This window comes from Pleuronectes platessa, unplaced genomic scaffold (genome assembly GCF_947347685.1).
Source record: "Pleuronectes platessa unplaced genomic scaffold, fPlePla1.1 scaffold_41, whole genome shotgun sequence".
In the NCBI taxonomy this organism is placed as follows: Eukaryota; Metazoa; Chordata; class Actinopteri; order Pleuronectiformes; family Pleuronectidae; genus Pleuronectes; species Pleuronectes platessa.
The window spans coordinates 85,224-157,312 of NW_026519166.1; positions in this window are offsets into that span (position 1 = coordinate 85,224).

Genomic DNA, 72,089 nt, shown 5'->3' on the forward strand with positions numbered 1-72,089 from the left:
ATCTCTTGCGGCGCACATCCTGCGGCGCACACCCTGCGGTGCACATAAATGAAACATTTGTTTACAAAAAAATATTATTACATCAAATTAATAAAAAAACTGTGTGCACACATCCTGCTGCGCACATCTCCTGCTGTGCACATCTCCTGCGTTGCACATCTCCTGCGTGCAGATCTCCTGCGGCGCACATCTCCTGAGTTGCACATCTCCTGCTGTGCACATCTCCTGCGGTGCACATCTCCTGCTGTGCACATCTCCGGCGGTGCATATCTCTTGCGGTGCACATCCTGCGGCGCACACCCTTCGTTGCACATAAATGAAACATTTATTTACAAATAAATTATAATAATTAACTCAAATTAATAAAAAAACTGTGCGCACACATCCTGCGGCGCACATCTCCTGCGTGCTAATCTCCTGCGTGCACTTCTCCTGCGGTGCACATCTCCTGCGGTGCACATCTCCTGCTGCGCACATCTCCTGTGGTGCACATCTCCTGTTGCGCACATCTCCTGTGGTGCATATCTCTTGCGGCGCACATCCTGCGTTGCGAACCCTGCGTTGCACATAAATAAAACAGTTATTTACAAAAAAAATTAAAATTAAATCATATTAATAAAAAAACTGCGGCACACATCTCCTGCTGCGCATATCGCCTGCGGCGCACATCTCCTGCAGCGCACATCTCAAGTGGTGCACATCTCCTGCTGAGCACATCTCCTGCGGCACACATCTCCTGCTGCGCACATCTCCTGCGGTGCACATCTCCTGCTGCGCACATTTCCGGCGGTGCACATCTCTTGTGGCGCACACCCTGCGGTGCACATAAATGAAACATTTACTTACAAAAAAAAATAATAATTAACTCAAATTAATAAAAAAACTGTGCGCACTAATCCTGCAGTGCACATCTCCTGCTCTGCACATCTCCTGCTGCGCACATCTCCTGCTCTGCACATCTCCTGCTCTGCACATCTCCTGCTGCGCACATCTTCTGCGGCACACATCTCCTACGTTGCACATCTCCTGCGTGCAGATCTCCTGCGGCGCACATCTCCTGCGGTGAACATCTCATGCTGCGCACATCTCCTGCGGTGTACATCTCCTGCGGTGCACATCTCCTGCTGCGCACATCTCCAGCGGTGCATATCTCTTGCAGCGCACATCCTGCGGCGCACATCTCCTGCGGTGCACATCTCCTGAGGCTCACATCTCCTGCGGTGCACATCTCCTGCGGTGCACATCTCCTGCTGCGCACATCTCCGGCGGTGCACATCTCTTGCGGCACACATCCTGTGGCGCACACCCTTCGTTGCACATAAATGAAACATTTATTTACAAAAAATTTATAATAATTAACTCAAATTAATAAAAAAACTGTGCGCACACATCCTGCGGCGCAAATCTCCTGCTGCGCACATCTCCTGCATTGCAGAACATAAGATGCACATAAATAAAATTAATAAAAAAACTGTGCGCACACATCCTGCGGCGCACATCTCCTGCGGCGCACATCTCCTGCGGCGCACATCTCCTGCGTGCACATCTCCTGCGTGCACATCTCCTGCGGTGCACATCTCCTGCTATGTACATCTCCTGCGGCGCACATCTCCTGCGGCGCACATCTCCTGCGTGCACATCTCCTGCTATGTACATCTCCTGCGGCACACATCTCCTGCGGCACTCATCTCCTGCGGCGCATATCTCCTGCGTACACATCTCCTGCGGTGCACATCTCCTGCTGCGCACATCTCCTGCGGTGTACATCTCCTGCGGTGCACATCTCCTGCCGCGCACATCTCCGGCGGCGGTGCACATCCTGCGGCGCACACCCTTCGTTGCACATAAATGAAACATTTATTTACAAATAAATTATAATAATTAACTCAAATTAATAAAAACACTGTGCGCACACATCCTGCGGCACACATCTCCTGCGTGCTAATCTCCTGCGTGCACTTCTCCTGCGGTGCACATCTCCTGTGACGCACATCTCCTGCTGCGCACATCTTCTGCGGCACACATCTCCTGCGGTGCACATCTCCTGCTGCGCACATCTCCTGCAGTGCACATCTCTTGCGGCGCACATCCTGCGGCGCACACCCTGCGGTGCACATAAATGAAACATTTGTTTACAAAAAAATATTATTACATCAAATTAATAAAAAAACTGTGTGCACACATCCTGCTGCGCACATCTCCTGCTGTGCACATCTCCTGCGTTGCACATCTCCTGCGTGCAGATCTCCTGCGGCGCACATCTCCTGCGTTGCACATCTCCTGCTGTGCACATCTCCTGCGGTGTACATCTCCTGCGGTGCACATCTCCTGCTGCGCACATCTCCTGCGGTGCACATCTCCGGACACATCCTGCGTCGCACATCTCCTGCGGCGCATATCTCCTGCGTACACATCTCCTGCGGTGCACATCTCATGCTGCGCACATCTCCTGCGGTGCATATCTCTTGCGGCGCACATCCTGCAGCGCACACCCTGCGTTGCACATAAATGAAACATTTATTTACAAAAAAATTATAATAATTAACTCAAATTAATAAAAAAACTATGCGCACACATCCTGCGGCGCAAATCTCCTGCTGCGCACATCTCCTGCATTGCAGAACATAAGATGCACATAAATAAAATTAATAAAAAAACTGTGCGCACACATCCTGCGGCGCACATCTCCTGCGGTGCACATCTCCTGCGGTGCACATCTCCTGCTGCGCACATATTCTGCGGTGCAAATCTCCGCACACATCCTGCGGCGCACATCTCCTGCGGCACTCATCTCCTGCGGCGCATATCTCCTGCGTACACATCTCCTGCGGTGCACATCTCATGCTGAGCACATCTCCTGCGGTGTACATCTCCTGCGGTGCACATCTCCTGCTGCGCACATCTCCGGCGGTGCATATCTCTTGCGGCGCACATCCTGCGGCGCACATATCCTGCGGTGCACATCTCCTGAGGCGCACATCTCCTGCGGTGCAAATCTCCTGCGGAGCACATCTCCTGCGGAGCACATCTCCGGCGGTGCACATCTCTTGCGGCACACATCCTGCCGCGCACATCTCCGGCGGCGGTGCACATCCTGCGGCGCACACCCTTCGTTGCACATAAATGAAACATTTATTTACAAATAAATTATAATAATTAACTCAAATTAATAAAAAAACTGTGCGCACACATCCTGCGGCGCACATCTCCTGCGTGCTAATCTCCTGCGTGCACTTCTCCTGCGGTGCACATCTCCTGCGGAGCACATCTCCTGCGGTGTACATCTCCTGCGGTGCACATCTCCTGCCGCGCACATCTCCGGCGGCGGTGCACATCCTGCGGCGCACATCTCCTGCGTGCACATCTCCTGCTATGTACATCTCCTGCTGCGCACATCTCCTGCATTGCAGAACATAAGATGCACATGAATAAAATTAATAAAAAAACTGTGCGCACACATCCTGCGGCGCACATCTCCTGCGGTGCACATCTCCTGCGGTGCAAATCTCCTGCTGCGCACATATTCTGCGGTGCACATCTCTGCACAAATCCTGCGGCGCACATCTCCTGCGGCACTCATCTCCTGCGGCGCATATCTCCTGCGTACACATCTCCTGCGGTGCACATCTCATGCTGAGCACATCTCCTGCGGTGTACATCTCCTGCGGTGCACATCTCCTGCTGCGCACATCTCCGGCGGTGCATATCTCTTGCGGCGCACATCCTGCGGCGCACATATCCTGCGGTGCACATCTCCTGAGGCGCACATCTCCTGCGGTGCAAATCTCCTGCGGAGCACATCTCCGGCGGTGCACATCTCTTGCGGCACACATCCTGTGGCGCACACCCTTCGTTGCACATAAATGAAACATTTATTTACAAAAAATTTATAATAATTAACTCAAATTAATAAAAAAACTGTGCGCACACATCCTGCGGCGCAAATCTCCTGCTGCGCACATCTCCTGCATTGCAGAACATGCGGTGCACATAAATAAAATTAATAAAAAAACTGTGCGCACACATCCTGCGGCGCACATCTCCTGCGTGCCAATCTCCTGCTGCGCACATCTCCTGCGGTGCACATCTCCTGCGGTGCACATCTCCTGCGGTGCACATCTCCTGCTGCGCACATCTCCTGCGGTGCACATCTCCGCACACATCCTGCGGCGCACATCTTCTGCGGCACTCATCTCCTGCGGCGCATATCTCCTGCGTACACATCTCCTGCGGTGCACATCTCCTGCTGCGCACATCTCCTGCTATGTACATCTCCTGCGGCGCACATCTCCTGCAGCGCACTTCTCCTGCGTGCACATCTCCTGCAGTGACCCTCCCTCGTCGCACACCCTGCGGTGCACATAAATGAAACATTTATTTACAAAAAATAATAATAATTAACTCAAATTCCTAAAAAAACTGTGCGCACACATCCTGCGGCGCACATCTCCTGCGGCACTCATCTCCTGCGGCGCATATCTCCTGCGTACACATCTCCTGCGGTGCACATCTCCTGCTGCGCACATCTCCTGCGGTGCAAATCTCCTGCCGCGCACATCTCCGGCGGCGGCGCACATCCTGCGGCGCACACCCTTCGTTGCACATAAATGAAACATTTATTTACAAATAAATTATAATAATTAACTCAAATTAATAAAAAAACTGTATGCACACCTCCTGCGGCGCACATCTCCTGCGTGCTAATCTCCTGCGTGCACTTCTCCTGCGGTGCACATCTCCTGCGGCGCACATCTCCTGCGGTGCACATCTCCTGCTGCGCACATTTCCGGCGGTGCACATCTCTTGCGGCGCACACCCTGAGGTGCACATAAATGAAACATTTACTTACAAAAAAAAAATAATAATTAACTCAAATTAATAAAAAAAACTGTGCGCACTAATCCTGCAATACACATCTCCTGCTCTGCACATCTCCTGCTGCGCAGATCTCCTGCTCAGCACATCTCCTGTGATGCACATCTCCTGCTGCGCACATCTTCTGCGGCACACATCTCCTGCGGTGCACATCTCCTGCTGCGCACATCTCCTGCGGTGCACATCTCTTGCGGCGCACATCCTGCGGCGCACACCCTGCGGTGCACATAAATGAAACATTTATTTACAAAAAAATATTATTACATCAAATTAATGAAAAAACTGTGTGCACACATCCTGCTGCGCACATCTCCTGCTGTGCACATCTCCTGCGTTGCACATCTCCTGCGTGCAGATCTCCTGCGGCGCACATCTCCTGCGGTGCACATCTCCGGTGGCGCATATCGCCTGCGGCGCACATCTCCTGCTTTGTACATCTCCTGCGGCGCACATCTCCTGCGTGCACATCTCCTGCTATGTACATCTCCTGCGGCGCACATCTCCTGCAGCGCACATCTCCTGCGTGCACATCTCCTGCGTGCACATCGCCTGCGGTGCACATCTCCAGTGGCGCAGATCTCCTGCTGCGCAAATCTCCTGCAGTGACCCTCCCTCGTCGCACACCCTGCGGTGCACATAAATGAAACATTTATTTACAAAAAATAATAATAATTAACTCAAATTCCTAAAAAAACTGTGCGCACACATCCTGCGGCGCACATCTCCTGCGGCACTCATCTCCTGCGGTGCATATCTCCTGCGTACACATCTCCTGCGGCGCACATCTCCTGCGGCACTCATCTCCTGCGGTGCATATCTCCTGCGTACACATCTCCTGAGGCTCACATCTCCTGCGGTGCACATCTCCTGCGGTGCACATCTCCTGCTGCGCACATCTCCGGCGGTGCACATCTCTTGCGGCACACATCCTGTGGCGCACACCCTTCGTTGCACATAAATGAAACATTTATTTACAAAAAATTTATAATAATTAACTCAAATTAATAAAAAAACTGTGCGCACACATCCTGCGGCGCAAATCTCCTGCTGCGCACATCTCCTGCATTGCAGAACATAAGATGCACATAAATAAAATTAATAAAAAAACTGTGCGCACACATCCTGCGGCGCACATCTCCTGCGGCGCACATCTCCTGCGGCGCACATCTCCTGCGTGCACATCTCCTGCGTGCACATCTCCTGCGGTGCACATCTCCTGCTATGTACATCTCCTGCGGCGCACATCTCCTGCGGCGCACATCTCCTGCGTGCACATCTCCTGCTATGTACATCTCCTGCGGCACACATCTCCTGCGGCACTCATCTCCTGCGGCGCATATCTCCTGCGTACACATCTCCTGCGGTGCACATCTCCTGCTGCGCACATCTCCTGCGGTGTACATCTCCTGCGGTGCACATCTCCTGCCGCGCACATCTCCGGCGGCGGTGCACATCCTGCGGCGCACACCCTTCGTTGCACATAAATGAAACATTTATTTACAAATAAATTATAATAATTAACTCAAATTAATAAAAACACTGTGCGCACACATCCTGCGGCACACATCTCCTGCGTGCTAATCTCCTGCGTGCACTTCTCCTGCGGTGCACATCTCCTGCGGAGCACATCTCCTGCGGTGCACATCTCCTGCTGCGCACATCTCCTGTGGTGCACATCTCCTGTTGCGCACATCTCCTGCGGTGCATATCTCTTGCGGCGCACATCCTGCGTTGCGAACCCTGCGTTGCACATAAATAAAACAGTTATTTACAAAAAAATTAAAATTAAATCATATTAATAAAAAAACTGCGGCACACATCTCCTGCTGCGCATATCGCCTGCGGCGCACATCTCCTGCAGCGCACATCTCAAGTGGTGCACATCTCCTGCTGAGCACATCTCCTGCGGCACACATCTCCTGCTGCGCACATCTCCTGCGGTGCACATCTCCTGCTGCGCACATTTCCGGCGGTGCACATCTCTTGCGGCGCACACCCTGCGGTGCACATAAATGAAACATTTACTTACAAAAAAAAATAATAATTAACTCAAATTAATAAAAAAACTGTGCGCACTAATCCTGCAACGCACATCTCCTGCTCTGCACATCTCCTGCTGCGCACATCTCCTGCTCTGCACATCTCCTGTGACGCACATCTCCTGCTGCGCACATCTTCTGCGGCACACATCTCCTGCGGTGCACATCTCCTGCTGCGCACATCTCCTGCAGTGCACATCTCTTGCGGCGCACATCCTGCGGCGCACACCCTGCGGTGCACATAAATGAAACATTTGTTTACAAAAAAATATTATTACATCAAATTAATAAAAAAACTGTGTGCACACATCCTGCTGCGCACATCTCCTGCTGTGCACATCTCCTGCGTTGCACATCTCCTGCGTGCAGATCTCCTGCGGCGCACATCTCCTGAGTTGCACATCTCCTGCTGTGCACATCTCCTGCGGTGTACATCTCCTGCGGTGCACATCTCCTGCCGCGCACATCTCCGGCGGCAGTGCACATCCTGCGGCGCACACCCTTCGTTGCACATAAATGAAACATTTATTTACAAATAAATTATAATAATTAACTCAAATTAATAAAAAAACTGTGCGCACACATCCTGCGGCGCACATCTCCTGCGGCGCACATCTCCTGCGGTGCACATCTCCTGCTGCGCACATCTCCTGCGGTGCACATCTCCGGACACATCCTGCGTCGCACATCTCCTGCGGCGCATATCTCCTGCGTAAACATCTCCTGCGGTGCACATCTCATGCTGCGCACATCTCCTGCGGTGCATATCTCTTGCGGCGCACATCCTGCAGCGCACACCCTGCGTTGCACATAAATGAAACATTTATTTACAAAAAAATTATAATAATTAACTCAAATTAATAAAAAAACTATGCGCACACATCCTGCGGCGCAAATCTCCTGCTGCGCACATCTCCTGCATTGCAGAACATAAGATGCACATAAATAAAATTAATAAAAAAACTGTGCGCACACATCCTGCGGCGCACATCTCCTGCGGTGCACATCTCCTGCGGTGCACATCTCCTGCTGCGCACATATTCTGCGGTGCAAATCTCCGCACACATCCTGCGGCGCACATCTCCTGCGGCACTCATCTCCTGCGGCGCATATCTCCTGCGTACACATCTCCTGCGGTGCACATCTCATGCTGAGCACATCTCCTGCGGTGTACATCTCCTGCGGTGCACATCTCCTGCTGCGCACATCTCCGGCGGTGCATATCTCTTGCGGCGCACATCCTGCGGCGCACATATCCTGCGGTGCACATCTCCTGAGGCGCACATCTCCTGCGGTGCAAATCTCCTGCGGAGCACATCTCCTGCGGAGCACATCTCCGGCGGTGCACATCTCTTGCGGCACACATCCTGCCGCGCACATCTCCGGCGGCGGTGCACATCCTGCGGCGCACACCCTTCGTTGCACATAAATGAAACATTTATTTACAAATAAATTATAATAATTAACTCAAATTAATAAAAAAACTGTGCGCACACATCCTGCGGCGCACATCTCCTGCGTGCTAATCTCCTGCGTGCACTTCTCCTGCGGTGCACATCTCCTGCGGAGCACATCTCCTGCGGTGTACATCTCCTGCGGTGCACATCTCCTGCCGCGCACATCTCCGGCGGCGGTGCACATCCTGCGGCGCACATCTCCTGCGTGCACATCTCCTGCTATGTACATCTCCTGCTGCGCACATCTCCTGCATTGCAGAACATAAGATGCACATGAATAAAATTAATAAAAAAACTGTGCGCACACATCCTGCGGCGCACATCTCCTGCGGTGCACATCTCCTGCGGTGCACATCTCCTGCTGCGCACATATTCTGCGGTGCACATCTCTGCACACATCCTGCGGCGCACATCTCCTGCGGCACTCATCTCCTGCGGCGCATATCTCCTGCGTACACATCTCCTGCGGTGCACATCTCATGCTGAGCACATCTCCTGCGGTGTACATCTCCTGCGGTGCACATCTCCTGCTGCGCACATCTCCGGCGGTGCATATCTCTTGCGGCGCACATCCTGCGGCGCACATATCCTGCGGTGCACATCTCCTGAGGCGCACATCTCCTGCGGTGCAAATCTCCTGCGGAGCACATCTCCGGCGGTGCACATCTCTTGCGGCACACATCCTGTGGCGCACACCCTTCGTTGCACATAAATGAAACATTTATTTACAAAAAATTTATAATAATTAACTCAAATTAATAAAAAAACTGTGCGCACACATCCTGCGGCGCAAATCTCCTGCTGCGCACATCTCCTGCATTGCAGAACATGCGGTGCACATAAATAAAATTAATAAAAAAACTGTGCGCACACATCCTGCGGCGCACATCTCCTGCGTGCCAATCTCCTGCTGCGCACATCTCCTGCGGTGCACATCTCCTGCGGTGCACATCTCCTGCGGTGCACATCTCCTGCTGCGCACATCTCCTGCGGTGCACATCTCCGCACACATCCTGCGGCGCACATCTTCTGCGGCACTCATCTCCTGCGGCGCATATCTCCTGCGTACACATCTCCTGCGGTGCACATCTCCTGCTGCGCACATCTCCTGCTATGTACATCTCCTGCGGCGCACATCTCCTGCAGCGCACTTCTCCTGCGTGCACATCTCCTGCAGTGACCCTCCCTCGTCGCACACCCTGCGGTGCACATAAATGAAACATTTATTTACAAATAAATTATAATAATTAACTCAAATTAATAAAAAAACTGTATGCACACCTCCTGCGGCGCACATCTCCTGCGTGCTAATCTCCTGCGTGCACTTCTCCTGCGGTGCACATCTCCTGCGGCGCACATCTCCTGCGGTGCACATCTCCTGCTGCGCACATTTCCGGCGGTGCACATCTCTTGCGGCGCACACCCTGCGGTGCACATAAATTAAACATTTACTTACAAAAAAAAAATAATAATTAACTCAAATTAATAAAAAAACTGTGCGCACTAATCCTGCAATACACATCTCCTGCTCTGCACATCTCCTGCTGCGCAGATCTCCTGCTCAGCACATCTCCTGTGATGCACATCTCCTGCTGCGCACATCTTCTGCGGCACACATCTCCTGCGGTGCACATCTCCTGCTGCGCACATCTCCTGCGGTGCACATCTCTTGCGGCGCACATCCTGCGGCGCACACCCTGCGGTGCACATAAATGAAACATTTATTTACAAAAAAATATTATTACATCAAATTAATGAAAAAACTGTGTGCACACATCCTGCTGCGCACATCTCCTGCTGTGCACATCTCCTGCGTTGCACATCTCCTGCGTGCAGATCTCCTGCGGCGCACATCTCCTGCGGTGCACATCTCCGGTGGCGCATATCGCCTGCGGCGCACATCTCCTGCTTTGTACATCTCCTGCGGCGCACATCTCCTGCGTGCACATCTCCTGCTATGTACATCTCCTGCGGCGCACATCTCCTGCAGCGCACATCTCCTGCGTGCACATCTCCTGCGTGCACATCGCCTGCGGTGCACATCTCCAGTGGCGCAGATCTCCTGCTGCGCAAATCTCCTGCAGTGACCCTCCCTCGTCGCACACCCTGCGGTGCACATAAATGAAACATTTATTTACAAAAAATAATAATAATTAACTCAAATTCCTAAAAAAACTGTGCGCACACAGCCTGCGGCGCACATCTCCTGCTATGTACATCTCCTGCGACTCACATCTCCTGCGGCGCACATCTCCTGCAGTGCACATCTCCTGCTGCGCACATCTCCTGCTGCGCACATCTCCTGCGGTGTACATCTCCTGCGGTGCACATCTCCTGCGGCGCACATCTCCTGCTGCGCACATCTCCTGCGGTGCACATCTCTTGCGGCGCACATCCTGCGGCGCACACCCTGCGGTGCACATAAATGAAACATTTATTTACAAAAAATAATAATAATTAACTCAAATTCCTAAAAAAACTGTGCGCACACAGCCTGCGGCGCACATCTCCTGCGGTGCACATCTCCGGTGGCGCATATCGCCTGCGGCGCACATCTCCTGCTTTGTACATCTCCTGCGGCGCACATGTCCTGCGTGCACATCTCCTGCTATGTACATCTCCTGCGGCGCACATGTCCTGCGGCGCACATCTCCTGCGTGCACATCTCCTGCGTGCACATCTCCTGCGGTGCACATCTCCAGTGGCGCACATCTCCTGCAGTGACCCTCCCTCGTCGCACACCCTGCGGTGCACAAAAATGAAACATTTATTTACAAAAAATAATAATAATTAACTCAAATTCCTAAAAAAACTGTGCGCACACAGCCTGCGGCGCACATCTCCTGCGGCACTCATCTCCTGCGACGCATATCTCCTGCGTACACATCTCCTGCGGTGCACATCTCCTGCTGCGCACATCTCCGGCGGTGCATATCTCTTGCGGCGCACATCCTGCGGCGCACAACTCCTGCGGTGCACATCTCCTGAGGCTCACATCTCCTGCGGTGCACATCTCCTGCGGTGCACATCTCCTGCTGCGCACATCTCCGGCGGTGCACATCTCTTGCGGCACACATCCTGTGGCGCACACCCTTCGTTGCACATAAATGAAACATTTATTTACAAAAAATTTATAATAATTAACTCAAATTAATAAAAAAACTGTGCGCACACATCCTGCGGCGCACATCTCCTGCGGTGCACATCTCCTGCGGTGCACATCTCCTGCTGTGCACATCTCCGGCGGTGCATATCTCTTGCGGTGCACATCCTGCGGCGCACACCCTTCGTTGCACATAAATGAAACATTTATTTACAAATAAATTATAATAATTAACTCAAATTAATAAAAAAACTGTGCGCACACATCCTGCGGCGCACATCTCCTGCGAGCTAATCTCCTGCGTGCACTTCTCCTGCGGTGCACATCTCCTGCGGTGCACATCTCCTGCTGCGCACATCTCCTGTGGTGCACATCTCCTGTTGCGCACATCTCCTGTGGTGCATATCTCTTGCGGCGCACATCCTGCGTTGCGAACCCTGCGTTGCACATAAATAAAACAGTTATTTACAAAAAAAATTAAAATTAAATCATATTAATAAAAAAACTGCGGCACACATCTCCTGCTGCGCATATCGCCTGCGGCGCACATCTCCTGCAGCGCACATCTCAAGTGGTGCACATCTCCTGCTTAGCACATCTCCTGCGGCACACATCTCCTGCTGCGCACATCTCCTGCGGTGCACATCTCCTGCTGCGCACATTTCCGGCGGTGCACATCTCTTGTGGCGCACACCCTGCGGTGCACATAAATGAAACATTTACTTACAAAAAAAAATAATAATTAACTCAAATTAATAAAAAAACTGTGCGCACTAATCCTGCAGCGCACACCTCCTGCTCTGCACATCTCCTGCTGCGCACATCTCCTGCTCTGCACATCTCCTGCCCTGCACATCTCCTGCTGCGCACATCTTCTGCGGCACACATCTCCTGCGTTGCACATCTCCTGCGTGCAGATCTCCTGCGGCGCACATCTCCTGCGGTGAACATCTCATGCTGCGCACATCTCCTGCGGTGTACATCTCCTGCGGTGCACATCTCCTGCGGCGCACATCTCCTGCGTGCACATCTCCTGCTATGTACATCTCCTGCGGCACACATCTCCTGCGGCACTCATCTCCTGCGGCGCATATCTCCTGCGTACACATCTCCTGCGGTGCACATCTCCTGCTGCGCACATCTCCTGCGGTGTACATCTCCTGCGGTGCACATCTCCTGCCGCGCACATCTCCGGCGGCGGTGCACATCCTGCGGCGCACACCCTTCGTTGCACATAAATGAAACATTTATTTACAAATAAATTATAATAATTAACTCAAATTAATAAAAACACTGTGCGCACACATCCTGCGGCACACATCTCCTGCGTGCTAATCTCCTGCGTGCACTTCTCCTGCGGTGCACATCTCCTGCGGAGCACATCTCCTGCGGTGCACATCTCCTGCTGCGCACATCTCCTGTGGTGCACATCTCCTGTTGCGCACATCTCCTGCGGTGCATATCTCTTGCGGCGCACATCCTGCGTTGCGAACCCTGCGTTGCACATAAATAAAACAGTTATTTACAAAAAAATTAAAATTAAATCATATTAATAAAAAAACTGCGGCACACATCTCCTGCTGCGCATATCGCCTGCGGCGCACATCTCCTGGAGCGCACATCTCAAGTGGTGCACATCTCCTGCTGAGCACATCTCCTGCTCTGCACATCTCCTGCTGCGCACATCTCCTGCTCTGCACATCTCCTGTGACGCACATCTCCTGCTGCGCACATCTTCTGCGGCAAACATCTCCTGCGGTGCACATCTCCTGCTGCGCACATCTCCTGCAGTGCACATCCCTTGCGGCGCACATCCTGCGGCGCACACCCTGCGGTGCACATAAATGAAACATTTGTTTACAAAAAAATATTATTACATCAAATTAATAAAAAAACTGTGTGCACACATCCTGCTGCGCACATCTCCTGCTGTGCACATCTCCTGCGTTGCACATCTCCTGCGTGCAGATCTCCTGCGGCGCACATCTCCTGCGGTGCACATCCCCGGTGGCGCATATCGCCTGCGGCGCACATCTCCTGCTTTGTACATCTCCTGCGGCGCACATGTCCTGCGTGCAAATCTCCTGCTATAGACATCTCCTGCGGCGCACATCTCCTGCGGCGCACATCTCCTGCGTGCACATCTCCTGCGTGCACATCTCCTGCGGCACTCATCTCCTGCGAAGCATATCTCCTGCGTACACATCTCCTGCGGTGCACATCTCCTGCTGCGCACATCTCCGCCGGTGCATTTCTCTTGCGGCGCACCTCCTGCGTTGCACATAAATGAAACATTTATTTACAAAAAATAAAAAAATAAAATCAAATTAATAAAAAATCTGCGGCACACATCTCCTGCTGCGCATATCGCCTGCGGCGCACATCTCCTGCTATGTACATCTCCTGCGACTCACATCTCCTGCGGCGCACATCTCTTGCGGCGCACATCCTGCGGCGCACACCCTGCGTTGCACATAAATGAAACATTTATTTAAAAAGAAAATTATAATAATTAACTCAAATTAATAAAAAAACTGTGCGCACACATCCTGCGGCGCAAATCTCCTGCTGCGCACATCTCCAGCATTGCAGAACATAAGATGCACATAAATAAAATTAATAAAAAAACTGTGCGCACACATCCTGCGGCGCACATCTCCTGCGGCGCACATCTCCTGCGGTGCACATCTCAAGTGGTGCACATCTCCTGCTGAGCACATCTCCTGCGGCACACATCTCCTGCTGCGCACATCTCCTGCGGTGCACATCTCCTGCTGCGCACATTTCCGGCAGTGCACATCTCTTGCGGCGCACACCCTGCGGTGCACATAAATGAAACATTTACTTACAAAAAAAAAATAATAATTAACTCAAATTAATAAAAAAACTGTGCGCACTAATCCTGCAACGCACATCTCCTGCTCTGCACATCTCCTGCTGCGCACATCTCCTGCTCTGCACATCTCCTGTGACGCACATCTCCTGCTGCGCACATCTTCTGCGGCACACATCTCCTGCGGTGCACATCTCCTGCTGCGCACATCTCCTGCAGTGCACATCTCTTGCGCACACATCCTGCGGCGCAAATCTCCTGCTGCGCACATCTCCTGCATTGCAGAACATAAGATGCACATAAATAAAATTAATAAAAAAACTGTGCGCACACATCCTGCGGCGCACATCTCCTGCGGCGCACATCTCCTTCGTGCACATCTCCTGCTATGTACATCTCCTGCGGCTCACATCTCCTGCGGCGCACATCTCCTGCGTGCACATCTCCTGCGTGCACATCTCCTGCGGTGCACATCTCCTGCTATGTACATCTCCTGCGGCGCACATCTCCTGCGGCGCACATCTCCTGCTATGTACATCTCCTGCGGCGCACATCTCCTGCGGCGCACATGTCCTGCGTGCACATCTCCTGCGTGCACATCTCCTGCGGTGCACATCTCCAGTGGCGCACATCTCCTGCTGCGCAAATCTCCTGCAGTGACCCTCCCTCGTCGCACACCCTGCGGTGCACATAAATGAAACATTTATTTATAAAAAATAATAATAATTAACTCAAATTCCTAAAAAAACTGTGCGCACACAGCCTGCGGCGCACATCTCCTGCTATGTACATCTCCTGCGACTCACATCTCCTGCGGCGCACATCTCCTGCAGTGCACATCTCCTGCTGCGCACATCTCCTGCTGCGCACATCTCCTGCGGTGTACATCTCCTGCGGTGCACATCTCCTGCGGCGCACATCTCCTGCTGCGCACATCTCCTGCGGTGCACATCTCTTGCGGCGCACATCTCCTGCGGTGCACATCTCCTGCTGCGCAAATCTCCGGCGGTGCACATCTCTTGCGGCGCACATCCTGCGGCGCACACCCTTCGTTGCACATGAATGAAACATTTATTTACAATAAAATTATAATAATTAACTCAAATTAATAAAAAAACTGTGCGCACACATCCTGTGGCGCAAATCTCCTGCTGCGCACATCTCCTGCATTGCAGAACATGCAGTGCACATAAATAAAATTAATAAAAAAACTGTGCGCACACATCCTGCGGCGCACATCTCCTGCGGCGCACATCTCCTGCGGTGCACATCTCCTGCTGCGCACATCTCCTGCGGTGCACATCTCCGCACACATCCTGCGTCGCACATCTCCTGCGGCGCATATCTCCTGCGTACACATCTCCTGCGGTGCACATCTCCTGCGGTGTACATCTCCTGCGGTGCACATCTCCTGCTGCGCACATCTCCGGCGGTGCATATCTCTTGCGGCGCACATCCTGCGGCGCACATCTCCTGCGGTGCACATCTCCTGAGGCTCACATCTCCTGCGGTGCACATCTCCTGCGGTGCACATCTCCTGCTGCGCACATCTCCGGCGGTGCACATCTCTTGCAGCACACATCCTGTGGCGCACACCCTTCGTTGCACATAAATGAAACATTTATTTACAAAAAATTTATAATAATTAACTCAAATTAATAAAAAAACTGTGCGCACACATCCTGCGGCGCACATCTCCTGCGGTGCACATCTCCTGCTGCGCACATCTCCTGCGGTGCACATCTCCGCACACATCCTGCGGCGCACATCTCCTGCGGCACTCATCTCCTGCGGCGCATATCTCCTGCGTACACATCTCCTGCGGTGCACATCTCCTGCTGCGCACATCTCCTGCGGTGTACATCTCCTGCGGTGCACATCTCCTGCTGTGCACATCTCCGGCGGTGCATATCTCTTGCGGTGCACATCCTGCGGCGCACACCCTTCGTTGCACATAAATGAAACATTTATTTACAAATAAATTATAATAATTAACTCAAATTAATAAAAAAACTGTGCGCACACATCCTGCGGCGCACATCTCCTGCGTGCTAATCTCCTGCGTGCACTTCTCCTGCGGTGCACATCTCCTGCGGTGCACATCTCCTGCTGCGCACATCTCCTGTGGTGCACATCTCCTGTTGCGCACATCTCCTGTGGTGCATATCTCTTGCGGCGCACATCCTGCGTTGCGAACCCTGCGTTGCACATAAATAAAACAGTTATTTACAAAAAAAATTAAAATTAAATCATATTAATAAAAAAACTGCGGCACACATCTCCTGCTGCGCATATCGCCTGCGGCGCACATCTCCTGCAGCGCACATCTCAAGTGGTGCACATCTCCTGCTGAGCACATCTCCTGCGGCACACATCTCCTGCTGCGCACATCTCCTGCGGTGCACATCTCCTGCTGCGCACATTTCCGGCGGTGCACATCTCTTGTGGCGCACACCCTGCGGTGCACATAAATGAAACATTTACTTACAAAAAAAAATAATAATTAACTCAAATTAATAAAAAAACTGTGCGCACTAATCCTGCAGTGCACATCTCCTGCTCTGCACATCTCCTGCTGCGCACATCTCCTGCTCTGCACATCTCCTGCTCTGCACATCTCCTGCTGCGCACATCTTCTGCGGCACACATCTCCTACGTTGCACATCTCCTGCGTGCAGATCTCCTGCGGCGCACATCTCCTGCGGTGAACATCTCATGCTGCGCACATCTCCTGCGGTGTACATCTCCTGCGGTGCACATCTCCTGCTGCGCACATCTCCAGCGGTGCATATCTCTTGCAGCGCACATCCTGCGGCGCACATCTCCTGCGGTGCACATCTCCTGAGGCTCACATCTCCTGCGGTGCACATCTCCTGCGGTGCACATCTCCTGCTGCGCACATCTCCGGCGGTGCACATCTCTTGCGGCACACATCCTGTGGCGCACACCCTTCGTTGCACATAAATGAAACATTTATTTACAAAAAATTTATAATAATTAACTCAAATTAATAAAAAAACTGTGCGCACACATCCTGCGGCGCAAATCTCCTGCTGCGCACATCTCCTGCATTGCAGAACATAAGATGCACATAAATAAAATTAATAAAAAAACTGTGCGCACACATCCTGCGGCGCACATCTCCTGCGGCGCACATCTCCTGCGGCGCACATCTCCTGCGTGCACATCTCCTGCGTGCACATCTCCTGCGGTGCACATCTCCTGCTATGTACATCTCCTGCGGCGCACATCTCCTGCGGCGCACATCTCCTGCGTGCACATCTCCTGCTATGTACATCTCCTGCGGCACACATCTCCTGCGGCACTCATCTCCTGCGGCGCATATCTCCTGCGTACACATCTCCTGCGGTGCACATCTCCTGCTGCGCACATCTCCTGCGGTGTACATCTCCTGCGGTGCACATCTCCTGCCGCGCACATCTCCGGCGGCGGTGCACATCCTGCGGCGCACACCCTTCGTTGCACATAAATGAAACATTTATTTACAAATAAATTATAATAATTAACTCAAATTAATAAAAACACTGTGCGCACACATCCTGCGGCACACATCTCCTGCGTGCTAATCTCCTGCGTGCACTTCTCCTGCGGTGCACATCTCCTGCGGAGCACATCTCCTGCGGTGCACATCTCCTGCTGCGCACATCTCCTGTGGTGCACATCTCCTGTTGCGCACATCTCCTGCGGTGCATATCTCTTGCGGCGCACATCCTGCGTTGCGAACCCTGCGTTGCACATAAATAAAACAGTTATTTACAAAAAAATTAAAATTAAATCATATTAATAAAAAAACTGCGGCACACATCTCCTGCTGCGCATATCGCCTGCGGCGCACATCTCCTGCAGCGCACATCTCAAGTGGTGCACATCTCCTGCTGAGCACATCTCCTGCGGCACACATCTCCTGCTGCGCACATCTCCTGCGGTGCACATCTCCTGCTGCGCACATTTCCGGCGGTGCACATCTCTTGCGGCGCACACCCTGCGGTGCACATAAATGAAACATTTACTTACAAAAAAAAATAATAATTAACTCAAATTAATAAAAAAACTGTGCGCACTAATCCTGCAACGCACATCTCCTGCTCTGCACATCTCCTGCTGCGCACATCTCCTGCTCTGCACATCTCCTGTGACGCACATCTCCTGCTGCGCACATCTTCTGCGGCACACATCTCCTGCGGTGCACATCTCCTGCTGCGCACATCTCCTGCAGTGCACATCTCTTGCGGCGCACATCCTGCGGCGCACACCCTGCGGTGCACATAAATGAAACATTTGTTTACAAAAAAATATTATTACATCAAATTAATAAAAAAACTGTGTGCACACATCCTGCTGCGCACATCTCCTGCTGTGCACATCTCCTGCGTTGCACATCTCCTGCGTGCAGATCTCCTGCGGCGCACATCTCCTGAGTTGCACATCTCCTGCTGTGCACATCTCCTGCGGTGTACATCTCCTGCGGTGCACATCTCCTGCCGCGCACATCTCCGGCGGCAGTGCACATCCTGCGGCGCACACCCTTCGTTGCACATAAATGAAACATTTATTTACAAATAAATTATAATAATTAACTCAAATTAATAAAAAAACTGTGCGCACACATCCTGCGGCGCACATCTCCTGCGGCGCACATCTCCTGCGGTGCACATCTCCTGCTGCGCACATCTCCTGCGGTGCACATCTCCGGACACATCCTGCGTCGCACATCTCCTGCGGCGCATATCTCCTGCGTAAACATCTCCTGCGGTGCACATCTCATGCTGCGCACATCTCCTGCGGTGCATATCTCTTGCGGCGCACATCCTGCAGCGCACACCCTGCGTTGCACATAAATGAAACATTTATTTACAAAAAAATTATAATAATTAACTCAAATTAATAAAAAAACTATGCGCACACATCCTGCGGCGCAAATCTCCTGCTGCGCACATCTCCTGCATTGCAGAACATAAGATGCACATAAATAAAATTAATAAAAAAACTGTGCGCACACATCCTGCGGCGCACATCTCCTGCGGTGCACATCTCCTGCGGTGCACATCTCCTGCTGCGCACATATTCTGCGGTGCAAATCTCCGCACACATCCTGCGGCGCACATCTCCTGCGGCACTCATCTCCTGCGGCGCATATCTCCTGCGTACACATCTCCTGCGGTGCACATCTCATGCTGAGCACATCTCCTGCGGTGTACATCTCCTGCGGTGCACATCTCCTGCTGCGCACATCTCCGGCGGTGCATATCTCTTGCGGCGCACATCCTGCGGCGCACATATCCTGCGGTGCACATCTCCTGAGGCGCACATCTCCTGCGGTGCAAATCTCCTGCGGAGCACATCTCCTGCGGAGCACATCTCCGGCGGTGCACATCTCTTGCGGCACACATCCTGCCGCGCACATCTCCGGCGGCGGTGCACATCCTGCGGCGCACACCCTTCGTTGCACATAAATGAAACATTTATTTACAAATAAATTATAATAATTAACTCAAATTAATAAAAAAACTGTGCGCACACATCCTGCGGCGCACATCTCCTGCGTGCTAATCTCCTGCGTGCACTTCTCCTGCGGTGCACATCTCCTGCGGAGCACATCTCCTGCGGTGTACATCTCCTGCGGTGCACATCTCCTGCCGCGCACATCTCCGGCGGCGGTGCACATCCTGCGGCGCACATCTCCTGCGTGCACATCTCCTGCTATGTACATCTCCTGCTGCGCACATCTCCTGCATTGCAGAACATAAGATGCACATGAATAAAATTAATAAAAAAACTGTGCGCACACATCCTGCGGCGCACATCTCCTGCGGTGCACATCTCCTGCGGTGCACATCTCCTGCTGCGCACATATTCTGCGGTGCACATCTCTGCACACATCCTGCGGCGCACATCTCCTGCGGCACTCATCTCCTGCGGCGCATATCTCCTGCGTACACATCTCCTGCGGTGCACATCTCATGCTGAGCACATCTCCTGCGGTGTACATCTCCTGCGGTGCACATCTCCTGCTGCGCACATCTCCGGCGGTGCATATCTCTTGCGGCGCACATCCTGCGGCGCACATATCCTGCGGTGCACATCTCCTGAGGCGCACATCTCCTGCGGTGCAAATCTCCTGCGGAGCACATCTCCGGCGGTGCACATCTCTTGCGGCACACATCCTGTGGCGCACACCCTTCGTTGCACATAAATGAAACATTTATTTACAAAAAATTTATAATAATTAACTCAAATTAATAAAAAAACTGTGCGCACACATCCTGCGGCGCAAATCTCCTGCTGCGCACATCTCCTGCATTGCAGAACATGCGGTGCACATAAATAAAATTAATAAAAAAACTGTGCGCACACATCCTGCGGCGCACATCTCCTGCGTGCCAATCTCCTGCTGCGCACATCTCCTGCGGTGCACATCTCCTGCGGTGCACATCTCCTGCGGTGCACATCTCCTGCTGCGCACATCTCCTGCGGTGCACATCTCCGCACACATCCTGCGGCGCACATCTTCTGCGGCACTCATCTCCTGCGGCGCATATCTCCTGCGTACACATCTCCTGCGGTGCACATCTCCTGCTGCGCACATCTCCTGCTATGTACATCTCCTGCGGCGCACATCTCCTGCAGCGCACTTCTCCTGCGTGCACATCTCCTGCAGTGACCCTCCCTCGTCGCACACCCTGCGGTGCACATAAATGAAACATTTATTTACAAATAAATTATAATAATTAACTCAAATTAATAAAAAAACTGTATGCACACCTCCTGCGGCGCACATCTCCTGCGTGCTAATCTCCTGCGTGCACTTCTCCTGCGGTGCACATCTCCTGCGGCGCACATCTCCTGCGGTGCACATCTCCTGCTGCGCACATTTCCGGCGGTGCACATCTCTTGCGGCGCACACCCTGCGGTGCACATAAATTAAACATTTACTTACAAAAAAAAAATAATAATTAACTCAAATTAATAAAAAAACTGTGCGCACTAATCCTGCAATACACATCTCCTGCTCTGCACATCTCCTGCTGCGCAGATCTCCTGCTCAGCACATCTCCTGTGATGCACATCTCCTGCTGCGCACATCTTCTGCGGCACACATCTCCTGCGGTGCACATCTCCTGCTGCGCACATCTCCTGCGGTGCACATCTCTTGCGGCGCACATCCTGCGGCGCACACCCTGCGGTGCACATAAATGAAACATTTATTTACAAAAAAATATTATTACATCAAATTAATGAAAAAACTGTGTGCACACATCCTGCTGCGCACATCTCCTGCTGTGCACATCTCCTGCGTTGCACATCTCCTGCGTGCAGATCTCCTGCGGCGCACATCTCCTGCGGTGCACATCTCCGGTGGCGCATATCGCCTGCGGCGCACATCTCCTGCTTTGTACATCTCCTGCGGCGCACATCTCCTGCGTGCACATCTCCTGCTATGTACATCTCCTGCGGCGCACATCTCCTGCAGCGCACATCTCCTGCGTGCACATCTCCTGCGTGCACATCGCCTGCGGTGCACATCTCCAGTGGCGCAGATCTCCTGCTGCGCAAATCTCCTGCAGTGACCCTCCCTCGTCGCACACCCTGCGGTGCACATAAATGAAACATTTATTTACAAAAAATAATAATAATTAACTCAAATTCCTAAAAAAACTGTGCGCACACAGCCTGCGGCGCACATCTCCTGCTATGTACATCTCCTGCGACTCACATCTCCTGCGGCGCACATCTCCTGCAGTGCACATCTCCTGCTGCGCACATCTCCTGCTGCGCACATCTCCTGCGGTGTACATCTCCTGCGGTGCACATCTCCTGCGGCGCACATCTCCTGCTGCGCACATCTCCTGCGGTGCACATCTCTTGCGGCGCACATCCTGCGGCGCACACCCTGCGGTGCACATAAATGAAACATTTATTTACAAAAAATAATAATAATTAACTCAAATTCCTAAAAAAACTGTGCGCACACAGCCTGCGGCGCACATCTCCTGCGGTGCACATCTCCGGTGGCGCATATCGCCTGCGGCGCACATCTCCTGCTTTGTACATCTCCTGCGGCGCACATGTCCTGCGTGCACATCTCCTGCTATGTACATCTCCTGCGGCGCACATGTCCTGCGGCGCACATCTCCTGCGTGCACATCTCCTGCGTGCACATCTCCTGCGGTGCACATCTCCAGTGGCGCACATCTCCTGCAGTGACCCTCCCTCGTCGCACACCCTGCGGTGCACAAAAATGAAACATTTATTTACAAAAAATAATAATAATTAACTCAAATTCCTAAAAAAACTGTGCGCACACAGCCTGCGGCGCACATCTCCTGCGGCACTCATCTCCTGCGACGCATATCTCCTGCGTACACATCTCCTGCGGTGCACATCTCCTGCTGCGCACATCTCCGGCGGTGCATATCTCTTGCGGCGCACATCCTGCGGCGCACAACTCCTGCGGTGCACATCTCCTGAGGCTCACATCTCCTGCGGTGCACATCTCCTGCGGTGCACATCTCCTGCTGCGCACATCTCCGGCGGTGCACATCTCTTGCGGCACACATCCTGTGGCGCACACCCTTCGTTGCACATAAATGAAACATTTATTTACAAAAAATTTATAATAATTAACTCAAATTAATAAAAAAACTGTGCGCACACATCCTGCGGCGCACATCTCCTGCGGTGCACATCTCCTGCGGTGCACATCTCCTGCTGTGCACATCTCCGGCGGTGCATATCTCTTGCGGTGCACATCCTGCGGCGCACACCCTTCGTTGCACATAAATGAAACATTTATTTACAAATAAATTATAATAATTAACTCAAATTAATAAAAAAACTGTGCGCACACATCCTGCGGCGCACATCTCCTGCGAGCTAATCTCCTGCGTGCACTTCTCCTGCGGTGCACATCTCCTGCGGTGCACATCTCCTGCTGCGCACATCTCCTGTGGTGCACATCTCCTGTTGCGCACATCTCCTGTGGTGCATATCTCTTGCGGCGCACATCCTGCGTTGCGAACCCTGCGTTGCACATAAATAAAACAGTTATTTACAAAAAAAATTAAAATTAAATCATATTAATAAAAAAACTGCGGCACACATCTCCTGCTGCGCATATCGCCTGCGGCGCACATCTCCTGCAGCGCACATCTCAAGTGGTGCACATCTCCTGCTTAGCACATCTCCTGCGGCACACATCTCCTGCTGCGCACATCTCCTGCGGTGCACATCTCCTGCTGCGCACATTTCCGGCGGTGCACATCTCTTGTGGCGCACACCCTGCGGTGCACATAAATGAAACATTTACTTACAAAAAAAAATAATAATTAACTCAAATTAATAAAAAAACTGTGCGCACTAATCCTGCAGCGCACACCTCCTGCTCTGCACATCTCCTGCTGCGCACATCTCCTGCTCTGCACATCTCCTGCCCTGCACATCTCCTGCTGCGCACATCTTCTGCGGCACACATCTCCTGCGTTGCACATCTCCTGCGTGCAGATCTCCTGCGGCGCACATCTCCTGCGGTGAACATCTCATGCTGCGCACATCTCCTGCGGTGTACATCTCCTGCGGTGCACATCTCCTGCGGCGCACATCTCCTGCGTGCACATCTCCTGCTATGTACATCTCCTGCGGCACACATCTCCTGCGGCACTCATCTCCTGCGGCGCATATCTCCTGCGTACACATCTCCTGCGGTGCACATCTCCTGCTGCGCACATCTCCTGCGGTGTACATCTCCTGCGGTGCACATCTCCTGCCGCGCACATCTCCGGCGGCGGTGCACATCCTGCGGCGCACACCCTTCGTTGCACATAAATGAAACATTTATTTACAAATAAATTATAATAATTAACTCAAATTAATAAAAACACTGTGCGCACACATCCTGCGGCACACATCTCCTGCGTGCTAATCTCCTGCGTGCACTTCTCCTGCGGTGCACATCTCCTGCGGAGCACATCTCCTGCGGTGCACATCTCCTGCTGCGCACATCTCCTGTGGTGCACATCTCCTGTTGCGCACATCTCCTGCGGTGCATATCTCTTGCGGCGCACATCCTGCGTTGCGAACCCTGCGTTGCACATAAATAAAACAGTTATTTACAAAAAAATTAAAATTAAATCATATTAATAAAAAAACTGCGGCACACATCTCCTGCTGCGCATATCGCCTGCGGCGCACATCTCCTGGAGCGCACATCTCAAGTGGTGCACATCTCCTGCTGAGCACATCTCCTGCTCTGCACATCTCCTGCTGCGCACATCTCCTGCTCTGCACATCTCCTGTGACGCACATCTCCTGCTGCGCACATCTTCTGCGGCAAACATCTCCTGCGGTGCACATCTCCTGCTGCGCACATCTCCTGCAGTGCACATCCCTTGCGGCGCACATCCTGCGGCGCACACCCTGCGGTGCACATAAATGAAACATTTGTTTACAAAAAAATATTATTACATCAAATTAATAAAAAAACTGTGTGCACACATCCTGCTGCGCACATCTCCTGCTGTGCACATCTCCTGCGTTGCACATCTCCTGCGTGCAGATCTCCTGCGGCGCACATCTCCTGCGGTGCACATCCCCGGTGGCGCATATCGCCTGCGGCGCACATCTCCTGCTTTGTACATCTCCTGCGGCGCACATGTCCTGCGTGCAAATCTCCTGCTATAGACATCTCCTGCGGCGCACATCTCCTGCGGCGCACATCTCCTGCGTGCACATCTCCTGCGTGCACATCTCCTGCGGCACTCATCTCCTGCGACGCATATCTCCTGCGTACACATCTCCTGCGGTGCACATCTCCTGCTGCGCACATCTCCGCCGGTGCATTTCTCTTGCGGCGCACCTCCTGCGGCGCACACCCTGCGTTGCACATAAATGAAACATTTATTTACAAAAAATAAAAAAATAAAATCAAATTAATAAAAAATCTGCGGCACACATCTCCTGCTGCGCATATCGCCTGCGGCGCACATCTCCTGCTATGTACATCTCCTGCGACTCACATCTCCTGCGGCGCACATCTCTTGCGGCGCACATCCTGCGGCGCACACCCTGCGTTGCACATAAATGAAACATTTATTTAAAAAGAAAATTATAATAATTAACTCAAATTAATAAAAAAACTGTGCGCACACATCCTGCGGCGCAAATCTCCTGCTGCGCACATCTCCAGCATTGCAGAACATAAGATGCACATAAATAAAATTAATAAAAAAACTGTGCGCACACATCCTGCGGCGCACATCTCCTGCGGCGCACATCTCCTGCGGTGCACATCTCAAGTGGTGCACATCTCCTGCTGAGCACATCTCCTGCGGCACACATCTCCTGCTGCGCACATCTCCTGCGGTGCACATCTCCTGCTGCGCACATTTCCGGCAGTGCACATCTCTTGCGGCGCACACCCTGCGGTGCACATAAATGAAACATTTACTTACAAAAAAAAAATAATAATTAACTCAAATTAATAAAAAAACTGTGCGCACTAATCCTGCAACGCACATCTCCTGCTCTGCACATCTCCTGCTGCGCACATCTCCTGCTCTGCACATCTCCTGTGACGCACATCTCCTGCTGCGCACATCTTCTGCGGCACACATCTCCTGCGGTGCACATCTCCTGCTGCGCACATCTCCTGCAGTGCACATCTCTTGCGCACACATCCTGCGGCGCAAATCTCCTGCTGCGCACATCTCCTGCATTGCAGAACATAAGATGCACATAAATAAAATTAATAAAAAAACTGTGCGCACACATCCTGCGGCGCACATCTCCTGCGGCGCACATCTCCTTCGTGCACATCTCCTGCTATGTACATCTCCTGCGGCTCACATCTCCTGCGGCGCACATCTCCTGCGTGCACATCTCCTGCGTGCACATCTCCTGCGGTGCACATCTCCTGCTATGTACATCTCCTGCGGCGCACATCTCCTGCGGCGCACATCTCCTGCTATGTACATCTCCTGCGGCGCACATCTCCTGCGGCGCACATGTCCTGCGTGCACATCTCCTGCGTGCACATCTCCTGCGGTGCACATCTCCAGTGGCGCACATCTCCTGCTGCGCAAATCTCCTGCAGTGACCCTCCCTCGTCGCACACCCTGCGGTGCACATAAATGAAACATTTATTTATAAAAAATAATAATAATTAACTCAAATTCCTAAAAAAACTGTGCGCACACAGCCTGCGGCGCACATCTCCTGCTATGTACATCTCCTGCGACTCACATCTCCTGCGGCGCACATCTCCTGCAGTGCACATCTCCTGCTGCGCACATCTCCTGCTGCGCACATCTCCTGCGGTGTACATCTCCTGCGGTGCACATCTCCTGCGGCGCACATCTCCTGCTGCGCACATCTCCTGCGGTGCACATCTCTTGCGGCGCACATCCTGCGGCGCACACCCTGCGGTGCACATAAATGAAACATTTATTTACAAAAAATAATAATAATTAACTCAAATTCCTAAAAAAACTGTGCGCACACAGCCTGCGGCGCACATCTCCTGCGGTGCACATCTCCGGTGGCGCATATCGCCTGCGGCGCACATCTCCTGCTTTGTACATCTCCTGCGGCGCACATGTCCTGCGTGCACATCTCCTGCTATGTACATCTCCTGCGGCGCACATGTCCTGCGGCGCACATCTCCTGCGTGCACATCTCCTGCGTGCACATCTCCTGCGGTGCACATCTCCAGTGGCGCACATCTCCTGCAGTGACCCTCCCTCGTCGCACACCCTGCGGTGCACAAAAATGAAACATTTATTTACAAAAAATAATAATAATTAACTCAAATTCCTAAAAAAACTGTGCGCACACAGCCTGCGGCGCACATCTCCTGCGGCACTCATCTCCTGCGACGCATATCTCCTGCGTACACATCTCCTGCGGTGCACATCTCCTGCTGCGCACATCTCCGCCGGTGCATATCTCTTGCGGCGCACCTCCTGTGGCTCACACCCTGCGTTGCACATAAATGAAACATTTATTTACAAAAAAATAAAAAAATCAAATCAAATTAATAAAAAAACTGCGGCACACATCTCCTGCTGCGCATATCGCCTGCGGCGCACATCTCCTGCTATGTACATCTCCTGCGACTCACATCTCCTGCGGCGCACATCTCCTGCAGTGCACATCTCCTGCTGCGCACATCTCCTGCGGTGCACATCTCTTGCGGCGCACATCCTGCGGCGCACACCCTGCGTTGCACATAAATGAAACATTTTTTTAAAAAGAAGATTATAATAATTAACTCAAATTAATAAAAAAACTGTGCGCACACATCCTGCGGCGCAAATCTCCTGCTGCGCACATCTCCTGCATTGCAGAACATAAGATGCACATAAATAAAATTAATAAAAAAACTGTGCGCACACATCCTGCGGCGCACATCTCCTGCGGCGCACATCTCCTGCGGTGCACATCTCCTGCTATGTACATCTCCTGCGGCGCACATCTCCTGCGGCGCACATCTCCTGCGTGCACATCTCCTGCTATGTACATCTCCTGCGGCGCACATCTCCTGCGGCGCACATCTCCTGCGTGCACATCTCCTACGTGCACATCTCCTGCGGTGCACATCTCCTGCTATGTACATCTCCTGCGGTGCACATCTCCTGCTATGTACATCTCCTGCGGTGCACATCTCCTGCTATGTACATCTCCTGCGGTGCACATCTCTTGCGGCGCACGTCCTGCGGCGCACACCCTGCGGTGCACATAAATAAAACATTTATTTACAAAAAAATATTATTACATCAAATTAATAAAAAAACTGTGTGCACACATCCTGCTGCGCACATCTCCTGCTGTGCACATCTCCTGCGTTGCACATCTCCTGCGTGCAGATCTCCTGCGGCGCACATCTCCTGCGGTGCACATCTCCGGTGGCGCATATCGCCTGCGGCGCACATCTCCTACTTTGTACATTTCCTGCGGCGCACATCTCCTGCGTGCACGTCTCCTGCTATGTACATCTCCTGCGGCGCACATCTCCTGCGGCGCACATCTCCTGCGTGCACATCTCCTGCGGCGCACATCTCCAGTGGCGCACATCTCCTGCTGCGCAAATCTCCTGCAGTGACCCTCCCTCGTCGCACACCCTGCGGTGCACATTAATAAAACATTTATTTACAAAAAATAATAATAATTAACTCAAATTCCTAAAAAAACTGTGCGCACACAGCCTGCGGCGCACATCTCCTGCTATGTACATCTCCTGCGACTCACATCTCCTGCGGCGCACATCTCCTGCAGTGCACATCTCCTGCGGCGCACATCTCCTGCGGCGCACATCTCCTGCGGTGCACATCTCCTGCTGCGCACATATTCTGCGGTGCACATCTCCGCACACATCCTGCGGCGCATATCTCCTGCGTACACATCTCCTGCGGTGCACATCTCCTGCTGCGCACATCTCCGGCGGTGCATATCTCTTGCGGCGCACATCCTGCGGCGCACATATCCTGCGGCGCACATCTCCTGCGGCACTCATCTCCTGCGGCGCATATCTCCTGCGTACACATCTCCTGCGGTGCACATCTCATGCTGAGCACATCTCCTGCAGTGTACATCTCCTGCGGTGCACATCTCCTGCTGCGCACATCTCCGGCGGTGCATATCTCTTGCGGCGCACATCCTGCGGCGCACATATCCTGCGGTGCACATCTCCTGAGGCGCACATCTCCTGCGGTGCAAATCTCCTGCGGAGCACATCTCCGGCGGTGAACATCTCTTGCGGCACACATCCTGTGGCGCACACCCTTCGTTGCACGTAAATGAAACATTTATTTACAAAAAATTTATAATAATTAACTCAAATTAATAAAAAAACTGTGCGCACACATCCTGCGGCGCAAATCTCCTGCTGCGCACATCTCCTGCATTGCAGAACATGCGGTGCACATAAATAAAATTAATAAAAAAACTGTGCGCACACATCCTGCGGCGCACATCTCCTGCGTGCCAATCTCCTGCTGCGCACATCTCCTGCGGTGCACATCTCCTGCGGTGCACATCTCCTGCTGCGCACATCTCCTGCGGTGCACATCTCCGCACACATCCTGCGGCGCACATCTTCTGCGGCACTCATCTCCTGCGGCGCATATCTCCTGCGTACACATCTCCTGCGGTGCACATCTCCTGCTGCGCACATCTCCTGCGGTGTACATCTCCTGCGGTGCACATCTCCTGCTGTGCACATCTCCGGCGGTGCATATCTCTTGCGGTGCACATCCTGCGGCGCACACCCTTCGTTGCACATAAATGAAACATTTATTTACAAATAAATTATAATAATTAACTCAAATTAATAAAAAAACTGTGCGCACACATCCTGCGGCGCACATCTCCTGCGTGCTAATCTCCTGCGGTGCACATCTCCTGCGGAGCACATTTCCTGCGGTGCACATCTCCTGCTGCGCACATCTCCTGTGGTGCACATCTCCTGTTGCACACATCTCCTGCGGTGCATATCTCTTGCGGCGCACATCCTGCGTTGCGAACCCTGCGTTGCACATAAATAAAACAGTTATTTACAAAAAAATTAAAATTAAATCATATTAATAAAAAAACTGCGGCACACATCTCCTGCTGCGCATATCGCCTGCGGCGCACATCTCCTGCAGCGCACATCTCAAGTGGTGCACATCTCCTGCTGAGCACATCTCCTAAGGCACACATCTCCTGCTGCGCACATCTCCTGCGGTGCACATCTCCTGCGGCGCACATCTCCTGCGGTGCACATCTCCTGCTATGTACATCTCCTGCGGCGCACATCTTCTGCGGCGCACATCTCCTGCGTGCACATCTCCTGCTATGTACATCTCCTGCGGCGCACATCTCCTGCGGCGCACATCTCCTGCGTGCACATCTCCTGCGTGCACATCTCCTGCGGTGCACATCTCCTGCTATGTACATCTCCTGCGGCGCACATCTCCTGCGGCGCACATCTCCTGCGTGCACATCTCCTGCGTGCACATCTCCTGCGGCGCACATCTCCAGTGGCGCACATCTCCTGCTGCGCAAATCTCCTGCAGTGACCCTCCCTCGTCGCACACCCTGCGGTGCACATAAATGAAACATTTATTTACAAAAAATAATAATTATTAACTCAAATTCCTAAAAAAACTGTGTGCACACATCCTGCGGCGCACATCTCCTGCGGCACTCATCTCCTGCGGCGCATATCTCCTGCGTACACATCTCCTGCGGTGCACATCTCCTGCTGCGCACATCTCCTGCGGTGTACATCTCCTGCGGTGCACATCTCCTGCCGCGCACATCTCCGGCGGCAGTGCACATCCTGCGGCGCACACCCTTCGTTGCACATAAATGAAACATTTATTTACAAATAACTTATAATAATTAACTCAAATTAATAAAAAAACTGTGCGCACACATCCTGCGGCGCACATCTCCTGCGTGCTAATCTCCTGCGTGCACTTCTCCTGCGGTGCACATCTCCTGCGGCGCACATCTCCTGCTGCGCACATCTCCTGCGGTGCACATCTCTTGCGGCGCACATCCTGCGGCGCACACCCTGCGGTGCACATAAATGAAACATTTATTTACAAAAAATAATAATAATTAACTCAAATTCCTAAAAAAACTGTGCGCACACAGCCTGCGGCGCACATCTCCTGCGGTGCACATCTCCGGTGGCGCATATCGCCTGCGGCGCACATCTCCTGCTTTGTACATCTCCTGCGGCGCACATGTCCTGCGTGCACATCTCCTGCTATGTACATCTCCTGCGGCGCACATCTCCTGCGGCGCACATCTCCTGCGTGCACATCTCCTGCGTGCACATCTCCTGCGGTGCACATCTCCAGTGGCGCACATCTCCTGCAGTGACCCTCCCTCGTCGCACACCCTGCGGTGCACATAAATGAAACATTTATTTACAAAAAATAATAATAATTAACTCAAATTCCTAAAAAAACTGTGCGCACACAGCCTGCGGCGCACATCTCCTGCGGCACTCATCTCCTGCGACGCATATCTCCTGAGTACACATCTCCTGCGGTGCACATCTCCTGCTGCGCACATCTCCGCCGGTGCATATCTCTTGCGGCGCACCTCCTGTGGCTCACACCCTGCGTTGCACATAAATGAAACATTTATTTACAAAAAAATAAAAAAATCAAATCAAATTAATAAAAAAACTGCGGCACACATCTCCTGCTGCGCTTATCGCCTGCGGCGCACATCTCCTGCTATGTACATCTCCTGCGACTCACATCTCCTGCGGCGCACATCTCCTGCAGTGCACATCTCCTGCTGCGCACATCTCCTGCGGTGCACATCTCCAGTGGCGCACATCTCCTGCAGTGACCCTCCCTCGTCGCACACCCTGCGGTGCACATAAATGAAACATTTATTTACAAAAAATAATAATAATTAACTCAAATTCCTAAAAAAACTGTGCGCACACAGCCTGCGGCGCACATCTCCTGCGGCACTCATCTCCTGCGACGCATATCTCCTGAGTACACATCTCCTGCGGTGCACATCTCCTGCTGCGCACATCTCCGCCGGTGCATATCTCTTGCGGCGCACCTCCTGTGGCTCACACCCTGCGTTGCACATAAATGAAACATTTATTTACAAAAAAATAAAAAAATCAAATCAAATTAATAAAAAAACTGCGGCACACATCTCCTGCTGCGCTTATCGCCTGCGGCGCACATCTCCTGCTATGTACATCTCCTGCGACTCACATCTCCTGCGGCGCACATCTCCTGCAGTGCACATCTCCTGCTGCGCACATCTCCTGCGGTGCACATCTCTTGCGGCGCACATCCTGCGGCGCACACCCTGCGTTGCACATAAATGAAACATTTTTTTAAAAAGAAGATTATAATAATTAACTCAAATTAATAAAAAAACTGTGCGCACACATCCTGCGGCGCAAATCTCCTGCTGCGCACATCTCCTGCATTGCAGAACATAAGATGCACATAAATAAAATTAATAAAAAAACTGTGCGCACACATCCTGCGGCGCACATCTCCTGCGGCGCACATCTCCTGCGGTGCACATCTCCTGCTATGTACATCTCCTGCGGCGCACATCTCCTGCGGCGCACATCTCCTGCGTGCACATCTCCTGCTATGTACATCTCCTGCGGCGCACATCTCCTGCGGCGCACATCTCCTGCGTGCACATCTCCTGCGTGCACATCTCCTGCGGTGCACATCTCCTGCTATGTACATCTCCTGCGGTGCACATCTCCTGCTATGTACATCTCCTGCGGTGCACATCTCTTGCGGCGCACGTCCTGCGGCGCACACCCTGTGGTGCACATAAATAAAACATTTATTTACAAAAAAATATTATTACATCAAATTAATAAAAAAACTGTGTGCACACATCCTGCTGCGCACATCTCCTGCTGTGCACATCTCCTGCGTTGCACATCTCCTGCGTGCAGATCTCCTGCGGCGCACATCTCCTGCGGTGCACATCTCCGGTGGCGCATATCGCCTGCGGCGCACATCTCCTACTTTGTACATCTCCTGCGGCGCACATCTCCTGCGTGCACGTCTCCTGCTATGTACATCTCCTGCGGCGCACATCTCCTGCGGCGCACATCTCCTGCGTGCACATCTCCTGCGGCGCACATCTCCAGTGGCGCACATCTCCTGCTGCGCAAATCTCCTGCAGTGACCCTCCCTCGTCGCACACCCTGCGGTGCACATTAATGAAACATTTATTTACAAAAAATAATAATAATTAACTCAAATTCCTAAAAAAACTGTGCGCACACAGCCTGCGGCGCACATCTCCTGCTATGTACATCTCCTGCGACTCACATCTCCTGCGGCGCACATCTCCTGCAGTGCACATCTCCTGCTGCGCACATCTCCTGCGGTGCACATCTCTTGCGGCGCACATCCTGCGGCGCACACCCTCCGTTGCACATAAATGAAACATTTATTTACAAAAAAATTATAATAATTAACTCAAATTAATAAAAAAACTGTGCGCACACATCCTGCGGCGCAAATCTCCTGCTGCGCACATCTCCTGCATTGCAGAACATAAGATGCACAGAAATAAAATTAATAAAAAAACTGTGCGCACACATCCTGCGGCGCACATCTCCTGCGGCGCACATCTCCTGCGGTGCACATCTCCTGCTGCGCACATCTCCTGCGGTGCACATCTCCGCACACATCCTGCGTCGCACATCTCCTGCGGCGCATATCTCCTGCGTACACATCTCCTGCGGTGCACATCTCATGCTGCGCACATCTCCTGCGGTGCACATCTCTTGCGGCGCACATCCTGCGGCGCACACCCTGCGTTGCACATAAATGAAACATTTATTTACAAAAAAATTATAGTAATTAACTCAAATTAATAAAAAAACTGTGCGCACACATCCTGCGGCGCAATTCTCCTGCTGCGCACATCTCCTGCATTGCAGAACATAAGATGCACATAAATAAAATTAATAAAAAAACTGTGCGCACACATCCTGCGGCGCACATCTCCTGCGGTGCACATCTCCTGCGGTGCACATCTCCTGCTGCGCACATATTCTGCGGTGCACATCTCCGCACACATCCTGCGGCGCATATCTCCTGCGTACACATCTCCTGCGGTGCACATCTCATGCTGAGCACATCTCCTGCGGTGTACATCTCCTGCGGTGCACATCTCCTGCTGCGCACATCTCCGGCGGTGCATATCTCTTGCGGCGCACATCCTGCGGCGCACATATCCTGCGGCGCACATCTCCTGCGGCACTCATCTCCTGCGGCGCATATCTCCTGCGTACACATCTCCTGCGGTGCACATCTCATGCTGAGCACATCTCCTGCGGTGTACATCTCCTGCGGTGCACATCTCCTGCTGCGCACATCTCCGGCGGTGCATATCTCTTGCGGCGCACATCCTGCGGCGCACATATCCTGCGGTGCACATCTCCTGAGGCGCACATCTCCTGCGGTGCAAATCTCCTGCGGAGCACATCTCCTGCGGAGCACATCTCCGGCGGTGAACATCTCTTGCGGCACACATCCTGTGGCGCACACCCTTCGTTGCACATAAATGAAACATTTATTTACAAAAAATTTATAATAATTAACTCAAATTAATAAAAAAACTGTGCGCACACATCCTGCGGCGCAAATCTCCTGCTGCGCACATCTCCTGCATTGCAGAACATGCGGTGCACATAAATAAAATTAATAAAAAAACTGTGCGCACACATCCTGCGGCGCACATCTCCTGCGTGCCAATCTCCTGCTGCGCACATCTCCTGCGGTGCACATCTCCTGCGGTGCACATCTCCTGCTGCGCACATCTCCTGCGGTGCACATCTCCTGCTGCGCACATCTCCTGCGGTGTACATCTCCTGCGGTGCACATCTCCTGCTGTGCACATCTCCGGCGGTGCATATCTCTTGCGGTGCACATCCTGCGGCGCACACCCTTCGTTGCACATAAATGAAACATTTATTTACAAATAAATTATAATAATTAACTCAAATTAATAAAAAAACTGTGCGCACACATCCTGCGGCGCACATCTCCTGCGTGCTAATCTCCTGCGGTGCACATCTCCTGCGGAGCACATTTCCTGCGGTGCACATCTCCTGCTGCGCACATCTCCTGTGGTGCACATCTCCTGTTGCACACATCTTCTGCGGTGCATATCTCTTGCGGCGCACATCCTGCGTTGCGAACCCTGCGTTGCACATAAATAAAACAGTTATTTACAAAAAAATTAAAATTAAATCATATTAATAAAAAAACTGCGGCACACATCTCCTGCTGCGCATATCGCCTGCGGCGCACATCTCCTGCAGCGCACATCTCAAGTGGTGCACATTTCCTGCTGAGCACATCTCCTGCGGCACACATCTCCTGCTGCGCACATCTCCTGCGGTGCACATCTCCTGCGGCGCACATCTCCTGCGGTGCACATCTCCTGCTATGTACATCTCCTGCGGCGCACATCTTCTGCGGCGCACATCTCCTGCGTGCACATCTCCTGCTATGTACATCTCCTGCGGCGCACATCTCCTGCGGCGCACATCTCCTGCGTGCACATCTCCTGCGTGCACATCTCCTGCGGTGCACATCTCCTGCTATGTACATCTCCTGCGGCGCACATCTCCTGCGGCGCACATCTCCTGCGTGCACATCTCCTGCGTGCACATCTCCTGCGGCGCACATCTCCAGTGGCGCACATCTCCTGCTGCGCAAATCTCCTGCAGTGACCCTCCCTCGTCGCACACCCTGCGGTGCACATAAATGAAACATTTATTTACAAAAAATAATAATTATTAACTCAAATTCCTAAAAAAACTGTGCGCACACATCCTGCGGCGCACATCTCCTGCGGCACTCATCTCCTGCGGCGCATATCTCCTGCGTACACATCTCCTGCGGTGCACATCTCCTGCTGCGCACATCTCCTGCGGTGTACATCTCCTGCGATGCACATCTCCTGCCGCGCACATCTCCGGCGGCAGTGCACATCCTGCGGCGCACACCCTTCGTTGCACATAAATGAAACATTTATTTACAAATAACTTATAATAATTAACTCAAATTAATAAAAAAACTGTGCGCACACATCCTGCGGCGCACATCTCCTGCGTGCTAATCTCCTGCGTGCACTTCTCCTGCGGTGCACATCTCCTGCGGCGCACATCTCCTGCTGCGCACATCTCCTGCGGTGCACATCTCTTGCGGCGCACATCCTGCGGCGCACACCCTGCGGTGCACATAAATGAAACATTTATTTACAAAAAATAATAATAATTAACTCAAATTCCTAAAAAAACTGTGCGCAAACAGCCTGCGGCGCACATCTCCTGCGGCACTCATCTCCTGCGACGCATATCTCCTGCGTACACATCTCCTGCGGTGCACATCTCCTGCTGCGCACATCTCCGCCGGTGCATATCTCTTGCGGCGCACCTCCTGTGGCTCACACCCTGCGTTGCACATAAATGAAACATTTATTTACAAAAAAATAAAAAAATCAAATCAAATTAATAAAAAAACTGCGGCACACATCTCCTGCTGCGCATATCGCCTGCGGCGCACATCTCCTGCTATGTACATCTCCTGCGACTCACATCTCCTGCGGCGCACATCTCCTGCAGTGCACATCTCCTGCTGCGCACATCTCCTGCGGTGCACATCTCTTGCGGCGCACATCCTGCGGCGCACACCCTGCGTTGCACATAAATGAAACATTTTTTTAAAAAGAAGATTATAATAATTAACTCAAATTAATAAAAAAACTGTGCGCACACATCCTGCGGCGCAAATCTCCTGCTGCGCACATCTCCTGCATTGCAGAACATAAGATGCACATAAATAAAATTAATAAAAAAACTGTGCGCACACATCCTGCGGCGCACATCTCCTGCGGCGCACATCTCCTGCGGTGCACATCTCCTGCTATGTACATCTCCTGCGGCGCACATCTCCTGCGGCGCACATCTCCTGCGTGCACATCTCCTGCTATGTACATCTCCTGCGGCGCACATCTCCTGCGGCGCACATCTCCTGCGTGCACATCTCCTGCGTGCACATCTCCTGCGGTGCACATCTCCTGCTATGTACATCTCCTGCGGTGCACATCTCCTGCTATGTACATCTCCTGCGGTGCACATCTCTTGCGGCGCACGTCCTGCGGCGCACACCCTGCGGTGCACATAAATAAAACATTTATTTACAAAAAAATATTATTACATCAAATTAATAAAAAAACTGTGTGCACACATCCTGCTGCGCACATCTCCTGCTGTGCACATCTCCTGCGTTGCACATCTCCTGCGTGCAGATCTCCTGCGGCGCACATCTCCTGCGGTGCACATCTCCGGTGGCGCATATCGCCTGCGGCGCACATCTCCTACTTTGTACATCTCCTGCGGCGCACATCTCCTGCGTGCACGTCTCCTGCTATGTACATCTCCTGCGGCGCACATCTCCTGCGGCGCACATCTCCTGCGTGCACATCTCCTGCGGCGCACATCTCCAGTGGCGCACATCTCCTGCTGCGCAAATCTCCTGCAGTGACCCTCCCTCGTCGCACACCCTGCGGTGCACATTAATGAAACATTTATTTACAAAAAATAATAATAATTAACTCAAATTCCTAAAAAAACTGTGCGCACACAGCCTGCGGCGCACATCTCCTGCTATGTACATCTCCTGCGACTCACATCTCCTGCGGCGCACATCTCCTGCAGTGCACATCTCCTGCTGCGCACATCTCCTGCGGTGCACATCTCTTGCGGCGCACATCCTGCGGCGCACACCCTGCGTTGCACATAAATGAAACATTTATTTACAAAAAAATTATAATAATTAACTCAAATTAATAAAAAAACTGTGCGCACACATCCTGCGGCGCAAATCTCCTGCTGCGCACATCTCCTGCATTGCAGAACATAAGATGCACAGAAATAAAATTAATAAAAAAACTGTGCGCACACATCCTGCGGCGCACATCTCCTGCGGCGCACATCTCCTGCGGTGCACATCTCCTGCTGCGCACATCTCCTGCGGTGCACATCTCCGCACACATCCTGCGTCGCACATCTCCTGCGGCGCATATCTCCTGCGTACACATCTCCTGCGGTGCACTTCTCATGCTGCGCACATCTCCTGCGGTGCACATCTCTTGCGGCGCACATCCTGCGGCGCACACCCTGCGTTGCACATAAATGAAACATTTATTTACAAAAAAATTATAATAATTAACTCAAATTAATAAAAAAACTGTGCGCACACATCCTGCGGCGCAAATCTCCTGCTGCGCACATCTCCTGCATTGCAGAACATAAGATGCACATAAATAAAATTAATAAAAAAACTGTGCGCACACATCCTGCGGCGCACATCTCCTGCGGTGCACATCTCCTGCGGTGCACATCTCCTGCTGCGCACAAATTCTGCGGTGCACATCTCCGCACACATCCTGCGGCGCATATCTCCTGCGGACACATGTCCTGCGGTGCACATCTCATGCTGAGCACATCTCCTGCGGTGTACATCTCCTGCGGTGCACATCTCCTGCTGCGCACATCTCCGGCGGTGCATATCTCTTGCGGCGCACATCCTGCGGCGCACATATCCTGCGGCGCACATCTCCTGCGGCACTCATCTCCTGCGGCGCATATCTCCTGCGTACACATCTCCTGCGGTGCACATCTCATGCTGAGCACATCTCCTGCGGTGTACATCTCCTGCGGTGCACATCTCCTGCTGCGCACATCTCCGGCGGTGCATATCTCTTGCGGCGCACATCCTGCGGCGCACATATCCTGCGGTGCACATCTCCTGAGGCGCACATCTCCTGAGGCGCAAATCTCCTGCGGAGCACATCTCCTGCGGAGCACATCTCCGGCGGTGCACATCTCTTGCGGCACACATCCTGTGGCGCACACCCTTCGTTGCACATAAATGAAACATTTATTTACAAAAAATTTATAATAATTAACTCAAATTAATAAAAAAACTGTGCGCACACATCCTGCGGTGCACATCTCCTGCTGCGCACATCTCCTGCTATGTACATCTCCTGCGGCGCACATCTCCTGCGGCGCACTTCTCCTGCGTGCACATCTCCTGCGTGCACATCTCCTGCGGTGCACATCTCCAGTGGCGCACATCTCCTGCTGCGCAAATCTCCTGCGTGCACATCTCCTGCGGTGCACATCTCCAGTGGCGCACATCTCCTGCTGCGCAAATCTCCTGCAGTGACCCTCCCTCGTCGCACACCCTGCGGTGCACATAAATGAAACATTTATTTACAAAAAATAATAATAATTAACTCAAATTCCTAAAAAAACTGTGCGCACACATCCTGCGGCGCACATCTCCTGCGGCACTCATCTCCTGCGGCGCATATCTCCTGCGTACACATCTCCTGCGGTGCACATCTCCTGCTGCGCACATTTCCGGCGGTGCACATCTCTTGCGGCGCACACCCTGCGGTGCACATAAATGAAACATTTACTTACAAAAAAAAAATAATAATTAACTCAAATTAATTAAAAAAACTGTGCGCACTAATCCTGCAACGCACTTCTCCTGCTCTGCACATCTCCTGCTGCGCACATCTCCTGCTCTGCACATCTCCTGTGACGCACATCTCCTGCTGCGCACATCTTCTTCGGCACACATCTCCTGCGGTGCACATCTCCTGCTGCGCACATCTCCTGCGGTGCACATCTCTTGCGGCGCACGTCTTGCGGCGCACACCCTGCGGTGCACATAAATAAAACATTTATTTACAAAAAAATATTATTACATCAAATTAATAAAAAAACTGTGTGCACACATCCTGCTGCGCACATCTCCTGCTGTGCACATCTCCTGCGTTGCACATCTCCTGCGTGCAGATCTCCTGCGGCGCACATCTCCTGCGGTGCACATCTCCGGTGGCGCATATCGCCTGCGGCGCACATCTCCTACTTTGTACATCTCCTGCGGCGCACATCTCCTGCGTGCACGTCTCCTGCTATGTAAATCTCCTGCGGCGCACATCTCCTGCGGCGCACATCTCCTGCGTGCACATCTCCTGCGGCGCACATCTCCAGTGGCGCACATCTCCTGCTGCGCAAATCTCCTGCAGTGACCCTCCCTCGTCGCACACCCTGCGGTGCACATTAATGAAACATTTATTTACAAAAAATAATAATAATTAACTCAAATTCCTAAAAAAACTGTGCGCACACAGCCTGCGGCGCACATCTCCTGCTATGTACATCTCCTGCGACTCACATCTCCTGCGGCGCACATCTCCTGCAGTGCACATCTCCTGCTGCGCACATCTCCTGCGGTGCACATCTCTTGCGGCGCACATCCTGCGGCGCACACCCTGCGTTGCACATAAATGAAACATTTATTTACAAAAAAATTATAATAATTAACTCAAATTAATAAAAAAACTGTGCGCACACATCCTGCGGCGCAAATCTCCTGCTGCGCACATCTCCTGCATTGCAGAACATAAGATGCACAGAAATAAAATTAATAAAAAAACTGTGCGCACACATCCTGCGGCGCACATCTCCTGCGGCGCACATCTCCTGCGGTGCACATCTCCGCACACATCCTGCGTCGCACATCTCCTGCGGCGCATATCTCCTGCGTACACATCTCCTGCGGTGCACATCTCATGCTGCGCACATCTCCTGCGGTGCACATCTCTTGCGGCGCACATCCTGCGGCGCACATCTCCTGCGGCACTCATCTCCTGCGGCGCATATCTCCTGCGTACACATGTCCTGCGGTGCACATCTCATGCTGAGCACATCTCCTGCGGTGTAGATCTCCTGCGGTGCACATCTCCTGCTGCGCACATCTCCGGCGGTGCATATCTCTTGCGGCGCACATCCTGCGGCGCACATATCCTGCGGTGCACATCTCCTGAGGCGCACATCTCCTGCGGTGCAAATCTCCTGCGGATTACATCTCCTGCGGAGCACATCTCCGGCGGTGCACATCTCTTGCGGCACACATCCTGTGGCGCACACCCTTCGTTGCACATAAATGAAACATTTATTTACAAAAAATTTATAATAATTAACTCAAATTAATAAAAAAACTGTGCGCACACATCCTGCGGCGCAAATCTCCTGCTGCGCACATCTCCTGCATTGCAGAACATGCGGTGCACATAAATAAAATTAATAAAAAAACTGTGCGCACACATCCTGCGGCGCACATCTCCTGCGTGCCAATCTCCTGCGGCGCACATCTCCTGCGGCACTCATCTCCTGCGGCGCATATCTCCTGCGTACACATCTCCTGCGGTGCACATCTCCTGCTGCGCACATCTCCTGCGGTGCAAATCTCCTGCCGCGCACATCTCCGGCGGCGGCGCACATCCTGCGGCGCACACCCTTCGTTGCACATAAATGAAACATTTATTTACAAATAAATTATAATAATTAACTCAAATTAATAAAAAAACTGTATGCACACATCCTGCGGCGCACATCTCCTGCGTGCTAATCTCCTGCGTGCACTTCTCCTGCGGTTTACATCTCCTGCGGCGCACATCTCCTGCGGTGCACATCTCCTGCTGCGCACATCTCCTGCGGTGCATATCTCTTGCGGCGCACATCCTGCGTTGCGAACCCTGCATTGCACATAAATAAAACAGTTATTTACAAAAAAAATTAAAATGAAATCATATTAATAAAAACACTGCGGCACACATCTCCTACTGCGCATATCGCCTGCGGCGCACATCTCCTGCAGCGCACATCTCAAGTGGTGCACATCTCCTGCTGAGCACATCTCCTGCGGCACACATCTCCTGCTGCGCACATCTCCTGCGGTGCACATCTCCTGCTGCGCACATTTCCGGCGGTGCACATCTCTTGCGGCGCACACCCTGCGGTGCACATAAATGAAACATTTACTTACAAAAAAAAATAATAATTAACTCAAATTAATAAAAAAACTGTGCGCACTAATCCTGCAATACACATCTCCTGCTCTGCACATCTCCTGCTGCGCAGATCTCCTGCTCTGCACATCTCCTGTGATGCACATCTCCTGCTGCGCACATCTTCTGCGGCACACATCTCCTGCGGTGCACATCTCCTGCTGCGCACATCTCCTGCGGTGCACATCTCTTGCGGCGCACATCCTGCGGCGCACACCCTGCGGTGCACATAAATGAAACATTTATTTACAAAAAAATATTATTACATCAAATTAATGAAAAAACTGTGTGCACACATCCTGCTGCGCACATCTCCTGCTGTGCACATCTCCTGCATTGCACATCTCCTGCGTGCAGATCTCCTGCGGCGCACTTCTCCTGCGGTGCACATCTCCGGTGGCGCATATCGCCTGCGGCGCACATCTCCTGCTTTGTACATCTCCTGCGTGCACATCTCCTGCGTGCACATCGCCTGCGGTGCACATCTCCAGTGGCGCAGATCTCCTGCTGCGCAAATCTCCTGCAGTGACCCTCCCTCGTCGCACACCCTGCGGTGCACATAAATGAAACATTTATTTACAAAAAATAATAATAATTAACTCAAATTCCTAAAAAAACTGTGCGCACACATCCTGCGGCGCACATCTCCTGCGGCACTCATCTCCTGCGGTGCATATCTCCTGCGTACACATCTCCTGCGGCGCACATCTCCTGCGGTGCACATCTCCTGCTGCGCAAATCTCCGGCGGTGCACATCTCTTGCGGCGCACATCCTGCGGCGCACACCCTTCGTTGCACATGAATGAAACATTTATTTACAATAAAATTATAATAATTAACTCAAATTAATAAAAAAACTGTGCGCACACATCCTGTGGCGCAAATCTCATGCTGCGCACATCTCCTGCATTGCAGAACATGCAGTGCACATAAATAAAATTAATAAAAAAACTGTGCGCACACATCCTGCGGCGCACATCTCCTGCGGCGCACATCTCCTGCGGTGCACATCTCCTGCTGCGCACATCTCCTGCGGTGCACATCTCCGCACACATCCTGCGTCGCACATCTCCTGCGGCGCATATCTCCTGTGTACACATCTCCTGCGGTGCACATCTCATGCTGCGCACATCTCCTGCGGTGTACATCTCCTGCGGTGCACATCTCCTGCTGCGCACATCTCCGGCGGTGCATATCTCTTGCGGCGCACATCCTGCGGCGCACATCTCCTGCGGTGCACATCTCCGGAGGCTCACATCTCCTGCGGTGCACATCTCCTGCGGCGCACATCTCCGGCGGTGCACATCTCTTGCGGCACACATCCTGTGGCGCACACCCTTCGTTGCACATAAATGAAACATTTATTTACAAAAAATTTATAATAATTAACTCAAATTAATAAAAAAACTGTGCGCACACATCCTGCGGCGCACATCCTGCGGCGCACATCTCCTGCGGTGCACATCTCCTGCGGCGCACATCTCCTGCGGTGCACATCTCCTGCTGCGCATATCTCCTGCGGTGCACATCTCCGCACACATCCTGCGGCGCACATCTCCTGCGGCACTCATCTCCTGCGGCGCATATCTCCTGCGTACACATCTCCTGCGGTGCACATCTCCTGCTGCGCACATCTCCTGCGGTGTACATCTCCTGCGGTGCACATCTCCTGCTGTGCACATCTCCGGCGGTGCATATCTCTTGCGGTGCACATCCTGCGGCGCACACCCTTCGTTGCACATAAATGAAACATTTATTTACAAATTAATTATAATAATTAACTCAAATTAATAAAAAAACTTTGCGCACACATCCTGCGGCGCACATCTCCTGCGTGCACTTCTCCTGCGGTGCACATCTCCTGCGGTGCACATCTCCTGCTGCGCACATCTCCTGTGGTGCACATCTCCTGTTGCGCACATCTCCTGCGGTGCATATCTCTTGCGGCGCACATCCTGCGTTGCGAACCCTGCGTTGCACATAAATAAAACGGTTATTTACAAAAAAAATTAAAATTAAATCATATTAATAAAAAAACTGCGGCACACATCTCCTGCTGCGCATATCTCAAGTGGTGCACATCTCCTGCTGAGCACATTTCCGGCGGTGCACATCTCTTGTGGCGCACACCCTGCGGTGCACATAAATGAAACATTTACTTACAAAAAAAAATAATAATTAACTCAAATTAATAAAAAAACTGTGCGCACTAATCCTGCAGCGCACATCTCCTGCTCTGCACATCTCCTGCTGCGCACATCTCCTGCTCTGCACATTTCCTGCTCTGCACATCTCCTGCTGCGCACATCTTCTGCGGCACACATCTCCTGCGTTGCACATCTCCTGCGTGCAGATCTCCTGCGGTGCACATCTCCTGCTGCGCACATCTCCGGCGGTGCACATCTCTTGCGGCACACATCCTGTGGCGCACACCCTTCGTTGCACATAAATGAAACATTTATTTACAAAAAATAATAATAATTAACTCAAATTCCTAAAAAAACTGTGCGCACACATCCTGCGGCGCACATCTCCTGCGGCACTCATCTCCTGCGGCGCATATCTCCTGCGTACACATCTCCTGCGGTGCACATCTCCTGCTGCGCACATTTCCGGCGGTGCACATCTCTTGCGGCGCACACCCTGCGGTGCACATAAATGAAACATTTACTTACAAAAAAAAAATAATAATTAACTCAAATTAATAAAAAAACTGTGCGCACTAATCCTGCAACGCACATCTCCTGCTCTGCACATCTCCTGCTGCGCACATCTCCTGCTCTGCACATCTCCTGTGACGCACATCTCCTGCTGCGCACATCTTCTGCGGCACACATCTCCTGCGTGCACATCTCCTGCAGCGCACATCTCCAGTGGCGCACATCTCCTGCTGCGCAAATCTCCTGCAGTGACCCTCCCTCGTCGCACACCCTGCGGTGCACATAAATGAAACATTTATTTACAAAAAATAATAATAATTAACTCAAATTCCTAAAAAAACTGTGCGCACACATCCTGCGGCGCACATCTCTTGCGGCACTCATCTCCTGCGGCGCATATCTCCTGCGTACACATCTCCTGCGGTGCACATCTCCTGCTGAGCACATCTCCTGCGGTGTACATCTCCTGCGGTGCACATCTCCTGCCGCGCACATCTCCGGCGGCGGTGCACATCCTGCGGCGCACACCCTTCGTTGCACATAAATGAAACATTTATTTACAAATAAATTATAATAATTAACTCAAATTAATAAAAAAACTGTGCGCACACATCCTGCGGCGCACATCTCCTGCGTGCTAATCTCCTGCGTGCACTTCCCCTGCGGTGCACATCTCCTGCGGAGCACATTTCCTGCGGTGCACATCTCCTGCTGCGCACATCTCCTGTGGTGCACATCTCCTGTTGCACACATCTCCTGCGGTGCATATCTCTTGCGGCGCACATCCTGCGTTGCGAACCCTGCGTTGCACATAAATAAAACAGTTATTTACAAAAAAATTAAAATTAAATCATATTAATAAAAAAACTGCGGCACACATCTCCTGCTGCGCATATCGCCTGCGGCGCACATCTCCTGCAGCGCACATCTCAAGTGGTGCACATCTCCTGCTGAGCACATCTCCTGCGGCACACATCTCCTGCTGCGCACATCTCCTGCGGTGCACATCTCCTGCGGCGCACATCTCCTGCGGTGCACATCTCCTGCTATGTACATCTCCTGCGGCGCACATCTTCTGCGGCGCACATCTCCTGCGTGCACATCTCCTGCTATGTACATCTCCTGCGGCGCACATCTCCTGCGGCGCACATCTCCTGCGTGCACATCTCCTGCGTGCACATCTCCTGCGGTGCACATCTCCTGCTATGTACATCTCCTGCGGCGCACATCTCCTGCGGCGCACATCTCCTGCGTGCACATCTCCTGCGTGCACATCTCCTGCGGCGCACATCTCCAGTGGCGCACATCTCCTGCTGCGCAAATCTCCTGCAGTGACCCTCCCTCGTCGCACACCCTGCGGTGCACATAAATGAAACATTTATTTACAAAAAATAATAATTATGAACTCAAATTCCTAAAAAAACTGTGCGCACACATCCTGCGGCGCACATCTCCTGCGGCACTCATCTCCTGCGGCGCATATCTCCTGCGTACACATCTCCTGCGGTGCACATCTCCTGCTGCGCACATCTCCTGCGGTGTACATCTCCTGCGGTGCACATCTCCTGCCGCGCACATCTCCGGCGGCAGTGCACATCCTGCGGCGCACACCCTTCGTTGCACATAAATTAAACATTTATTTACAAATAACTTATAATAATTAACTCAAATTAATAAAAAAACTGTGCGCACACATCCTGCGGCGCACATCTCCTGCGTGCTAATCTCCTGCGTGCACTTCTCCTGCGGTGCACATCTCCTGCGGCGCACATCTCCTGCTGCGCACATCTCCTGCGGTGCACATCTCTTGCGGCGCACATCCTGCGGCGCACACCCTGCGGTGCACATAAATGAAACATTTATTTACAAAAAATAATAATAATTAACTCAAATTCCTAAAAAAACTGTGCGCACACAGCCTGCGGCGCACATCTCCTGCGGTGCACATCTCCGGTGGCGCATATCGCCTGCGGCGCACATCTCCTGCTTTGTACATCTCCTGCGGCGCACATGTCCTGCGTGCACATCTCCTGCTATGTACATCTCCTGCGGCGCACATCTCCTGCGGCGCACATCTCCTGCGTGCACATCTCCTGCGTGCACATCTCCTGCCGTGCACATCTCCAGTGGCGCACATCTCCTGCAGTGACCCTCCCTCGTCGCACACCCTGCGGTGCACATAAATGAAACATTTATTTACAAAAAATAATAATAATTAACTCAAATTCCTAAAAAAACTGTGCGCACAAAGCCTGCGGCGCACATCTCCTGCGGCACTCATCTCCTGCGACGCATATCTCCTGCGTACACATCTCCTGCGGTGCACATCTCCTGCTGCGCACATCTCCGCCGGTGCATATCTCTTGCGGCGCACCTCCTGTGGCTCACACCCTGCGTTGCACATAAATTAAACATTTATTTACAAAAAAATAAAAAAATCAAATCAAATTGATAAAAAAACTGCGGCACACATCTCCTGCTGCGCATATCGCCTGCGGCGCACATCTCCTGCTATGTACATCTCCTGCGACTCACATCTCCTGCGGCGCACATCTCCTGCAGTGCACATCTCCTGCTGCGCACATCTCCTGCGGTGCACATCTCTTGCGGCGCACATCCTGCGGCGCACACCCTGCGTTGCACATAAATGAAACATTTTTTTAAAAAGAAGATTATAATAATTAACTCAAATTAATAAAAAAACTGTGCGCACACATCCTGCGGCGCAAATCTCCTGCTGCGCACATCTCCTGCATTGCAGAACATAAGATGCACATAAATAAAATTAATAAAAAAACTGTGCGCACACATCCTGCGGCGCACATCTCCTGCGGCGCACATCTCCTGCGGTGCACATCTCCTGCTATGTACATCTCCTGCGGCGCACATCTCCTGCGGCGCACATCTCCTGCGTGCACATCTCCTGCTATGTACATCTCCTGCGGCGCACATCTCCTGCGGCGCACATCTCCTGCGTGCACATCTCCTGCGTGCACATCTCCTGCGGTGCACATCTCCTGCTATGTACATCTCCTGCGGTGCACATCTCCTGCTATGTACATCTCCTGCGGTGCACATCTCTTGCGGCGCACGTCCTGCGGCGCACACCCTGCGGTGCACATAAATAAAACATTTATTTACAAAAAAATATTATTACATCAAATTAATAAAAAAACTGTGTGCACACATCCTGCTGCGCACATCTCCTGCTGTGCACATCTCCTGCGTTGCACATCTCCTGCGTGCAGATCTCCTGCGGCGCACATCTCCTGCGGTGCACATCTCCGGTGGCGCATATCGCCTGCGGCGCACATCTCCTACTTTGTACATCTCCTGCCGTGCACATCTCCAGTGGCGCACATCTCCTGCAGTGACCCTCCCTCGTCGCACACCCTGCGGTGCACATAAATGAAACATTTATTTACAAAAAATAATAATAATTAACTCAAATTCCTAAAAAAACTGTGCGCACAAAGCCTGCGGCGCACATCTCCTGCGGCACTCATCTCCTGCGACGCATATCTCCTGCGTACACATCTCCTGCGGTGCACATCTCCTGCTGCGCACATCTCCGCCGGTGCATATCTCTTGCGGCGCACCTCCTGTGGCTCACACCCTGCGTTGCACATAAATGAAACATTTATTTTCAAAAAAATAAAAAAATCAAATCAAATTGATAAAAAAACTGCGGCACACATCTCCTGCTGCGCATATCGCCTGCGGCGCACATCTCCTGCTATGTACATCTCCTGCGACTCACATCTCCTGCGGCGCACATCTCCTGCAGTGCACATCTCCTGCTGCGCACATCTCCTGCGGTGCACATCTCTTGCGGCGCACATCCTGCGGCGCACACCCTGCGTTGCACATAAATGAAACATTTTTTTAAAAAGAAGATTATAATAATTAACTCAAATTAATAAAAAAACTGTGCGCACACATCCTGCGGCGCAAATCTCCTGCTGCGCACATCTCCTGCATTGCAGAACATAAGATGCACATAAATAAAATTAATAAAAAAACTGTGCGCACACATCCTGCGGCGCACATCTCCTGCGGCGCACATCTCCTGCGGTGCACATCTCCTGCTATGTACATCTCCTGCGGCGCACATCTCCTGCGGCGCACATCTCCTGCGTGCACATCTCCTGCTATGTACATCTCCTGCGGCGCACATCTCCTGCGGCGCACATCTCCTGCGTGCACATCTCCTGCGTGCACATCTCCTGCGGTGCACATCTCCTGCTATGTACATCTCCTGCGGTGCACATCTCCTGCTATGTACATCTCCTGCGGTGCACATCTCTTGCGGCGCACGTCCTGCGGCGCACACCCTGCGGTGCACATAAATAAAACATTTATTTACAAAAAAATATTATTACATCAAATTAATAAAAAAACTGTGTGCACACATCCTGCTGCGCACATCTCCTGCTGTGCACATCTCCTGCGTTGCACATCTCCTGCGTGCAGATCTCCTGCGGCGCACATCTCCTGCGGTGCACATCTCCGGTGGCGCATATCGCCTGCGGCGCACATCTCCTACTTTGTACATCTCCTGCGGCGCACATCTCCTGCGTGCACGTCTCCTGCTATGTACATCTCCTGCGGCGCACATCTCCTGCGGCGCACATCTCCTGCGTGCACATCTCCTGCGGCGCACATCTCCAGTGGCGCACATCTCCTGCTGCGCAAATCTCCTGCAGTGACCCTCCCTCGTCGCACACCCTGCGGTGCACATTAATGAAACATTTATTTACAAAAAATAATAATAATTAACTCAAATTCCTAAAAAAAACTGTGCGCACACAGCCTGCGGCGCACATCTCCTGCTATGTACATCTCCTGCGACTCACATCTCCTGCGGCGCACATCTCCTGCAGTGCACATCTCCTGCTGCGCACATCTCCTTCGGTGCACATCTCTTGCGGCGCACATCCTGCGGCGCACACCCTGCGTTGCACATAAATGAAACATTTATTTACAAAAAAATTATAATAATTAACTCAAATTAATAAAAAAACTGTGCGCACACATCCTGCGGCGCAAATCTCCTGCTGCGCACATCTCCTGCATTGCAGAACATAAGATGCACAGAAATAAAATTAATAAAAAAACTGTGCGCACACATCCTGCGGCGCACATCTCCTGCGGCGCACATCTCCTGCGGTGCACATCTCCTGCTGCGCACATCTCCTGCGGTGCACATCTCCGCACACATCCTGCGTCGCACATCTCCTGCGGCGCATATCTCCTGCGTACACATCTCCTGCGGTGCACATCTCATGCTGCGCACATCTCCTGCGGTGCACATCTCTTGCGGCGCACATCCTGCGGCGCACACCCTGCGTTGCACATAAATGAAACATTTATTTACAAAAAAATTATAATAATTAACTCAAATTAATAAAAAAACTGTGCGCACACATCCTGCGGCGCACATCTCCTGCGTGCTAATCTCCTGCGTGCACTTCCCCTGCGGTGCACATCTCCTGCGGAGCACATTTCCTGCGGTGCACATCTCCTGCTGCGCACATCTCCTGTGGTGCACATCTCCTGTTGCACACATCTCCTGCGGTGCATATCTCTTGCGGCGCACATCCTGCGTTGCGAACCCTGCGTTGCACATAAATAAAACAGTTATTTACAAAAAAATTAAAATTAAATCATATTAATAAAAAAACTGCGGCACACATCTCCTGCTGCGCATATCGCCTGCGGCGCACATCTCCTGCAGCGCACATCTCAAGTGGTGCACATCTCCTGCTGAGCACATCTCCTGCGGCACACATCTCCTGCTGCGCACATCTCCTGCGGTGCACATCTCCTGCGGCGCACATCTCCTGCGGTGCACATCTCCTGCTATGTACATCTCCTGCGGCGCACATCTTCTGCGGCGCACATCTCCTGCGTGCACATCTCCTGCTATGTACATCTCCTGCGGCGCACATCTCCTGCGGCGCACATCTCCTGCGTGCACATCTCCTGCGTGCACATCTCCTGCGGTGCACATCTCCTGCTATGTACATCTCCTGCGGCGCACATCTCCTGCGGCGCACATCTCCTGCGTGCACATCTCCTGCGTGCACATCTCCTGCGGCGCACATCTCCAGTGGCGCACATCTCCTGCTGCGCAAATCTCCTGCAGTGACCCTCCCTCGTCGCACACCCTGCGGTGCACATAAATGAAACATTTATTTACAAAAAATAATAATTATTAACTCAAATTCCTAAAAAAACTGTGCGCACACATCCTGCGGCGCACATCTCCTGCGGCACTCATCTCCTGCGGCGCATATCTCCTGCGTACACATCTCCTGCGGTGCACATCTCCTGCTGCGCACATCTCCTGCGGTGTACATCTCCTGCGGTGCACATCTCCTGCCGCGCACATCTCCGGCGGCAGTGCACATCCTGCGGCGCACACCCTTCGTTGCACATAAATGAAACATTTATTTACAAATAACTTATAATAATTAACTCAAATTAATAAAAAAACTGTGCGCACACATCCTGCGGCGCACATCTCCTGCGTGCTAATCTCCTGCGTGCACTTCTCCTGCGGTGCACATCTCCTGCGTCGCACATCTCCTGCTGCGCACATCTCCTGCGGTGCACATCTCTTGCGGCGCACATCCTGCGGCGCACACCCTGCGGTGCACATAAATGAAACATTTATTTACAAAAAATAATAATAATTAACTCAAATTCCTAAAAAAACTGTGCGCACACAGCCTGCGGCGCACATCTCCTGCGGTGCACATCTCCGGTGGCGCATATCGCCTGCGGCGCACATCTCCTGCTTTGTACATCTCCTGCGGCGCACATGTCCTGCGTGCACATCTCCTGCTATGTACATCTCCTGCGGCGCACATCTCCTGCGGCGCACATCTCCTGCGTGCACATCTCCTGCGTGCACATCTCCTGCCGTGCACATCTCCAGTGGCGCACATCTCCTGCAGTGACCCTCCCTCGTCGCACACCCTGCGGTGCACATAAATGAAACATTTATTTACAAAAAATAATAATAATTAACTCAAATTCCTAAAAAAACTGTGCGCACACAGCCTGCGGCGCACATCTCCTGCGGCACTCATCTCCTGTGACGCATATCTCCTGCGTACACATCTCCTGCGGTGCACATCTCCTGCTGCGCACATCTCCGCCGGTGCATATCTCTTGCGGCGCACCTCCTGTGGCGCACACCCTGCGTTGCACATAAATGAAACATTTATTTACAAAAAAATTATAATAATTAACTCAAATTAATAAAAAAACTGTGCGCACACATCCTGCGGCGCAAATCTCCTGCTGCGCACATCTCCTGCATTGCAGAACATAAGATGCACAGAAATAAAATTAATAAAAAAACAATGCGCACACATCCTGCGGCGCACATCTCCTGCGGCGCACATCTCCTGCGGTGCACATCTCCTGCTGCGCACATCTCCTGCGGTGCACATCTCCGCACACATCCTGCGTCGCACATCTCCTGCGGCGCATATCTCCTGCGTACACATCTCCTGCGGTGCACATCTCATGCTGCGCACATCTCCTGCGGTGCACATCTCTTGCGGCGCACATCCTGCGGCGCACACCCTGCGTTGCACATAAATGAAACATTTATTTACAAAAAAATTATAATAATTAACTCAAATTAATAAAAAAACTGTGCGCACACATCCTGCGGCGCAAATCTCCTGCTGCGCACATCTCCTGCATTGTAGAACATAAGATGCACATAAATAAAATTAATAAAAAAACTGTGCGCACACATCCTGCGGCGCACATCTCCTGCGGTGCACATCTCCTGCGGTGCACATCTCCTGCTGCGCACATATTCTGCGGTGCACATCTCCGCACACATCCTGCGGCGCATATCTCCTGCGTACACATCTCCTGCGGTGCACATCTCATGCTGAGCACATCTCCTGCGGTGTACATCTCCTGCGGTGCACATCTCCTGCTGCGCACATCTCCGGCGGTGCATATCTCTTGCGGCGCACATCCTGCGGCGCATATATCCTGCGGCGCACATCTCCTGCGGCACTCATCTCCTGCGGCGCATATCTCCTGCGTACACATCTCCTGCGGTGCACATCTCATGCTGAGCACATCTCCTGCGGTGTACATCTCCTGCGGTGCACATCTCCTGCTGCGCACATCTCCGGCGGTGCATATCTCTTGCGGCGCACATCCTGCGGCGCACATATCCTGCGGTGCACATCTCCTGAGGCGCACATCTCCTGCGGTGCAAATCTCCTGCGGAGCACATCTCCGGCGGTGCACATCTCTTGCGGCACACATCCTGTGGCGCACACCCTTCGTTGCACATAAATGAAACATTTATTTACAAAAAATTTATAATAATTAACTCAAATTAATAAAAAAACTGTGCGCACACATCCTGCGGCGCAAATCTCCTGCTGCGCACATCTCCTGCATTGCAGAACATGCGGTGCACATAAATAAAATTAATAAAAAAACTGTGCGCACACATCCTGCGGCGCACATCTCCTGCGTGCCAATCTCCTGCTGCGCACATCTCCTGCGGTGCACATCTCCTGCGGTGCACATCTCCTGCGGTGCACATCTCCTGCTGCGCACATCTCCTGCGGTGCACATCTCCGCACACATCCTGCGGCGCACATCTTCTGCGGCACTCATCTCCTGCGGCGCATATCTCCTGCGTGCACATCTCCTGCTATGTACATCTCCTGCGGCGCACATCTCCTGCGGCGCACATCTCCTGCGTGCACATCTCCTGCGTGCACATCTCCTGCGGTGCACATCTCCTGCTATGTACATCTCCTGCGGCGCACATCTCCTGCGGCGCACATCTCCTGCGTGCACATCTCCTGCGTGCACATCTCCTGCGGCGCACATCTCCAGTGGCGCACATCTCCTGCTGCGCAAATCTCCTGCAGTGACCCTCCCTCGTCGCACACCCTGCGGTGCACATAAATGAAACATTTATTTACAAAAAATAATAATTATGAACTCAAATTCCTAAAAAAACTGTGCGCACACATCCTGCGGCGCACATCTCCTGCGGCACTCATCTCCTGCGGCGCATATCTCCTGCGTACACATCTCCTGCGGTGCACATCTCCTGCTGCGCACATCTCCTGCGGTGTACATCTCCTGCGGTGCACATCTCCTGCCGCGCACATCTCCGGCGGCAGTGCACATCCTGCGGCGCACACCCTTCGTTGCACATAAATGAAACATTTATTTACAAATAACTTATAATAATGAACTCAAATTAATAAAAAAACTGTGCGCACACATCCTGCGGCGCACATCTCCTGCGTGCTAATCTCCTGCGTGCACTTCTCCTGCGGTGCACATCTCCTGCGGCGCACATCTCCTGCTGCGCACATCTCCTGCGGTGCACATCTCTTGCGGCGCACATCCTGCGGCGCACACCCTGCGGTGCACATAAATGAAACATTTATTTACAAAAAATAATAATAATTAACTCAAATTCCTAAAAAAACTGTGCGCACACAGCCTGCGGCGCACATCTCCTGCGGTGCACATCTCCGGTGGCGCATATCGCCTGCGGCGCACATCTCCTGCTTTGTACATCTCCTGCGGCGCACATGTCCTGCGTGCACATCTCCTGCTATGTACATCTCCTGCGGCGCACATCTCCTGCGGCGCACATCTCCTGCGTGCACATCTCCTGCGTGCACATCTCCTGCCGTGCACATCTCCAGTGGCGCACATCTCCTGCAGTGACCCTCCCTCGTCGCACACCCTGCGGTGCACATAAATGAAACATTTATTTACAAAAAATAATAATAATTAACTCAAATTCCTAAAAAAACTGTGCGCACAAAGCCTGCGGCGCACATCTCCTGCGGCACTCATCTCCTGCGACGCATATCTCCTGCGTACACATCTCCTGCGGTGCACATCTCCTGCTGCGCACATCTCCGCCGGTGCATATCTCTTGCGGCGCACCTCCTGTGGCTCACACCCTGCGTTGCACATAAATGAAACATTTATTTACAAAAAAATAAAAAAATCAAATCAAATTGATAGAAAAAACTGCGGCACACATCTCCTGCTGCGCATATCGCCTGCGGCGCACATCTCCTGCTATGTACATCTCCTGCGACTCACATCTCCTGCGGCGCACATCTCCTGCAGTGCACATCTCCTGCTGCGCACATCTCCTGCGGTGCACATCTCTTGCGGCGCACATCCTGCGGCGCACACCCTGCGTTGCACATAAATGAAACATTTTTTTAAAAAGAAGATTATAATAATTAACTCAAATTAATAAAAAAACTGTGCGCACACATCCTGCGGCGCAAATCTCCTGCTGCGCACATCTCCTGCATTGCAGAACATAAGATGCACATAAATAAAATTAATAAAAAAACTGTGCGCACACATCCTGCGGCGCACATCTCCTGCGGCGCACATCTCCTGCGGTGCACATCTCCTGCTATGTACATCTCCTGCGGCGCACATCTCCTGCGGCGCACATCTCCTGCGTGCACATCTCCTGCTATGTACATCTCCTGCGGCGCACATCTCCTGCGGCGCACATCTCCTGCGTGCACATCTCCTGCGTGCACATCTCCTGCGGTGCACATCTCCTGCTATGTACATCTCCTGCGGTGCACATCTCCTGCTATGTACATCTCCTGCGGTGCACATCTCTTGCGGCGCACGTCCTGCGGCGCACACCCTGCGGTGCACATAAATAAAACATTTATTTACAAAAAAATATTATTACATCAAATTAATAAAAAAACTGTGTGCACACATCCTGCTGCGCACATCTCCTGCTGTGCACATCTCCTGCGTTGCACATCTCCTGCGTGCAGATCTCCTGCGGCGCACATCTCCTGCGGTGCACATCTCCGGTGGCGCATATCGCCTGCGGCGCACATCTCCTACTTTGTACATCTCCTGCCGTGCACATCTCCAGTGGCGCACATCTCCTGCAGTGACCCTCCCTCGTCGCACACCCTGCGGTGCACATAAATGAAACATTTATTTACAAAAAATAATAATAATTAACTCAAATTCCTAAAAAAACTGTGCGCACAAAGCCTGCGGCGCACATCTCCTGCGGCACTCATCTCCTGCGACGCATATCTCCTGCGTACACATCTCCTGCGGTGCACATCTCCTGCTGCGCACATCTCCGCCGGTGCATATCTCTTGCGGCGCACCTCCTGTGGCTCACACCCTGCGTTGCACATAAATGAAACATTTATTTACAAAAAAATAAAAAAATCAAATCAAATTGATAAAAAAACTGCGGCACACATCTCCTGCTGCGCATATCGCCTGCGGCGCACATCTCCTGCTATGTACATCTCCTGCGACTCACATCTCCTGCGGCGCACATCTCCTGCAGTTCACATCTCCTGCTGCGCACATCTCCTGCGGTGCACATCTCTTGCGGCGCACATCCTGCGGCGCACACCCTGCGTTGCACATAAATGAAACATTTTTTTAAAAAGAAGATTATAATAATTAACTCAAATTAATAAAAAAACTGTGCGCACACATCCTGCGGCGCAAATCTCCTGCTGCGCACATCTCCTGCATTGCAGAACATAAGATGCACATAAATAAAATTAATAAAAAAACTGTGCGCACACATCCTGCGGCGCACATCTCCTGCGGCGCACATCTCCTGCGGTGCACATCTCCTGCTATGTACATCTCCTGCGGCGCACATCTCCTGCGGCGCACATCTCCTGCGTGCACATCTCCTGCTATGTACATCTCCTGCGGCGCACATCTCCTGCGGCGCACATCTCCTGCGTGCACATCTCCTGCGTGCACATCTCCTGCGGTGCACATCTCCTGCTATGTACATCTCCTGCGGTGCACATCTCCTGCTATGTACATCTCCTGCGGTGCACATCTCTTGCGGCGCACGTCCTGCGGCGCACACCCTGCGGTGCACATAAATAAAACATTTATTTACAAAAAAATATTATTACATCAAATTAATAAAAAAACTGTGTGCACACATCCTGCTGCGCACATCTCCTGCTGTGCACATCTCCTGCGTTGCACATCTCCTGCGTGCAGATCTCCTGCGGCGCACATCTCCTGCGGTGCACATCTCCGGTGGCGCATATCGCCTGCGGCGCACATCTCCTACTTTGTACATCTCCTGCGGCGCACATCTCCTGCGTGCACGTCTCCTGCTATGTACATCTCCTGCGGCGCACATCTCCTGCGGCGCACATCTCCTGCGTGCACATCTCCTGCGGCGCACATCTCCAGTGGCGCACATCTCCTGCTGCGCAAATCTCCTGCAGTGACCCTCCCTCGTCGCACACCCTGCGGTGCACATTAATGAAACATTTATTTACAAAAAATAATAATAATTAACTCAAATTCCTAAAAAAAACTGTGCGCACACAGCCTGCGGCGCACATCTCCTGCTATGTACATCTCCTGCGACTCACATCTCCTGCGGCGCACATCTCCTGCAGTGCACATCTCCTGCTGCGCACATCTCCTTCGGTGCACATCTCTTGCGGCGCACATCCTGCGGCGCACACCCTGCGTTGCACATAAATGAAACATTTATTTACAAAAAAATTATAATAATTAACTCAAATTAATAAAAAAACTGTGCGCACACATCCTGCGGCGCAAATCTCCTGCTGCGCACATCTCCTGCATTGCAGAACATAAGATGCACAGAAATAAAATTAATAAAAAAACTGTGCGCACACATCCTGCGGCGCACATCTCCTGCGGCGCACATCTCCTGCGGTGCACATCTCCTGCTGCGCACATCTCCTGCGGTGCACATCTCCGCACACATCCTGCGTCGCACATCTCCTGCGGCGCATATCTCCTGCGTACACATCTCCTGCGGTGCACATCTCATGCTGCGCACATCTCCTGCGGTGCACATCTCTTGCGGCGCACATCCTGCGGCGCACACCCTGCGTTGCACATAAATGAAACATTTATTTACAAAAAAATTATAATAATTAACTCAAATTAATAAAAAAACTGTGCGCACACATCCTGCGGCGCACATCTCCTGCGTGCTAATCTCCTGCGTGCACTTCCCCTGCGGTGCACATCTCCTGCGGAGCACATTTCCTGCGGTGCACATCTCCTGCTGCGCACATCTCCTGTGGTGCACATCTCCTGTTGCACACATCTCCTGCGGTGCATATCTCTTGCGGCGCACATCCTGCGTTGCGAACCCTGCGTTGCACATAAATAAAACAGTTATTTACAAAAAAATTAAAATTAAATCATATTAATAAAAAAACTGCGGCACACATCTCCTGCTGCGCATATCGCCTGCGGCGCACATCTCCTGCAGCGCACATCTCAAGTGGTGCACATCTCCTGCTGAGCACATCTCCTGCGGCACACATCTCCTGCTGCGCACATCTCCTGCGGTGCACATCTCCTGCGGCGCACATCTCCTGCGGTGCACATCTCCTGCTATGTACATCTCCTGCGGCGCACATCTTCTGCGGCGCACATCTCCTGCGTGCACATCTCCTGCTATGTACATCTCCTGCGGCGCACATCTCCTGCGGCGCACATCTCCTGCGTGCACATCTCCTGCGTGCACATCTCCTGCGGTGCACATCTCCTGCTATGTACATCTCCTGCGGCGCACATCTCCTGCGGCGCACATCTCCTGCGTGCACATCTCCTGCGTGCACATCTCCTGCGGCGCACATCTCCAGTGGCGCACATCTCCTGCTGCGCAAATCTCCTGCAGTGACCCTCCCTCGTCGCACACCCGGCGGTGCACATAAATGAAACATTTATTTACAAAAAATAATAATTATTAACTCAAATTCCTAAAAAAACTGTGCGCACACATCCTGCGGCGCACATCTCCTGCGGCACTCATCTCCTGCGGCGCATATCTCCTGCGTACACATCTCCTGCGGTGCACATCTCCTGCTGCGCACATCTCCTGCGGTGTACATCTCCTGCGGTGCACATCTCCTGCCGCGCACATCTCCGGCGGCAGTGCACATCCTGCGGCGCACACCCTGCGGTGCACATAAATGAAACATTTATTTACAAAAAATAATAATAATTAACTCAAATTCCTAAAAAAACTGTGCGCACACAGCCTGCGGCGCACATCTCCTGCGGTGCACATCTCCGGTGGCGCATATCGCCTGCGGCGCACATCTCCTGCTTTGTACATCTCCTGCGGCGCACATGTCCTGCGTGCACATCTCCTGCTATGTACATCTCCTGCGGCGCACATCTCCTGCGGCGCACATCTCCTGCGTGCACATCTCCTGCGTGCACATCTCCTGCCGTGCACATCTCCAGTGGCGCACATCTCCTGCAGTGACCCTCCCTCGTCGCACACCCTGCGGTGCACATAAATGAAACATTTATTTACAAAAAATAATAATAATTAACTCAAATTCCTAAAAAAACTGTGCGCACACAGCCTGCGGCGCACATCTCCTGCGGCACTCATCTCCTGTGACGCATATCTCCTGCGTACACATCTCCTGCGGTGCACATCTCCTGCTGCGCACATCTCCGCCGGTGCATATCTCTTGCGGCGCACCTCCTGTGGCGCACACCCTGCGTTGCACATAAATGAAACATTTATTTACAAAAAAATTATAATAATTAACTCAAATTAATAAAAAAACTGTGCGCACACATCCTGCGGCGCAAATCTCCTGCTGCGCACATCTCCTGCATTGCAGAACATAAGATGCACAGAAATAAAATTAATAAAAAAACAATGCGCACACATCCTGCGGCGCACATCTCCTGCGGCGCACATCTCCTGCGGTGCACATCTCCTGCTGCGCACATCTCCTGCGGTGCACATCTCCGCACACATCCTGCGTCGCACATCTCCTGCGGCGCATATCTCCTGCGTACACATCTCCTGCGGTGCACATCTCATGCTGCGCACATCTCCTGCGGTGCACATCTCTTGCGGCGCACATCCTGCGGCGCACACCCTGCGTTGCACATAAATGAAACATTTATTTACAAAAAAATTATAATAATTAACTCAAATTAATAAAAAAACTGTGCGCACACATCCTGCGGCGCAAATCTCCTGCTGCGCACATCTCCTGCATTGTAGAACATAAGATGCACATAAATAAAATTAATAAAAAAACTGTGCGCACACATCCTGCGGCGCACATCTCCTGCGGTGCACATCTCCTGCGGTGCACATCTCCTGCTGCGCACATATTCTGCGGTGCACATCTCCGCACACATCCTGCGGCGCATATCTCCTGCGTACACATCTCCTGCGGTGCACATCTCATGCTGAGCACATCTCCTGCGGTGTACATCTCCTGCGGTGCACATCTCCTGCTGCGCACATCTCCGGCGGTGCATATCTCTTGCGGCGCACATCCTGCGGCGCATATATCCTGCGGCGCACATCTCCTGCGGCACTCATCTCCTGCGGCGCATATCTCCTGCGTACACATCTCCTGCGGTGCACATCTCATGCTGAGCACATCTCCTGCGGTGTACATCTCCTGCGGTGCACATCTCCTGCTGCGCACATCTCCGGCGGTGCATATCTCTTGCGGCGCACATCCTGCGGCGCACATATCCTGCGGTGCACATCTCCTGAGGCGCACATCTCCTGCGGTGCAAATCTCCTGCGGAGCACATCTCCGGCGGTGCACATCTCTTGCGGCACACATCCTGTGGCGCACACCCTTCGTTGCACATAAATGAAACATTTATTTACAAAAAATTTATAATAATTAACTCAAATTAATAAAAAAACTGTGCGCACACATCCTGCGGCGCAAATCTCCTGCTGCGCACATCTCCTGCATTGCAGAACATGCGGTGCACATAAATAAAATTAATAAAAAAAATGTGCGCACACATCCTGCGGCGCACATCTCCTGCGTGCCAATCTCCTGCTGCGCACATCTCCTGCGGTGCACATCTCCTGCGGTGCACATCTCCTGCGGTGCACATCTCCTGCTGCGCACATCTCCTGCGGTGCACATCTCCGCACACATCCTGCGGCGCACATCTTCTGCGGCACTCATCTCCTGCGGCGCATATCTCCTGCGTACACATCTCCTGCGGTGCACATCTCCTGCTGCGCACATCTCCTGCTATGTACATCTCCTGCGGCGCACATCTCCTGCGGCGCACTTCTCCTGCGTGCACATCTCCTGCGTGCACATCTCCTGCGGTGCACATCTCCAGTGGCGCACATCTCCTGCTGCGCAAATCTCCTGCAGTGACCCTCCCTCGTCGCACACCCTGCGGTGCACATAAATGAAACATTTATTTACAAAAAATAATAATAATTAACTCAAATTCCTAAAAAAACTGTGCGCACACATCCTGCGGCGCACATCTCCTGCGGCACTCATCTCCTGCGGCGCATATCTCCTGCGTACACATCTCCTGCGGTGCACATCTCCTGCTGCGCACATCTCCTGCGGTGCAAATCTCCTGCCGCGTACATCTCCGGCGGCGGCGCACATCCTGCGGCGCACACCCTTCGTTGCACATAAATGAAACATTTATTTACAAATAAATTATAATAATTAACTCAAATTAATAAAAAAACTGTATGCACACATCCTGCGGCGCACATCTCCTGCGTGCTAATCTCCTGCGTGCACTTCTCCTGCGGTGCACATCTCCTGCGGCGCACATCTCCTGCGGTGCACATCTCCTGCTGCGCACATCTCCTGCGGTGCATATCTCTTGCGGCGCACATCCTGCGTTGCGAACCCTGCGTTGCACATAAATAAAAGTTATTTACAAAAAAAATTAAAATGAAATCATATTAATAAAAACACTGCGGCACACATCTCCTACTGCGCATATCGCCTGCGGCGCACATCTCCTGCAGTGCACATCTCAAGCTGTGCACATCTCCTGCTGAGCACATCTCCTGCGGCACACATCTCCTGCTGCGCACATCTCCTGCGGTGCACATCTCCTGCTGCGCACATTTCCGGCGGTGCACATCTCTTGCGGCGCACACCCTGCGGTGCACATAAATGAAACATTTACTTACAAAAAAAAATAATAATTAACTCAAATTAATAAAAAAACTGTGCGCACTAATCCTGCAATACACATCTCCTGCTCTGCACATCTCCTGCTGCGCAGATCTCCTGCTCTGCACATCTCCTGTGATGCACATCTCCTGCTGCGCACATCTTCTGCGGCACACATCTCCTGCGGTGCACATCTCTTGCGGCGCAAATCCTGCGGCGCACACCCTGCGGTGCACATAAATGAAACATTTATTTACAAAAAAATATTATTACATCAAATTAATGAAAAAACTGTGTGCACACATCCTGCTGCGCACATCTCCTGCTGTGCACATCTCCTGCATTGCACATCTCCTGCGTGCAGATCTCCTGCGGCGCACTTCTCCTGCGGTGCACATCTCCGGTGGCGCATATCGCCTGCGGCGCACATCTCCTGCTTTGTACATCTCCTGCGTGCACATCTCCTGCGTGCACATCGCCTGCGGTGCACATCTCCAGTGGCGCAGATCTCCTGCTGCGCAAATCTCCTGCAGTGACCCTCCCTCGTCGCACACCCTGCGGTGCACATAAATGAAACATTTATTTACAAAAAATAATAATAATTAACTCAAATTCCTAAAAAAACTGTGCGCACACATCCTGCGGCGCACATCTCCTGCGGCACTCATCTCCTGCGGTGCATATCTCCTGTGTACACATCTCCTGCGGCGCACATCTCCTGCGGTGCACATCTCCTGCTGCGCAAATCTCCGGCGGTGCACATCTCTTGCGGCGCACATCCTGCGGCGCACACCCTTCGTTGCACATGAATGAAACATTTATTTACAATAAAATTATAATAATTAACTCAAATTAATAAAAAAACTGTGCGCACACATCCTGCGGCGCACATCTCCTGCGGCGCACATCTCCTGCGGTGCACATCTCCTGCTGCGCACATCTCCTGCGGTGCACATCTCCGCACACATCCTGCGTCGCACATCTCCTGCGGCGCATATCTCCTGCGTACACATCTCCTGCGGTGCACATCTCATGCTGCGCACATCTCCTGCGGTGTACATCTCCTGCGGTGCACATCTCCTGCTGCGCACATCTCCGGCGGTGCATATCTCTTGCGGCGCACATCCTGCGGCGCACATCTCCTGCGGTGCACATCTCCGGAGGCTCACATCTCCTGCGGTGCAAATCTCCTGCGGTGCACATCTCCTGCTGCGCACATCTCCGGCGGTGCACATCTCTTGCGGCACACATCCTGTGGCGCACACCCTTCGTTGCACATAAATGAAACATTTATTTACAAAAAATTTATAATAATTAACTCAAATTAATAAAAAAACTGTGCGCACACATCCTGCGGCGCACATCCTGCGGCGCACATCTCCTGCGGTGCACATCTCCTGCGGCGCACATCTCCTGCGGTGCACATCTCCTGCTGCGCACATCTCCTGCGGTGCACATCTCCGCACACATCCTGCGGCGCACATCTCCTGCGGCACTCATCTCCTGCGGCGCATATCTCCTGCGTACACATCTCCTGCGGTGCACATCTCCTGCTGCGCACATCTCCTGCGGTGTACATCTCCTGCGGTGCACATCTCCTGCTGTGCACATCTCCGGCGGTGCATATCTCTTGCGGTGCACATCCTGCGGTGCACATCTCCTGCGGCGCACATCTCCTGCGTGCACATCTCCTGCTGCGCAAATCTCCTGCAGTGACCCTCCCTCGTCGCACACCCTGCGGTGCACATAAATGAAACATTTATTTACAAAAAATAATAATAATTAACTCAAATTCCTAAAAAAACTGTGCGCACACATCCTGCGGCGCACATCTCCTGCGGCACTCATCTCCTGCGGCGCATATCTCCTGCGTACACATCTCCTGCGGTGCACATCTCCTGCTGCGCACATTTCCGGCGGTGCACATCTCTTGCGGCGCACACCCTGCGGTGCACATAAATGAAACATTTACTTACAAAAAAAAATAATAATTAACTCAAATTAATAAAAAAACTGTGCGCACTAATCCTGCAATACACATCTCCTGCTCTGCACATCTCCTGCTGCGCAGATCTCCTGCTCTGCACATCTCCTGTGATGCACATCTCCTGCTGCGCACATCTTCTGCGGCACACATCTCCTGCGGTGCACATCTCCTGCTGCGCACATCTCCTGCGGTGCACATCTCTTGCGGCGCACATCCTGCGGCGCACACCCTGCGGTGCACATAAATGAAACATTTATTTACAAAAAAATATTATTACATCAAATTAATGAAAAAACTGTGTGCACACATCCTGCTGCGCACATCTCCTGCTGCGCACATCTCCTGCATTGCAGAACATAAGATGCACAGAAATAAAATTAATAAAAAAACTGTGCGCACACATCCTGCGGCGCACATCTCCTGCGGCGCACATCTCCTGCGGTGCACATCTCCTGCTGCGCACATCTCCTGCGGTGCACATCTCCGCACACATCCTGCGTCGCACATCTCCTGCGGCGCATATCTCCTGCGTACACATCTCCTGCGGTGCACATCTCATGCTGCGCACATCTCCTGCGGTGCACATCTCTTGCGGCGCACATCCTGCGGCGCACACCCTGCGTTGCACATAAATGAAACATTTATTTACAAAAAAATTATAATAATTAACTCAAATTAATAAAAAAACTGTGCGCACACATCCTGCGGCGCACATCTCCTGCGTGCTAATCTCCTGCGTGCACTTCCCCTGCGGTGCACATCTCCTGCGGAGCACATTTCCTGCGGTGCACATCTCCTGCTGCGCACATCTCCTGTGGTGCACATCTCCTGTTGCACACATCTCCTGCGGTGCATATCTCTTGCGGCGCACATCCTGCGTTGCGAACCCTGCGTTGCACATAAATAAAACAGTTATTTACAAAAAAATTAAAATTAAATCATATTAATAAAAAAACTGCGGCACACATCTCCTGCTGCGCATATCGCCTGCGGCGCACATCTCCTGCAGCGCACATCTCAAGTGGTGCACATCTCCTGCTGAGCACATCTCCTGCGGCACACATCTCCTGCTGCGCACATCTCCTGCGGTGCACATCTCCGCACACATCCTGCGGCGCATATCTCCTGCGTACACATCTCCTGCGGTGCACATCTCATGCTGAGCACATCTCCTGCGGTGTACATCTCCTGCGGTGCACATCTCCTGCTGCGCACATCTCCGGCGGTGCATATCTCTTGCGGCGCACATCCTGCGGCGCATATATCCTGCGGCGCACATCTCCTGCGGCACTCATCTCCTGCGGCGCATATCTCCTGCGTACACATCTCCTGCGGTGCACATCTCATGCTGAGCACATCTCCTGCGGTGTACATCTCCTGCGGTGCACATCTCCTGCTGCGCACATCTCCGGCGGTGCATATCTCTTGCGGCGCACATCCTGCGGCGCACATATCCTGCGGTGCACATCTCCTGAGGCGCACATCTCCTGCGGTGCAAATCTCCTGCGGAGCACATCTCCGGCGGTGCACATCTCTTGCGGCACACATCCTGTGGCGCACACCCTTCGTTGCACATAAATGAAACATTTATTTACAAAAAATTTATAATAATTAACTCAAATTAATAAAAAAACTGTGCGCACACATCCTGCGGCGCAAATCTCCTGCTGCGCACATCTCCTGCATTGCAGAACATGCGGTGCACATAAATAAAATTAATAAAAAAACTGTGCGCACACATCCTGCGGCGCACATCTCCTGCGTGCCAATCTCCTGCTGCGCACATCTCCTGCGGTGCACATCTCCTGCGGTGCACATCTCCTGCGGTGCACATCTCCTGCTGCGCACATCTCCTGCGGTGCACATCTCCGCACACATCCTGCGGCGCACATCTTCTGCGGCACTCATCTCCTGCGGCGCATATCTCCTGCGTACACATCTCCTGCGGTGCACATCTCCTGCTGCGCACATCTCCTGCTATGTACATCTCCTGCGGCGCACATCTCCTGCGGCGCACTTCTCCTGCGTGCACATCTCCTGCGTGCACATCTCCTGCGGTGCACATCTCCAGTGGCGCACATCTCCTGCTGCGCAAATCTCCTGCAGTGACCCTCCCTCGTCGCACACCCTGCGGTGCACATAAATGAAACATTTATTTACAAAAAATAATAATAATTAACTCAAATTCCTAAAAAAACTGTGCGCACACATCCTGCGGCGCACATCTCCTGCGGCACTCATCTCCTGCGGCGCATATCTCCTGCGTACACATCTCCTGCGGTGCACATCTCCTGCTGCGCACATCTCCTGCGGTGCAAATCTCCTGCCGCGTACATCTCCGGCGGCGGCGCACATCCTGCGGCGCACACCCTTCGTTGCACATAAATGAAACATTTATTTACAAATAAATTATAATAATTAACTCAAATTAATAAAAAAACTGTATGCACACATCCTGCGGCGCACATCTCCTGCGTGCTAATCTCCTGCGTGCACTTCTCCTGCGGTGCACATCTCCTGCGGCGCACATCTCCTGCGGTGCACATCTCCTGCTGCGCACATCTCCTGCGGTGCATATCTCTTGCGGCGCACATCCTGCGTTGCGAACCCTGCGTTGCACATAAATAAAAGTTATTTACAAAAAAAATTAAAATGAAATCATATTAATAAAAACACTGCGGCACACATCTCCTACTGCGCATATCGCCTGCGGCGCACATCTCCTGCAGTGCACATCTCAAGCTGTGCACATCTCCTGCTGAGCACATCTCCTGCGGCACACATCTCCTGCTGCGCACATCTCCTGCGGTGCACATCTCCTGCTGCGCACATTTCCGGCGGTGCACATCTCTTGCGGCGCACACCCTGCGGTGCACATAAATGAAACATTTACTTACAAAAAAAAATAATAATTAACTCAAATTAATAAAAAAACTGTGCGCACTAATCCTGCAATACACATCTCCTGCTCTGCACATCTCCTGCTGCGCAGATCTCCTGCTCTGCACATCTCCTGTGATGCACATCTCCTGCTGCGCACATCTTCTGCGGCACACATCTCCTGCGGTGCACATCTCTTGCGGCGCAAATCCTGCGGCGCACACCCTGCGGTGCACATAAATGAAACATTTATTTACAAAAAAATATTATTACATCAAATTAATGAAAAAACTGTGTGCACACATCCTGCTGCGCACATCTCCTGCTGTGCACATCTCCTGCATTGCACATCTCCTGCGTGCAGATCTCCTGCGGCGCACTTCTCCTGCGGTGCACATCTCCGGTGGCGCATATCGCCTGCGGCGCACATCTCCTGCTTTGTACATCTCCTGCGTGCACATCTCCTGCGTGCACATCGCCTGCGGTGCACATCTCCAGTGGCGCAGATCTCCTGCTGCGCAAATCTCCTGCAGTGACCCTCCCTCGTCGCACACCCTGCGGTGCACATAAATGAAACATTTATTTACAAAAAATAATAATAATTAACTCAAATTCCTAAAAAAACTGTGCGCACACATCCTGCGGCGCACATCTCCTGCGGCACTCATCTCCTGCGGTGCATATCTCCTGTGTACACATCTCCTGCGGCGCACATCTCCTGCGGTGCACATCTCCTGCTGCGCAAATCTCCGGCGGTGCACATCTCTTGCGGCGCACATCCTGCGGCGCACACCCTTCGTTGCACATGAATGAAACATTTATTTACAATAAAATTATAATAATTAACTCAAATTAATAAAAAAACTGTGCGCACACATCCTGCGGCGCACATCTCCTGCGGCGCACATCTCCTGCGGTGCACATCTCCTGCTGCGCACATCTCCTGCGGTGCACATCTCCGCACACATCCTGCGTCGCACATCTCCTGCGGCGCATATCTCCTGCGTACACATCTCCTGCGGTGCACATCTCATGCTGCGCACATCTCCTGCGGTGTACATCTCCTGCGGTGCACATCTCCTGCTGCGCACATCTCCGGCGGTGCATATCTCTTGCGGCGCACATCCTGCGGCGCACATCTCCTGCGGTGCACATCTCCGGAGGCTCACATCTCCTGCGGTGCAAATCTCCTGCGGTGCACATCTCCTGCTGCGCACATCTCCGGCGGTGCACATCTCTTGCGGCACACATCCTGTGGCGCACACCCTTCGTTGCACATAAATGAAACATTTATTTACAAAAAATTTATAATAATTAACTCAAATTAATAAAAAAACTGTGCGCACACATCCTGCGGCGCACATCCTGCGGCGCACATCTCCTGCGGTGCACATCTCCTGCGGCGCACATCTCCTGCGGTGCACATCTCCTGCTGCGCACATCTCCTGCGGTGCACATCTCCGCACACATCCTGCGGCGCACATCTCCTGCGGCACTCATCTCCTGCGGCGCATATCTCCTGCGTACACATCTCCTGCGGTGCACATCTCCTGCTGCGCACATCTCCTGCGGTGTACATCTCCTGCGGTGCACATCTCCTGCTGTGCACATCTCCGGCGGTGCATATCTCTTGCGGTGCACATCCTGCGGTGCACATCTCCTGCGGCGCACATCTCCTGCGTGCACATCTCCTGCTGCGCAAATCTCCTGCAGTGACCCTCCCTCGTCGCACACCCTGCGGTGCACATAAATGAAACATTTATTTACAAAAAATAATAATAATTAACTCAAATTCCTAAAAAAACTGTGCGCACACATCCTGCGGCGCACATCTCCTGCGGCACTCATCTCCTGCGGCGCATATCTCCTGCGTACACATCTCCTGCGGTGCACATCTCCTGCTGCGCACATTTCCGGCGGTGCACATCTCTTGCGGCGCACACCCTGCGGTGCACATAAATGAAACATTTACTTACAAAAAAAAATAATAATTAACTCAAATTAATAAAAAAACTGTGCGCACTAATCCTGCAATACACATCTCCTGCTCTGCACATCTCCTGCTGCGCAGATCTCCTGCTCTGCACATCTCCTGTGATGCACATCTCCTGCTGCGCACATCTTCTGCGGCACACATCTCCTGCGGTGCACATCTCCTGCTGCGCACATCTCCTGCGGTGCACATCTCTTGCGGCGCACATCCTGCGGCGCACACCCTGCGGTGCACATAAATGAAACATTTATTTACAAAAAAATATTATTACATCAAATTAATGAAAAAACTGTGTGCACACATCCTGCTGCGCACATCTCCTGCTGTGCACATCTCCTGCGTTGCACATCTCCTGCGTGCAGATCTCCTGCGGCGCACATCTCCTGCGGTGCACATCTCCGGTGGCGCATATCGCCTGCGGCGCACATCTCCTACTTTGTACATCTCCTGCGGCGCACATCTCCTGCGTGCACGTCTCCTGCTATGTACATCTCCTGCGGCGCACATCTCCTGCGGCGCACATCTCCTGCGTGCACATCTCCTGCGGCGCACATCTCCAGTGGCGCACATCTCCTGCTGCGCAAATCTCCTGCAGTGACCCTCCCTCGTCGCACACCCTGCGGTGCACATTAATGAAACATTTATTTACAAAAAATAATAATAATTAACTCAAATTCCTAAAAAAACTGTGCGCACACAGCCTGCGGCGCACATCTCCTGCTATGTACATCTCCTGCGACTCACATCTCCTGCGGCGCACATCTCCTGCAGTGCACATCTCTTGCGGCGCACATCTCCTGCAGTGCACATCTCCTGCTGCGCACATCTCCTGCGGTGCACATCTCTTGCGGCGCACACCCTGCGTTGCACATAAATGAAACATTTATTTACAAAAAAATTATAATAATTAACTCAAATTAATAAAAAAACTGTGCACACACATCCTGAGTCGCAAATCTCCTGCTGCGCACATCTCCTGCATTGCAGAACATAAGATGCACAGAAATAAAATTAATAAAAAAACTGTGCGCACACATCCTGCGGCGCACATCTCCTGCGGCGCACATCTCCTGCGGTGCACATCTCCTGCTGCGCACATCTCCTGCGGTGCACATCTCCGCACACATCCTGCGTCGCACATCTCTTGCGGCGCATATCTCCTGCGTACACATCTCCTGCGGTGCAAATCTCATGCTGCGCACATCTCCTGCGGTGCACATCTCTTGCGGCGCACATCCTGCGGCGCACACCCTGCGTTGCACATAAATGAAACATTTATTTACAAAAAAATTATAATAATTAACTCAAATTAATAAAAAAACTGTGCGCACACATCCTGCGGCGCAAATCTCCTGCTGCGCACATCTCCTGTATTGCAGAACATAAGATGCACATAAATAAAATTAATAAAAAAACTGTGCGCACACATCCTGCGGCGCACATCTCCTGCGGTGCACATCTCCTGCTGCGCACATATTCTGCGGTGCACATCTCCGCACACATCCTGCGGCGCATATCTCCTGCGTACACATCTCCTGCGGTGCACATCTCATGCTGAGCACATCTCCTGCGGTGTACATCTCCTGCGGTGCACATCTCCTGCTGCGCACATCTCCGGCGGTGCATATCTCTTGCGGCGCACATCCTGCGGCGCACATATCCTGCGGCGCACATCTCCTGCGGCACTCATCTCCTGCGGCGCATATCTCCTGCGTACACATCTCCTGCGGTGCACATCTCATGCTGAGCACATCTCCTGCGGTGTACATCTCCTGCGGTGCACATCTCCTGCTGCGCACATCTCCGGCGGTGCATATCTCTTGCGGCGCACATCCTGCGGCGCACATATCCTGCGGTGCACATCTCCTGAGGCGCACATCTCCTGCGGTGCAAATCTCCTGCGGAGCACATCTCCGGCGGTGCACATCTCTTGCGGCACACATCCTGTGGCGCACACCCTTCGTTGCACATAAATGAAACATTTATTTACAAAAAATTTATAATAATTAACTCAAATTAATAAAAAAACTGTGCGCACACATCCTGCGGCGCAAATCTCCTGCTGCGCACATCTCCTGCATTGCAGAACATGCGGTGCACATAAATAAAATTAATAAAAAAACTGTGCGCACACATCCTGCGGCGCACATCTCCTGCGTGCCAATCTCCTGCTGCGCACATCTCCTGCGGTGCACATCTCCTGCGGTGCACATCTCCTGCGGTGCACATCTCCTGCGGTGCACATCTCCTGCGTACACATCTCCTGCGGTGCACATCTCATGCTGAGCACATCTCCTGCGGTGTACATCTCCTGCGGTGCACATCTCCTGCTGCGCACATCTCCGGCGGTGCATATCTCTTGCGGCGCACATCCTGCGGCGCACATATCCTGCGGTGCACATCTCCTGAGGCGCACATCTCCTGCGGTGCACATCTCCTGCGGAGCACATCTCCGGCGGTGCACATCTCTTGCGGCACACATCCTGTGGCGCACACCCTTCGTTGCACATAAATGAAACATTTATTTACAAAAAATTTATAATAATTAACTCAAATTAATAAAAAAACTGTGCGCACACATCCTGCGGCGCAAATCTCCTGCTGCGCACATCTCCTGCATTGCAGAACATGCGGTGCACATAAATAAAATTAATAAAAAAACTGTGCGCACACATCCTGCGGCGCACATCTCCTGCGTGCCAATCTCCTGCTGCGCACATCTCCTGCGGTGCACATCTCCTGCGGTGCACATCTCCTGCTGCGCACATCTCCTGCGGTGCACATCTCCGCACACATCCTGCGGCGCACATCTTCTGCGGCACTCATCTCCTGCGGCGCATATCTCCTGCGTACACATCTCCTGCGGTGCACATCTCCTGCTGCGCACATCTCCTGCGGCGCATATCTCCTGCGTACACATCTCCTGCGGTGCACATCTCCTGCTGCGCACATCTCCTGCGGTGCAAATCTCCTGCCGCGCACATCTCCGGCGGCGGCGCACATCCTGCGGCGCACACCCTTCGTTGCACATAAATGAAACATTTATTTACAAATAAATTATAATAATTAACTCAAATTAATAAAAAAACTGTATGCACACATCCTGCGGCGCACATCTCCTGCGTGCTAATCTCCTGCGTGCACTTCTCCTGCGGTGCACATCTCCTGCGGCGCACATCTCCTGCGGTGCACATCTCCTGCTGCGCACATCTCCTGCGGTGCATATCTCTTGCGGCGCACATCCTGCGTTGCGAACCCTGCGTTGCACATAAATAAAACAGTTATTTACAAAAAAATTAAAATGAAATCATATTAATAAAAACACTGCGGCACACATCTCCTGCTGCGCACATCTCCTGCGGTGCACATCTCCTGCTGCGCACATTTCCGGCGGTGCACATCTCTTGCGGCGCACACCCTGCGGTGCACATAAATGAAACATTTACTTACAAAAAAAAAATAATAATTAACTCAAATTAATAAAAAAACTGTGCGCACTAATCCTGCAATACACATCTCCTGCTCTGCACATCTCCTGCTGCGCAGATCTCCTGCTCTGCACATCTCCTGTGATGCACATCTCCTGCTGCGCACATCTTCTGCGGCACACATCTCCTGCGGTGCACATCTCCTGCTGCGCACATCTCCTGCGGTGCACATCTCTTGCGGCGCACATCCTGCGGCGCACACCCTGCGGTGCACATAAATGAAACATTTATTTACAAAAAAATATTATTACATCAAATTAATGAAAAAACTGTGTGCACACATCCTGCTGCGCA